The sequence below is a fragment of the Magnolia sinica genome, chromosome 14 (genome assembly GCF_029962835.1).
Source record: "Magnolia sinica isolate HGM2019 chromosome 14, MsV1, whole genome shotgun sequence".
Lineage (NCBI taxonomy): Eukaryota > Viridiplantae > Streptophyta > Magnoliopsida > Magnoliales > Magnoliaceae > Magnolia > Magnolia sinica.
The window spans coordinates 72,654,905-72,726,993 of record NC_080586.1 but is presented as its reverse complement, the minus strand read 5'-3'; the positions used below and the strand labels follow the sequence as shown (position 1 = coordinate 72,726,993).

Sequence of the window (72,089 nt, the reverse complement as noted above, 5' to 3'; positions counted from 1 at the left end):
TATACCGAACCCAAATAGTTTCTTGGGTTCAAATTTTAGACCTAATCAGCTCCATGGTTCTAAACTTTAAACTCAAAACCTATTTTTGGTAGAGGTGAGTTGAGAAATCGGTCATGTTGATCTGACTCGTTATCGACTCTTCATTTAACCTATCTTAGACCATTTAAATCATTTAATGAATATGATTGATTGATTTCTTTTCATGTGATGGTACCACGTCGATTTATCTATCACCCATGGTTATAATCCGATGATCAATGACTATCCATCTACCTAATATATCTAATCCAACAAGTCTATCAAATGGGCTCTCACACATGTTACACGTGTGAGCAGTAGTCATTTAGGCACGTGCAGGCAGATAGCATAGGGTGACGTAGAATGCCGAAGGCCACTATCTTTTATTCCATAGATGGGCCCCACATGTATCATTGCTCATGTGCCACAAGCTTGTTCATGTATTTTGAACCCATATAAGTTAGTGCCCTTATGCCTATCGACTCTAAGTGGGCCCCACACATTATTCATGCACACCTCCTGATGTTCCCCCCCGGCAAATCAATCCTGGTGTGGCCCACCAATGCTGGGGGGTTCTATCCATATCTCTCGATGCGCACGCAGGCATCATTCCACGTGTGCTCCCAACTCAGCATCTGGAATTTCTATCCCCCACACATCATTCCACCTATGCACATAACCCATCAAGATCTCCTCCATCATGTTCCTTTGTGGGGAGATGCACCCGAGCATCATTCCTCGTGCGTGTGATCATTGGGCCCACTTGACTCTTTCGTGTATCCACGATCAGCCACATGTGGGGCATCCAACTGCTTATGAACCTTCTATTCTGTGGGCCCAACAACCCCAGCACCTAAGTTCCTGCTCTGGGATGCTAGGTGGGGCCTGCCATGATGTTTGGGATAAATCCACCCCGACCATCTGTTTTTTAAGACTATTATAGTATATGATACAAAAAATCAGAAAAATATAACCCAAGTGGGCCATAAGAGAGGAAGCGGTGGGGATTCGATGACCACCGTTGAAACATTCACGCAGCCACAAAAGCTTCGTTTTAGGATACCTTTTTTGTGATTTCAATTCATCCCAGTGGTAATGTCCTTATCAACGGTTTAGATGGCATATAAACATCAATTTGGAGCCCAGGAAGGTTTCAATGGTAGGAAACTCTTTCTCCAGTTTTTCCTCTCGTATGGCCCCCTTGAGGTTTAGATTTTACTGATTTTATGTAGTATGTTCTATAATGATCTCAAAAAATAGATGGACGGGGTAGATTTATCCCAAACATCAAGATAGGCCCCACCTTCAAAGTCTTTCGCAGGAAACCCGCGTCCAACACCTCTTTTTTATTTTTCCATGGAGGCTCTTTAGTAGTCTGTAGGACCACCCTAAAGTGTAGTCCTCGGGTACCACAACAGCATATGATAATATGACCTTCGTAATCCGAACCGTTCAATTTAGAAACTGTTTCTCTATCAATCAATCTATCCATCGATTAAAGGACTTTTACAGGTAGATTTTGAACCGTCAATCTTTTTACTTTTATTTTTATTTTTTTATATTTAGTTTTAACAGTTCACCTGCCAGCCATATTCAGATTCGTCAAATAATTCAAAGCATGGACCATCTGGTGTGGGGTCCACAAGATGAACAGTTCTAATCATGGATGGTGGGCCCCACAAATGGCGGAGTGTCCAACCACTAATGATCACACCGACAGCTCTTCCCCTTTTCGCATGGTCTTAACTCAATGTAATGTCCGTGTAGATGAACCGTATGTACGATTCAGTGCACGTGCGCCTATACGTTTGCACTGGGTTCATGCACCAGAGTACACGTAGATCACCCTTCGTTTATGTAAATCTCTCGGGCCACTAGACGACCTCGTAAGCCGTGCATCCTTTCCTGAATTTGGACCGTACACGTGGCATACATGCACATCGAACAAAACCATGCAGATCAGATCATCCTAGCCATCCAATTGGTTCCCATAAAATGGACGGTCCAAAGGAAATCATGGGTCCTCCAAATTCAGCTAAAACCATCATACTGGGGCTAATTTCGCACCATGTTCCAACCACAATGGGGCCCACTGTCATAGGATAACGAAGTATGGACCCCACACACACACACACACTCAAAAACGCATGCTCACTTGCACACGTACGCACTTTTGCACACGTCTCATGGGTGTCTAATCCGAACGGTCGATGCATCATCCCATGAACCAATGTTCACCTGGATATAAAACTTCGGTGGGCCATAGCAAAGAGAGATGCAAATCAGGGGAAGAAACTATTTTCTTTTTTTCATGACCTACTAAAGTTTTGGATCAAAATAAAAGTTGAGCCCTGGGAATTTCATAGAGTGCTTCACCGCATGTATGTTCAGATTTTGAACTCACATAATGTAGGGTGAGTTTTCAAAAAGTGTATATATATATATATATATAGGAAAATGCTCACCTGCGAACTGGTTCGTACGTATTACATACGAATTTTTTTGAGAACCCATTATACGTGATGTGGATCCAAAATCTGAACTGTTCATGTGAAGAAGCACCTCGTGAAACCCCACGGGACCAAGTTTTACTTTGATCTAAAAGTTTGATGGGCCATGAAAAATGCAAACAGTTTCCTCCCTTGATTTGCTTTTCTCTTTGCTATAGCCCACCAGAATTTTAGATTAGGGTGAAAATTTATCACAGGAGGTTTCATGGGATTCCGCATCACATGGACCGTTCAGATTAGACAATAATTCTATTAACATATATATATATATATATATATATATATATATATATAGACACGTGATATACGCCTGATGCTAAATATATAAGATGGTTATTTGAAGATATACAAGGTATTGTAAAATTACATTATATGGGGCCCACCACAATTTCCTTTCTATCTTTACACACCCACCACTCGAGCAGTTCAGATTGGAATATACTTATCCAAGTGGAGCATTTAATTATATTGATATATCTTCCATTAACATATTAAAAAATAATGATGTAACTAATATGTAACGGTAACGGTGATAACTATTATATATACATCAATTAAAAAACCACTTGTAACAATACTGTAACAATATGTTACAATTCTTAATGCGGATAAGAGAGAGAGAGAGAGAGAGAGAGAGAGAGACAACATTATCACTCTTATTGTAAGGGTTACGGCAATCGCCGTTACGGTGTTGTGACCACCATTACTGTTACAAAATACCATGCTCCCTATACATGTGATAAGGTGGGCCCACCAAACACACTGAGAGTTTCAAGAGATTCATCCACTCTTCTTTTTTTCAAAGCCTTGATATTGTCAGGCATGGATATGCAAACATGGAGGCCATCATGTCCCCTCTATACCAAACTATGTGTCCAACCTAGAGTGGAATTAGTTTTATAAGCAACTTTCCACACCTCCTGACTCTACTCATTAACCAGCCTTTTGGATTGCAGAGTGAGAGAGAGAGTAATTGATAGAGAGAGAAAAAAAGAGTCCTAATGTAAGTTGGAAGCTCTTGGGTACTCACCCAATAATAAAAAGGTGAGAAATGTATGCTTTTTTTTTCCCAATAAAGGGATGTGAGATAAAAGAGAGTGATTAGGCTTTTGTGTTGTAAGGAGAGTCGACCAAACGAATGTTGCTTCCAACGTGGATTATTACTCTTATGTTAGTTCTCCACCGTTTAAAATATGGTGTGGACTTGTCAAAGTCATGCCTGGCATTGTTGTATGGAAATCCAGACCGTATGAATGGATTAACTTAGTGTGGATTAGAGGGTAGATGAAAATTTGTGTTGAGAAGATAATGTCAACTATCTTTTGTTTTATATTTTGATTTGGACCATTTGTTATTTTACTTGTAACCATTCCTTTAAATACGTATGATTGGATGGTTACGATTGCTTGATCGGTGTGATTTTAGAGATATGATTCATCCACAATGGGACCTATAATTTGGACGGTATGGATAGGTGTATGTTGGTGCCATGTGTGGGGAGGATGAATGGGGACCGTTGTTTAAATGGTGGGAAACTAAGAGAGGAGTGTAGCACATCCGACATCTTCGAACTTTCTTGATTAAGGGCTTCTTAATACATTGTATAATCTCAATCTTCTGTGTTACCAGACATCATTACCTCAAATGAGAGAGAGAGAGAGAGAGAGAGAGAGAGAGAGAGAGAGAGAGAGAGAGAGAGAGAGGCTTTCCATGGAAGCCCACGGGCTATTGGGCCCGGACTGCTTAGGTCCGGGCTTGGGTCTTTCCTGGGCCTATATTTAAAGTCCATTTATTAATTGGGCTGGGCTTGGGCTACATCAAAGAGCCAGTTGGCCCAGCCAGAGACTGGACTGTCCTGGTACTTCTAGGTTTTCAAGGACTATTTGTTATATACCATGTATGGTGAGGCGCACTTAATGAACGGTCCCGATCTTGGATCAAAGTGGGTGGCTCACCTCAGTCTGTGTTTAAGAGGGCCTAGCCCAATCCGAACTTGGCTAGCCCATTTAGGGTTTCAAGCGCATTTTGTCATGTACGATGCATGGTGGGGCACACTTAATGAACACCCCAGATCTTGCATAACAATCAGGTGGACGGGCTCAGTCTCGGCCTTGGCCAGGTCTCAAATCTGTTTCTTTTGGCCCTTATGGGCCTGGATTGGGCTCAGGCCTAGGTTTTACTTTTTACGCCGGCTTTTATAGGCTGGGCCACCCCAACGACGGCCCTAAGAGGGAGTCTTTCAAATGTAACTGGCCCATTACTGGGCTGAAACATATCGAAGTCCAATCGATGAGCGAAGGGCCACATCTGGCATGGCCGAGCCTATCGTGCTGAGCGCACCAAACCGAATAATCGGTCAAATCGGGCCTTTAGGCAGGATTAAGCCTATATCGACCATAATTCATTACTGGGCCTAAAACACAGGCCTAGACCCAACCCGTGGGCCGCTTAGGTCAGCCGAACACGGCTCCAGTCAGCTGGACTTGGGCTAGGCCCAGGTCAGATTCAGCCCTATGTAAGGGGGGAGGAATGATCCTTGAGGTGACGCAAGTATAGTATTCCCGCCTCCGATACACAGCTTCCTGGCAAATGTATTCATGATCCAAGACGCTCGATTAGGCGGATTCCACTGGACAGATGCTTTAGCTCAAAATCAGATTGATCTGATCATCAGATGGGCCACACTTATCCAATGAATTTGGACCATTAGTCAATTTCGCACAACAGCTCATTTGTTTTGTACACTTGTGGCCCACATGAAGGTCAGATCCACCTACATTTTTGAGAGAAACCATCTACTCAGTGGGCCTGTCTGATGAGGGGTTTGGATCTCACACACGTGAGAAGCGAGTACTGGAAGGGTGCACATGTGCAAGTTCACTCAGCATTCCTCATGTATGTTTACAATTTAGATTCCTAAAGTGCCCTTCCCTCATTAGGAGTGATTGAACCCACAACCTCATGCTTGTAAAAATAATGGCATTGCATCATCACTTGGAAAGAAGAATATTTACAGAAGAAAGCGAAATGGCTGGTCTCTTTCTTAAATGGTAGAAATGTCTTTTCTTCTAATGGCTATGGTGGAAAATGCCACATGAGAAGAAAAGAAGATAATTGTAATTACCTCCCCTCTGGTTTTCAAGAATTGTAAACACCTCCCCCTTAGTTTCTAAAATTTAAATAAGCTCTCGTCCCTTTGTTACTTTGAGAGGTGTTAGTAGTTTTTATTTAAATGATAAGAATACCCTTTAACTTAAAAAATTGCAAAATCCTAAAACTCGAGATGGGCCGTTTGGCAACACTGATTTGGGTGTATTTGAATGCATTTGGTTTCCAAAAGTTTGGCAGCATAGATTGAGTGTAAATAGAATCTATGGTGAATGAAATACATAGTTTTGATGTTTTTTAAATTTCACATATCTATTATGATTTCATTAAAAAGGGAAGGGTAACAAAGGTGTTGCTGGGTTATTAATCCATTGTATGTATGGCAGGTTCACGGTACCCAAAACAATTTAATTATCAGCTGCATCACTAAAATTACATCAATGGAATGATCCAAATTGTCAAAACAATGCCCATGTAAATTGACAGTTACAAAATATTAACAAGTCGCATGTTGGTTATCGTTATGCTTGTGGCCCACTTAAGATATGGAATTTCATCATTTTTTGTCAAAGTATATATGTCAATCAGCTTATTACAATTATTTTGTCCAATATCCCATGTAAATTAATTTGGGATATTAAAGCTAATTTAGTAATCAAATTTAGATGCCTAATATTTTAATTTATAGGCATCTAAATATAAGTTTTGAATGAAATTGTGCAAGGTGGTGGGTCTGCAATCTATATGTATTGACTATAGCGAAGCTATAAAATGACGGATATATCCTAAATGAGGGTGATTAGGAACAAATAAAATTTTAGCCAATTAACACATAATTGCTTACTTAAATTAAATTTCAAATTAAACTAAGTAAAACAATTTAACACTAAGGCTTCCAAGCCAATGGTGAGTCCATTCACATAGAATACAAATCATATTTCAATGAACCAGATAGTCTATAAACATAATAATGTACATGTGCATGTGGGATGTGCTAATTATCAAATCCTAACATTCATCTAATCATGCATACATATAATTTATCAATTAATCACATAAGCATAATTAGAAAAGTGCTCAAAAGACAATCACAAACACAAACATGCATACTGATTCAGTTTTCCTACTCCACTCCTAACAGATGCACTCAACCCATTAGTGTACCAGATTTCACCATTGGAAGTTTTAAATCAGGTTCACCTCTAACCTTTACAATCCTATATAAGAACTGGCTCCCTCGGAGACTTACGTGGCATTTTATAAGCTTGCCATGAACTTTAGTCATAAACATACACTTCTGTGTTAGTGGCCTATACAAGAGCTTGATTTATATTCTATACAAGAACCTAATCGAGTTTGACAATCAAACTCTTACACTCAATCTTATACAAGGAATGAGTGTACATGGACTCTACAGATGACAAATTTACTTGTTGAATTGAGCTCCGTTGACATGCCGTGCTTGAGTCACTTTTTCAAAGCTCTCCCGTACTTGAATTAGCTCTTCAATTGCTCCCTCGATAGTTGATGTCGATGCATTGACAATGTTTTAAATCTCATGGTCAAACTCCTTGCATATAATGCTCCTTTAAGGTGACCAAGGTGATGGGAGTTGGGTAGAATCTCTTACAACTAATGGAAAGTTGAATTCTTAGGAGATTCTCATTGATGGACACTCTAGAGATTAATAGATATTAGTATTTTTCAATAGAAATTGTGTCTAAACTCTATAGAAGGCTTGAGATCATGATCTTCTTGTAGAGGATTATGGAATTCTCATTAGAGTGAATAATCACTAAGAAGAAGGCATGAATCTCAATGAGATAGAGCCTAAGAAGTTTGTTAGAGTTTGGAATGCACTAGGGTCTTTAAAATGCCAAAATCAATGAATTGCCCAAAGATCCGAACGTGATATTTATATATATAAAAAAAGGATATAACGGATCTTCAATGGCTAGGCTCGATCGATCTAGCTTGTGCTTCGATTGATCGAGTTAGGCCCAAAATGGTCTAGTAAACTCGTAGGACTATTTTAGCCATGTTCGATTAATTAAGCTAGATCGCTCAAGAGGAATTGAAGGTCAACCTACCTTGCCAATTTACTTGTACTCATAGCATCTGAGTGCAAAAGATGGGCGCTTGCTTATATACATGGCATGTCATGTGAGTACAAATGGTGAGCCAGCCATACCTGTATACATGGCATTATGTAAAATTGGTTGCATTGCCTGTGCATGCAGCATGTAAGTACAAATATTGGTGATTCCTAGCTTATTTGTACACATGGAATGAAAGTGCAAATGATGGACCAGCTTTGTTAATACATGTAAGACGTAGGGTTGATAGCGGGACCGCCTTACTTGTACATGTGGCGTTTATGTGCATATGGTGGACCATCCTTGCTTATGCACATGGCATTTACATATTGTTGTCTCTTGATGTACAATTCTTGCCATGTGTGAAATGTGCGGGCGCGCTAGAATTGAATGTGTTGCTCGATTCTTATTGAAGAACTTCGACCCCAAGCACCAAGATAGGTAGATACATTAGAACTAAGGGTATATGACTGAGATTTGATAAGAATGGTCATCTACTTAGCCACTCGCAAGATATTGTTTGAGATAACAAGGAGATTATCGAAGGGTAGGGTTCATCCTCCAAAAATGGGTTTTACCTTACCATCTGTATTAAAGGACTTTTGTAACACAAGGATAAACATAAATACTTATAGTTGCTGGATGAAAGCAACTACAGAGCACCTTTCCGAAAGAAGAACTGCTTATACTAAGATAAAACTAGTCCAACGTATGGGCATAGACTTAGATTACAACTAATCCTAACATAAGATTAGGCTAGTGGTTATGCCAAGGAATGTAAAAGGAGTGATTATGCTAAGGAAGATAAAGGATAATTGATTGATAAGATAATTAATTTGATTGGTTTGGTTGGTGTGAGACCCTTGGTTGAAATCATTTGCTATCTATAAATCCTCATGTGATAGTCATCTAGATGTTTCTTCCCCATGTGCAATCGATAACACTCGCTTCGGCACCACTCTAGCCTTCTAGACTTTTCTTGGACACCTGTCCCAGTAACTGTTATAGCAACATCTTTCTCTCGACTATGTTTCCTTTCAAGCTTCTCAATCATGCTACATTTACGAATGACGTGTATTATCTAATCAGTGCCAGCTGTCGTTTCCGCAAAATATGCTCCACGTATCCTAGTGGATCTCGTGAGTGTTAGATAATCTTTGTGCAATAACACGTCCCATTCTGATTGGTTCTTACAAGAACAGTAAAAAATAGAGTGCAACATTGCCCCCCATGTTGCCTTGCCTTTAGTTAAAAAGGTGAGAGTGACGTTTAGTTCGTTGTCCAATGCATTAAATCCAACTACCCTTATTTCCATGTGTTAGCTCCCCATTGCTTAAATGCATTAAATCCAACCACCCTTGTAACATCCTAGATTTTCACTGTTTTGGATTTCAAAAAAAATCCTTGAATATTTTTTTTATTAATTAACTTATAATATCACTTAAGGACCATTAGCACTCAATGATATTTTAAACATGGGTGGAACAAGTAGACAAGTCCGTTTAATCAACCGTATGAAGCTAACGAATCCGCCCGATCACCTGAACATCAAGTTTAACCCCATGATTCACTCACAGGGGGCCCAAATCTAACCGATCCATCGCTAATAAATCGAGACAATCATAACTAAATTAAAGATCTAACCGAAGCCGAGTCAGACCAGGTCCGGATCTTGGCTAATAGACCAAAGGATCCCCATTACTCTTTTAGCCTAAAACCGACGGTTTAGAGTGATCATGACCAAATATCCACTTCCACTAGTTATAAATAGGTCACCCCATAAAAATAGTTAATCCAAACCCTGATCATTGCCCACGAGAAATCTCAATACCTAATTCATTCCAAAAATGCCCTGATTTTCCGAACAAGCTTTGGACCGCTCGTTGGTGGGCCATTAGTTCCAAAATTATAGAGTAATGTTCGTCTTACTGGGCTCGACATCCATCGCGGGAGTCGGACCTGGGTAGTGTCCAGGACCGCTCAACTTGAGCGAAAGGATGAGTGCATGAGAAGCGCAAATACCCTAAAGAAAGGATCTGGAACTTAAGTGAATTGAGTCATCCACTCTTATGCAAAGTTGAGGATTTCGGACCGTCGGTTTGTGATCAAACTTTACACCTGGAGTAATGATATTTTTCTGCTCATATCCATATAGTCGTGGCCCCGATCGACCATCGGTGACCATTGAACAGACTTCTAATTATATCTGTCGATCGGTGCATCCAAATGGCGGGCCGATCATGTTCATACGTAGATCATCATTAGGGCTAACTATCCTATGATGTATATCAATAAGTACACCCCATAGTGGGCCCTAGAGCTTAGAAAGACCCTCTCATAGGTCTAGTATAGTAAGAACCCAACACTTGGGGCCATTTCCACCAAATCTGGCATTATAAAAAGGCCTCATTTGGGCACCCCTTCTCCCCATACGATTTTATCCTAGAAGAGAGAGAATAGAGAAAGGGGAGAAGAGAAGGAGGAGAAAGAGAGAGGAAGAAAAGAGTGAAGGAGGGTTTGTTGATGGTGGCGCCCAAGGAAGCTCAACCTTATAACTCTTTACCCCTTCTCCAAGGAAATCCCTACACCACAACCACAAGAATCGTCCATTGGTCGTCTAGGTAAAACCCCTCACCCCTTTTTCTTGAAATCCATGTATTGAGAAGAGATTGTCATGGATTCTAACATACAAATGTTTGCTTTAGGGATTTCAGCCGTTCAACCCCAAAAATCCATCTTCCTAGGTCGTCTTCCAAGCCTTCAACAATCCAGAGGTGCGGACTATTATTCTTAGGTGGTCTAACACCAATTATAGTACAAGATTAATGATTTTGATTGCTTGGATGCCATTTTAGGAGAAACTAGAGGAACCCTAGGAATTGTATGTTTGTTGAAATAGTATAGAATTGTAGGTTTGACTCTTATGATGATTGTTCTTGCCTCTCACATGATTTTGTATATGCATGATTACATGATTATGCCTTGATGATTTCTTCATGTATTGTGCCTCATAGTATATATGGTGTCACTTCACTTGTGTACGTGATTTTGTAATATGGGGGAAGTGCTTAACTTCCTCGTAGGCCCACACAACTCACATGCACTTGTTCATGATAGCGATAGCTTGCTCGTTGAGAATATATGATTTGTATGACTAAGGTACATGAAAACATGATGTGATATGCTAGTTGATAACTTGGATTGTCGGTATGTCATGGATCCCCTCACCCTCTTGGGTTGGTCAGGAACTTGAGGAGAGACAGTAGTCCCATCGGTAGGACTATGCTATGGTTAGACCCGTGGGTTTGGGCGAGTGTGTTCGGGTGGCTGTAGTTCAACTACATAGGTCTTTCGTACCCGATGTCACTTGTCTCACGCTCGCCCGACCCATGCGGTCTAGCCTACTATCTGACCAACCTTGTTTGTTAACCCTGTTTGCTCACACATGTATGGAACCTGGAACACCCTACAACCGTTGTAGCCCATCAATAACCCACTTGAAATTGGTTCACAGCCTCGTGAGCCGGGCATGGTGGAATGGGACACTGTGTCCGAGCTGTCGGCCTACACTGGGGTACCGCGCCTCCCCGTAGTGACCGCAATCGATCCTTTTCTCTCGGCACTCCTCATGTGCTTGAAGTCGGAGATGAGGAACCCGACGGAATCACGGACCGCGGGGTCTCGGCCTCACGCATTGGGGGGTCTTGGCCTCACAACCAGTTTAGGGCATTGATATGTGGGATATACCAAATTTCCCAACCTGTTGGATGAATGGATCTAATTAATAACTTGGCTAACACGATCGCATTGCATCGCACTAGTTAGGGTGGCGACTCGGCAGTCGAGGTCGCACTGAGGGAGTGTTGTCGTATGCGATCATTAGATGGAGTCGCTCGAGGGAGAGTTGTGGCGAGGGCATGAATCATATCATCCTGCATGCATGCACGTTAATAAGATTAGTTAAATGTTTGTGATTGACTACTTTTCATTAAGATCATATTATAATTGATGTCTGTGATAACTTAAGAGTAATAGCACCCACTGAGTTGATCACTCACTCCCACTCTGGGACTGTGTTTTAAAACACCAACCAGACCCTTTTCTAGATGCAGGTGAGGCGGAGCTCGATGAGCCGAGCGAGGTGAGCAAGGATATGGAAGCGGAGCTTCTTTGCTTCCAGACTTTCGACGGGTCCATTTAGTTGAGTTCGGGCTACCGCAGGGTATAGACCAGGGCTCTAGTCGTTTTGGGTCGTGTATGGGTGGGACTAGTTCCCTATTTAGATGACTTTGGATTCATTGCCTGTATATTTTTATAATTAGTAGCAATTGACACTGCTTATGACGTACTTCTGCTTCATGCCTTGCTAAATCCATTCATTGCCTATGAAATCATCCAAATGTAATTAAAATATGAAGCCCATTAGGGCACCCATGATACCCAGGAATTCGGGAGCCGAGTTCTTACACGGCCCGTGAAAACCCGGGGTGTTACAACCCTGCTTTCCACTTGTCAGCTCCCCATTGCTTCAACTTGATCGAGACAAAAACCGAATGACAGTTTTTGCCTTCTCTTAATGGTTACCATTGTAACAAGTAGTGATTTACTTAAATGACCGAAGCAATTTCCTTAAATGACTGACTCGCACAAAGAGTCATGATTATACTGTCATTAATGCGTACGCTCCTTACAAATAGATTGTAACACCCGTACTTTTTAGTACTCAGGTGTTACCATGAGGACCTAACTTAGTATAAATGCAAACCTAATGCCTTTGAACATTCACTTTCATTTTAGCTTAAATCTAACCATTAGAATGATCTTCACCCATATATCGAGCCATCCATCCATTGATTTCCAAAATGGATCGCACACCATCTAAGAAACTTATTTTTAAGATTTTAATCTCCTTAATAAACAAATCAAACCATCCATTGTCAATGTTAAACTTCGGATCATAGGATTCACCGTTCATCGTATTCTTAATAGCTTGATAATCAAACCATACCTAAACCATACAAGCTAACTGATCAATGCTTAACCAACCATTAAATTCCCTCTAAAATTGACTAGGAATCCATAGGAAATATGAATATCAGATCTAGAGATGATCTGACCGTCTGATTGACAGAAGTCCACAAGAAAACCAAAAAATCACTTGGCACGGCCCACTTAAGCTTTAGATCAGCCCCATTCTTAGACTCATGGCCTTATTCATACCAATGAATCGAGTGGATGGAGTAGATTCTTGCAATACATCACGGTGGACCCCACATTAGTGATGTGCGTGCGCAAGGTATGTGCACCTGTGGTGCATCAGACCGTCAGCGCGATCAAACGTGCGCTACTCGCGTTAACTCGAAAGTAGAGCTAGGCAAAATCCATCCCGATCCAATCTGAACCGAAGGCCAGGATCAGTTCGGATCGAGTGGGCACTCAGATCCGATCGTACATCGAGTCGAGTTCGGATCAGTGGCCAATCTAGAATCCGATCCGATCTGATCCGCACAATATTCATTCAACGTTGTTTCCTGTAATGTTGTCCACTTGAGATTGGGATATACCTCATTTTTAGTTTAATACCATAAAATGATCTAGAAAAATAAATGGATGGCATGGATGAAATAAATACATCATGGTGGGGTCCACAGAGCACTTACCACCAGCCATTGGCTGGTGGCAAGGGGAGTAACCAATCAATCCTCTCAGGCAGCTCATGGCTCGAGGTGCATTGAGCACCAAGCTTGCCAGACTGCCACAATTTACAAACAGGGAAATGGTCTATGCAGTCAAGCTCATGGGAACTTCTGATGAGGTCAAGCTGTGTGGGCCCCACCGTGATTCGTGTCTAACATCAACATTGTGCATTTGATGGGTCCCCTTTAAATTATGGGATATCCCAAAAATGAGCCGTATACGGAACTTAGGTGGGCCATCATGTCAAGACATTCCTAAAACATATAAAAGCACTTGGTGGGGCCCACATAAAAATTGGATGCATCTGAAACTCTGTATGAGCCCTCATTCAAGTGGGACACACGTAATGGATGGTCTGGATTTGTGAAACACACCTCGGTGGGCCCAAAAAATGATTATGAATGTTTTAATGGGAGGGTAACTCGTAACCCCTCTCAACTTTTGAACGAGAAGTGGACTGGCGGGTGTACCACGCTTGTGTATTGACGTCAGCAAGTTATGTGGGTCCCATCATGAGGTATGTGTTATATCCAAACTGTCCATCCATTTGGTGGGCTCGTCTTAAGGCCTTAGTCAAAAAATAAGACAGATCTAAAGATCAAGCGGACCACACTATAAAAAAAATTAAAATTAAAACAGAAGATTCGATCCGAACTGTACCCAACATGATCCGACTCGGTTTCCTTGACCAAGTCAGACTCGGTTCGAGTCAGGCCAGTAGTGCAACGGATCAGATCGAGTCCGAGGACCCGAACTCGATCCCGAATTGGATCGAGTTTGGGTCATGCATTGAAAGTTTCAAATCGAGTCGAGTTGGACCCAATCCGGTCCGACTTAACTCGATGCCCACCTCTACCCGAAAGGAGACATTTCTCCTGCTTTCCCGCTCGGTGGAAGTTTAAATGGACCATGCCCATTTTCGTCGAACCATGGCCCACCATCAACACTCAACCTGGTGATCTTAACCGTCCATCATGATCGGACAGAAATTACTACCCAACCCTGATTGTTCCCACACATTGAAACACGTGTGAGAAATCACAAACCCTGGCACAAGAAGAGAGTGCGTGCAACTAATTGCCGAAAACAAAAATCCGTTTCACGGTTAAGCTGGAAATCAGGACAGCCATTTTCGGATCAATCTTAACCCTTTATTCTCGTAGGATCTCAGTCATGCGTCTCGCCTTAGTTTTAGGGTTTTCTCCCCTAGCAAATCAAAAACCACGGCCGGTTTTAGCTTTACCAATCGTATTTGGAGGCTATTGCAAACCAGCACCATCTTGGCCATCCATTCTTCATCCGATGGTTTTAGGAGGTCTTAGTTTTTTAAAAAGAGCATATATAGCAAGAGGCTTCTTGCTCCATTCCTTGCAGCCACACTTAAGAAAATCGGTCGTTTCTTCCAAAACTTGAACCCACCACTCAAACAAGCTCAGAGCTTTGAAACCAATGGTCTGAAAGCATTTTGGGAGCAACTAGAGAAGTCCACATAAAGCAGAACGAAGAAAGCTTCATTGGGTTGTGATTCGCCATTAACGGTCGAGTCTCCTCCGCCACACTACATTGACTCGGTCTGAGTCTGGGGTGATTCCAGACCCTGTCTGGCCATGAGATAAGGCTCAGAGAGAGAGGGAAAGAACCAGAAGAGAGAAAGGAGAAGGAGGATATATATATAGAGAGAGAGAGAGAAGAAGAAGAAGAAGAAGAAGGGTTGTTGCATGAGTCGACTCAGTTTAGCTGTGCGCAAGTTGGGTTTGGATCCTCTATAGTCCAGAGAGTGAAAGCAGAGGAAGAGAAGTTCGGAGCGAGAAAGTCAGGTGGTGCGGCACCGAGTCTGCCTCAAGCCGATCAAGTCATTGTTTATTGGTGACTCGTTGTCGAGTTGTTGTTGTTCTAGATCTGGGCAAGTTGTTGGTCGAGTTTTGGCCCGTAAATCTTGATGGACATGCTGGAGGGAAGAGAGAGAGCAAAGGAAGGAGAGGAAAAGAGGAGAAGATAGAGAGAGGGCAAGTTGTTGCTCCATTAGACCGCACCAACGAGTTCGATCTGAGTTTGGCAAGGTCCAGGTGCTGCGGAAATCTCGATAGAGAGAGAGAGAGAGAGAGGAGAAGAAAAACTGAAGAAGAGGAGTAGGGAAAGAAGAGAGAAAGGAAAAGAGGAAGAAGGTTAGAGAGAATGGAGTTGGAGTGTTACTTGCGGCTGAGTCAACTCGTCTGAAATTTGCCCTGTCCAGCTGGATTGAGTTGGTCTTAGGTCTGGTCGTGGGTGATTGTGGGGAGAAAAGAGAAGAAGGAAAGGTGTAATGCCTTGAAAATTGGCACACAAGTACATAGACTCTAATCCCGAGTTCCTAAGTGTTAATCAAATGGAAACACACGTGTGACCTTATTCAGATTCACATTTATTTCACACACCAATCAAAGTAATGTAATTCAATTTAACAGATCCAAAGCGAGGTAGAGATAACTAAAATCAGTAAATATAGCGCTAACAGTCAAAGTACAATTAAAAAGTTGTGTCTACCCAAATGCAGATTATATAAGCCATAATATACATACCTAAGACAATTAAAATGCAAAGTTTTTAGTTTTTGCCCAATTCTCCAAAACATAACAGCGATAGCACAAGCCGATTTAAGTCTACCATCTAAGGTCTCGCAAGTATCTACATCAATAATATTTCTTGGTTGGTATTTTAAAACACTATCCCAGGTGGGAGTGAGTAAATAATTCAGTGGTTCTACGTTACACATGTTATCAACTTAATCAGCGCAGTTAATGATAAACAAGATATCAAACATTTCTTAAATACTCTTGTTAAATGTACGAATGAGATTATAAAATGACGTATGCACCTTACAATCCAACACTCTTTCACAAGCAACTTCAATGCCTATTTCGTAAATGTCAACACTCCCTCACAAGCGACTCCAACGCCAAATCGTAACCTATCCTAGGGTATGCATGATTAGCCAAGTGATTATTAATTCCAATTTATACTGCAGATTGGCAAAGCTAGGATACTGGCATTATATCACGAGTCCTTATTTGGATTATGTGGCTCGTTGCGGCATGTAGTGACTCATCACCAGTATCCCTTGATCCAAATTTCAGTATCACCCGTTTATCTCATAAATCAGTGATTCCGAAAATACGACATGATACCTAAATGTATGAGGATCAATTTGGTATGGGTCTTCACCCAAACATCGCGTATGCTCACTCAGTTTCGAGGTGCAGGCTTGTCACATAAAACCAAATTACACAAGGAAAGGACTCGTCACCCAATTTCATTCACACTTGGGTCATTCGAACGGTACTCTAGCATGAAACCATCGGCCGGATAATTCAATGGGTGTCATTTGAATAATGATCTATCACCTCCATTAGTGCTCACTGGTCACTACGGGGAGGCTCATCACCCCAGCATAAGCCAACAGTTCAAACACGATGCCCCATATAACCATGCACAGCTCATGAGTCTTAGTGGGATCATATCACAATAACAATTATGAATGGACTCATCTATTGGGAACGGGGTATCCTGAATTCTATTTGGAGTGTCACACATTATGAACATACATGATCAGTCGGCTAGTGAACTAATTTGATTAACCTAGAAGAACTCCGGTGCAATCGGCATTGCGTGCAAGTATCACGTATAGTCCAACTATTGTCAGTCGTCCGTGTTCAACCCGGGTCGATTGAATAAGGCTAGGGTGGCCACCCTAACTTCGGCCACTTTTTTAGTTCAGGCGGTTAGCCAACTGACCTAACATCGTAACAATCCTAAGTATTATTATGGACTAACACTATATCACACACTAATAGCATAAGTTTCACTACACAATCACTTAGGCATTCCATCGAACATGTGAGTATCCATAGGATATTACATTCACTAAAGTATTAAATCAAGCATGTGAACACGCATAAAGTAATATAACCACCTAAGCATTAAAACAAACGTGTGAGTATCGACAAAGTAAGATATTCCACCACTCAGACATTTCATCAAACATGTGAGCATTCATATCCAAACAATAGCATATATTATAGTAAAAATCAAGATGTTAATATATTAGTATGCACAAATTCATATACAAGTAAGTAATCATTAACTGAAACCCTCAAAGATCGATAAATGGAAACCTAGGCATAATGGTCCGTACCTTTGCAATGATTCGTCTGACTTAGAGCCTCTAAGGTTAGGATTTTAGGAACAAACACCAATTCCTAATCAAATCAAAGAAAACTTAAGTAAAATTCATAAAATCTAAGATGAGATAGTTTAAACAGAAGGTAGGAAGCATTTCGTACCGCCAATCGCATGTAAGTGTGGATTCGACATAGGAAAATGGTAACATCTTGGGTTTTATCAAATGAATTCCAGTGCAAGCAAACACCGAGGACCTTCATCTCTTTCTCTCTCCCTTTCTCTCTTTCTCCCCAATTTTTAGGAAAAATTCGTATAGGGAGAAGGTGTGTGAAATGAAATGGCATTTATAGTGTCAGATGGTGTAAAAATGGCCTCAATAGCCCTTTATTTATTATATATACCCTGTAGGGGGTTGTTTCCAATTAATGGGACCCATCATGAGGCGTACGAGTCAATTTGAGTCATGGAATAAGTGTCCCAATAGGCGATCTATGTTTGGACACAACAATCCGATGATCGAACATACCAACCAACCGAAAAGGCCCTAATTTAAGTGGGTCTATAACTATACGGATATGTGTGGGGAAATATCTTTAGTCGGTACTCCGACTTTGGCCATGAATCGACGGTCCAGAAGTTACAATTTCGCGAAAGAGGAAAGGGTCTAATTTCACTTAAGTTCTAAATTTTCATCTAAGGTATTCGCACAACTCAAGCACTCTCCTTGTGAGTCTAAGTTGAACGATTCGAAATGCGATCTCGGTTCAATGTCCCGCGATGGACGTCAAGCCTACTAAGACGAACATATTTCTATAGCGTCAGGCTTAATAGCCTACTAACGAGCGATCTAGAACTTATTCAAATAATTAGGGCATTCTGGAATGAATTGGGTAGCGAGATTTCTTGTGCGCAATTATAAGGGTTTGGATTAGCTAAGTTCATAATGTGACCTATTTGCAACTAGCGAAAATGACAATTCGATTATAATCACCATAAACCATCAGTTCTTAGGCTAAAAGGATAATGCATTAGTTTGGTTTATTAATTAAGATTTGACCCCTGGTTATCTCGGTTTTAAGTAGATTTTTATTTAGTTATGGTTGTCTTGATTAGTCAGTGATAAGTCAGCTAAATTTAGGCCATCTATGAACAAATCACGAGGCTAAACTCGATGTTTAAGTGGTTAGGCGGATTCGTTGGCTTCATATGTTTTATTAATTAGATTTGGACGGTTCTTTACTGGTACTACCCACGTATAGGGCCACCTCGAGCGTTAAGGGTCAGTCAGTAACAACGTAAGCTAAGTATATTGAAAATTTTCAAGAATTTTTAAAAATTCAAAATAACGAAAATCCGAGATGTTACAAAATGAGAGGTATAGAAGAGGAGAAAGAAGAAGAAGGAAGAAAAAGAGAGTAAGGAGTGTTGTCGGGTCCTCACTGAGTTGACTCATTTGAGTCTATTGAATCCAAGGTCGTGGATGATCTGACATCACTCGATTCAGCCCATCTTTATCGATGTTGGCTCGTGGCATTCGGGTTCTCACCAATTCACAGTTGTGCCCAAGATCGAGTGGAGCCGCGTTAAGTCAAATCGAGTCCTATTGAGTTAACTTAGGTTCAAGGTGAGCTGGCCCCTACTCCTCAATTTGGAAGGTAATTTGAGCATAAACAATAACTAATATAAAGTTTTCAAACTATATATATTTGTTTGGCTAGCATAGGATTTTACCTTTCCTTAAAAAGATGTAATCAAAGTTAGCTTACGGTGTCCAATTAAATCTAGATCGGGTGCTTTGAACTCTTTCTTAACCTCTAAATTCATACCTCAAGGTGATGACTCCACTTTTAAGCTTTCCACTTAAATTCATTAATTTTGATATATATGATGCTTTAATCTCTCACATTTAGTATCTCCTAAGTTACTTGATTACGTTACTTATCTTACCATGCGAATATGCAAATCTGTTGTGCCATCGACTCTTGTATTGTATAACCGATATGTCTCTTTAATTTTAGCAAGTATGAATGATATAATTATCACATGTTATTTCTATACATATTTTAGGTTTGAACAAGGCCAATAATTAGGGGTGTCAATGGTCTAGATTATAGTTAACTCAAGCTCAACCTGACCATATAAGGTGAAGGCCCTATCAAAATAAGTTATTCAATAAAAATTTTATCAAGCCCAAGCTAACCTATACACAATTATTATGTAATTTTAATAAACACACGGTTAGTGGTGGACTCACAAGAGTTTCAACACAAGGAGTTCGCGTACCCATTGCGGTGAAAATCCACTTTGGTGTGAGTGCGTTAGTGTGTGTGGGGTGTAAGTGTGAATAAAGCAAGTAGCGCTTGCCTAGTTCTTCCTATGTTGTTAGTTACGAGAGAGTCGTAAACTTTTGATTTTAAAAGGAAAATAAGATGTGCTCATCCCTTCATATGAGGGTTTTGTTCATTTCAATTCCTCCATGCGATTAGGCTGCCCTTGAGCCCTTGAACAACATATGTGGATTTCCTACGAAAGCCTTTCCCAGGAAGATTTTATGTTGGGATGCTAGGCAAGGCATGTTGTGATGTTTTGAGAAATCCACCCCGTCCATCCATTTTGTGAGCTCATTTTAGGAAACGCGACCTAAATTGAGGGGGATCCAAAACTCAAGTAGGCCACATGAGAGGAAACACCGGGGATTCAATGACCATCATTGAAACATTTTCATGTTCATAAAAGTTTTGTATCAGGATAAGCTTTTTATATTTTCACTTCATCCGAAAGATAATGACCTTATAAACAGTTTAGATGACATAAAAACATCAAGGTGGAGTCCAAAAAGTTTCAACGATAGGCATTTCTTTCTTCAATTTTCTCTCTCATGAGGCCCACTTAAATTTTGGATCCACTTCAATTTTAGTCATTTTTAGTCTCATGTCCTAAAACGAGCTTGCAAAATGGATGGATGGGTGGATTTCTCACAAACATCATAATGGGCTTCATCTAGCATTCCATCACACATGAACCTCTTGCGAAGGGCTTTCGTAGGAAATCTGCATTCATCAGCAACATAGTTCCGGAACACACTCAGATCCATAGCTCAACTTGCAGACTGAGTGGAGATACCTCGTTTCAACACTTGAAGTCTTGGTATCAATCCCTAGCGGGGGTGGCTAACATGGAGTGTGTGTACTGACATGGGTGTGTACTAATAAGCTTACCTTACAATAAAAAAAAATAGTTTGGGAGAAACTCATATTAAGGGATTCATAAGGCCTACCATGATAACTCTGTGACAATCATACTTTATCCTGCATATCTAAATATGAAGTGGGCCACAACATTAGAAAAACTAATGATAAGTCGCCCACTGTTGCAACTGTTCCGAGCTCGCATATGTTGCCTCTATCCTGTCCGACCATCTGTCTCGACCCTGAACCGTGGGCCCCACTTATCCAAAATGAAAACCTGAGAACGTGGTGCATGTCCTTATGATCATATGGTTCGTCTTCTTGGGCAATCAGTACCGTTTATCTGGTGGACCACTGAATGAAAGTAGACAAGAGTGCAAAATAAAGTAACCAGACTACTGTGATGATCGTATTAGAAGCCTGCCAATGGACTTTTAAGTTATAAGTCAAAGATGGAGAAATTTTCACCATCAGACGGCTAGGATTCACCTACAAGAATCCAACCATTTAGGAAACTTTAAAAAATAAAAATAAAATTTAGTGATGAGAGAAATTTCACCGTTTGTCGGCTAGGATAAACTCACAAGAAACAAAAAGGAATTGAGAGAATATTTTACCATTGGACGGCTTGGATATGGCTACAAGAATCTGACGACTTATTATCTTGTGACCCCCACTGATTCAATGATCCTAACCGTTGGAACGGTGAGTTTCAAACGGATGGGTAAAAAATGGCCCAACATTCCACATTTAACATGAAGCTAAGGCCAACTCCATATTTGTCCCCTATGTGAAGGGTCCAGATCTTTTATACACGTAGCATGATGTATGTGTTGTATCCACACCATCCATCTACTTGAAGAAATCATTTTAGGTCATGAACCGAAGAATGAGCCCAATCCAAAGCCCAAGTGGACCCTACCACAGAAAACAATGGTGATAGTGACGCCCACACCGTTGAAACCTTCTTCGGGCCCACCGTGATGTTTATTTGAGATCCAACTTGTTTATAGGTTAAGACAGAAATGGAATAAGGGAAAACACAAATACCAGCTTGATCGAAAACTTAAGTGGCCCAAAGTAGTTTTTCATGATAGGCGTTCAATCCCCATTGTTTTCTGTGGTGGTGTTCACTTCAGCTTTAAATCTGCTTCATTCTGTGGCTCATACCTTAAAATGATCTCTCCAAATGGATGGACGGTATAGATACAACACATACATCATGGCGGGGCCCACATAGCATAGTGACGTCACTTCACTAGCCAGACCCGCTACCGTCGAGTTCGGTAGCTAATCCGTGTCCTCCCAGTAGAACAGGGCAAAATAGACCCGATCTGGTGGATCCGACCCGATCAGACCCGGTCCGACCCGATCAGAACCGATCTGACGGTCTGGATTGGTGCTGATCGGGTAGCCCTATCCAGATCCGAAATCTTTTCGGGTCGAATTCGGATTGGCCTTGATCCGACCCGACCCGACCCGAAAACCAATCCGAATGGATCCGGAAAGATCCAATCCTACCCGATCCGGAGTAGTTCTTTTGATACTTCTACCTTTTCCTGTGGTATGGTCCGCTTGAGCTTTGGATATACATCAATTTTGGGTTCAACCACTAAAATGATATGCAAAAATGAATGGACGGCGTGGATACATCACATGCATTCAAGGTGGGCCCCATCTGAGATTGTTATATACAATAGCAAAATGATTTGCTGTGTACCGCACACTGCACACAGCTACTACATAGCTGGCTTTCAACCTAGGTGTAGGTACGTGTCGTGCCAAGACGATGCTACTCTATTCAAAGGAGATCAACGTTATATGGCCACATAGTGATGTTTTTATTATATCTACACCGTTTACATATATTTATAGATTAATTTAGAGCATTTTACAAAAAAAGGCGACCCAAAAAGGGTTTCAATGATAGACACTTAATATTCACTGCTTCTTTCAATGTAGCCCACTTAATAGTTAGATCTATCTTATTTTTCGTCTCAAGCCATAAAATAAGCTCGAAAAATGGATGGACGATTTTGATATAACACATGTACCATGATCAGACCCACTTAACTTGCTAACGTGACGTCAATATCGTGTACTACCAATGCACGAGACAGTCTCACTGACGCCATTCACAACTGTAAACAGCTCTAACTTTTAAACGTCGAGCGTTGTACGAACGGTTCAAACGAATTCAAGATGGGCCCCACAATGATGTATTTATTATATCCATACCGTTTAACCGTTTTTCATGATCATTTTAGAGCATTTAGTAAAAAAATGAATCATATCTAAAGCTCAAATGGACCACACCAAAAATAACAACGAGGATAATGATTTTCACCGTTAAAAAATCTGATTAGTATCGTACCTAATCCGATCCGACTCGGTTTCCCTAGCCGAGTCGGACTCGATTTGGATCAGGCCAACAAGGTGTCGGATCTGATTGGATGGCATGTCCTAGATCCGGCCCCGGATCGGAACGAGTTCGGGTCAGCGTATTTAGATCTCGGACAGAATCAGGTTGGGCACAATTCGATCCGACTCGGTCCGATGCCCACCTCTACCTCCCAGTGCATAGGACCCACCATACTTCCCAGTGGGTGGAAACGGGAAGCGGATTGGCTGGTGTACCACACACCGGCTATATAGCTGTTGTAGGTACGTGGCTTCTCGAGCTTCTGAGTCTATTCAAAGGAGATCAAAGTTACGTGGCCCCATAGTGATGTATTTATTATATCTACACCATTCATGTATTTTTAGAGATTATTTTAGAGCATTGTTCAAAAAACGAATCATATCTAAGGATCATCTAGACCACACCACAAATAGCAGCGGAAATAATGATTTTCACCGTTAAACAATTCATAGGGCCCACAATAACGTTTATTTTCCATCTAATCTGTTCATAAGGTCACAAAGACTTGAATGAAGAGGAAAAACAAATTTCATATTGATCCAAAAAGAGTTTCAATGGTAGACGTTCAATCTCCCACTGCTTTTTTCACTGTGGGCCACTTGATAGTTAGATCTGTCTTATTTTTTGCCTCAAGACTTAAGACGATCTCGTCAAATGGATGAACGGTTTGGATATAACACATCCCTCGTGACCATACCCACGTAACTTACTGATGTCAATACAACAGCTATATAGCTGGTATGTGGTACACTAGCCAATCCGCTTCAGTGGAAGCGGACCCGGATTAGCTACTGACATATTGAGTAGGGAGACTCGCCACTGAAGTGACGTCACCAAGATCTGTGGCCCCACCATGATGTATATATTGTATTCACACTGTCCATCTATTTGGAGATATTACTTAGGGCATGAGCCAAAGAATGAGTATGTCCAAAGCGGCCCAGCACAGAAAACAATGGAGAGAGTGACGCTCACCGTTAAAAACTTCTAAGGGCTACAAATGTTTTAGATCAAGCTGATATTTATGTTTTCCATTCTTTCATGTCTGAGTTAACTTATGAACAGGTTGGATCTCAAATAAATATCATGATGGACCTTAGGAAGGTTTCAACGGTGGTCGTCACTCTCCCCACTGTTTTCTGTGGTGGGTCCCCTCTAGATTTGGATCTACCTCATTCTTTGGATCATGCCTTAAAATGATATCTCCGAATGCATGGACGGTTTGGATACAACACATACATCATGGTGGGGCCCACAGAACTTGGTGACGTCACTTCAGTAGCGGGTCTCGCTACTCAACCTATCAGTAGCTAATCCACGTCCAGCCGAAACATGAGAGCATTTATTTCCCTTTAATATCTCAAAGAATAAATGCAAATCCCCATATTGTCCTGTGGACCTCTAAAAGCCCATAAGATCATGGCATGGGTCCATGATCTGGACCATTCATTTGGTGGGTCCACATTGGATCAGCCAACTGATCCAGTAATCTTAACCACACGAACAATAATGTACAAATGGACGTTAGGAAAGAGAAGTGGCAATGGCAGTAATCGAATCCATCAAGAACTACCAAATGGTAATCAGATCCTATCCATACAATTACAGAGAGTGTCCATCCATGGTGGGACCCGATCATGAATGGTCCAGATAACTGAGATTTGGGCCCACTTCAGCAGTCAAATTTCCGAGGAGTTGATGAGCAATTGGCCGTTCGTTACGGACACTTGTAGTTGGCAGCTCGTGCAACGAAAAGAACTGTGGCGCTAATGTGATGTCTTATGAGAAATCGACTCCATCCATCAGTTGGGACACATCATTTCTAGATGTGAACCCAAAAATCACGCAGATTCAAACTTAAGTAGTTCACATCATAAGAAGCAGTGGGATTGCGAACATCAAACATTGAAACCTTGTTGTGGCCCACCGAAATACTGAATCAGGATGATATTTTTTTTTTTTACCTTCATCCAGATGGTACTCAACTCATGAATGGATTGGATGTCATATAAACGTGACTGTGGCCTCAAGAAGGTAGCAATGATTTCCATCCCCATCCCCACTAGAAACAGTGGTATGGCCCACCTGAGCATTCGATCTGTCTGATTTTTGGAATTAAATGCTAAAATGATCTGTCTCAACTGATTAACGGAGTGGATGTTACAAAAGAATAACGGTGGTCTCCACGGAGGTTTTTGCTGCACCGGCCTAAAAAAGTGCTGTAGGAAACTCGCGTTGGTTGGTTACCGTTGGAAGAGGCAACTTTTGCCCCCCGTCACCTGATGATCCAGACCGTTCATCTGGAAGCTTCTAGAGTATGGTCAACATGGAAAGAAAGTCACTGACTGGATATCATCACCGTTCGTGGAAAGATGATCTAGAAACTGCTTTTCTGGACCGTCGTTTTCAAGTTGTTTTATGTGAATGGAGCAGTCACTGGTGAGTGGAATTTATCCGTATGGGCCATCTTCCATGCAGGTTTCTAGATGAACCGTCTGGATCATCACATGGTTGGGCAGACGGGGCGAGCAAATCAAGAAAGAGTCTTGCTAGTAAACTTCCCGTTGGAATCCCAAGCTTTTCAGGCGCTAACCGTTTTTCAAAAATCCAGGCACTCCAAACGACCTTCCCATTCATGTAGGAAATTCCCCGCGACTCGGAATTGACGAAAATGTAGAAATTGAAATAAAATAAAAATAAAAATCTCACCCAAATGGCCTAGACTCTGCGCTTGCCACACGGTTATCATACTTCAATCCAGACCATTGGAATCATCGGCCCCACCTTGGACAGACCGTAGTCCAAAATTCACACTGATTAGATGATCCTAATAATCCAATTATCACCCCATGAAATGGACTATTCAAAAGAAAATAATCAATGGTTCTAATTCAACGAGCATCATAACCCATCGTAGAAATTTCAAATGAGGAAAAATAAAAATAATATATATATATATATATATATATAAAGGAAATTGAAAAAATGGAGGAAAATAGTGATTTTCCACATGGCATTTGCCACACACAAACACCTCCGACCTTTCTTCCCTTCCTCACAAACCCACCCACCTGTATCCCCTTTTATCAACCATTTCCAACCTCTCCAAAACCTTCTCTAAATCAGCCTCTAATGGCTGATTTTCCTTCCCTTGTCTGAGCTCTCAAATCTTCTACCAGCCCAACTTAGGAAAAAGGCAGGATGGCCACTTGGAGCCCCTCCCCCCTTCAACTCCTTGGCCTCCTGTCCTTCCTCCTATTCCTCCAATGGGCCGCCGCTGCACCCACCGTCCATTTCAACCTCATCAAGAAGCCATCACCCAATGTGCCCACCTTCCGGGAGGCCCCGGCATACCGTAATGCCGATGAGTGTGGCCCACCAACCTCCAACCTCATCCACATCTCCATGACCCTCGATGCCAACTACCTCAGGGGGACCATGGCCGCCGTCCTGTCGATCCTCCAGCACACATCGTGCCCCGAGAATGTCGCATTCCACTTCCTCTCCGCACGGTTCGAGCCGGTCCTCTTGTCCAGCATCATTTCCACCTTCCCGTACCTCAACTTCAAGGTGTACCGCTTCGACTCGAGCCGCGTCAAGGGGAAGATATCCAAGTCAATTCGCCTCGCGCTGGACCAGCCGTTGAACTATGCACGCATCTACCTTGCGGACCTCATCCCTGCCGATGTGGGCCGCATCATCTACCTGGATTCAGACATCGTCGTGGTGGACGACATCAGGAAGCTATGGGAGGTAGACCTTGATGGGAAGGTTGTGGGTGCACCAGAGTATTGCCATGCAAACTTTACAAAGTACTTCACTGATGCATTCTGGCTTGATCCGGTTTTGGCAGGAACATTTGAAGGTAGGAAGCCATGTTATTTCAATACAGGGGTCATGATCATGGATGTTGATAAATGGAGAGAAGGAGGTTATACAAAGAAGGTTGAAGATTGGATGGGGGTGCAAAAGCATAAGAGGATATATCAGTTGGGGTCTTTGCCTCCTTTCTTGCTTGTGTTGGCTGGGAATATAAAAGCTGTAGATCATAGATGGAACCAACATGGCTTGGGTGGGGATAACATTGAAGGCAGGTGTAGGAGACTTCACCCAGGCACAATCAGTCTCCTACATTGGAGTGGAAAAGGGAAGCCATGGTTGAGGTTGGACTCTAGGAAACCATGCAATGTGGACCACCTATGGGCCCCATATGATCTCTACCGTCCTTTGTCGCCCCGCTTGGAAGGATGAGAAGAGAGAGAAAAGAGAGGAGTTTCCAAGAAAGGGGAAAGGGGGGGATTGATTTAAGAGGAGCAAGATTGAAATTGGGCGTTTGAGGCAATTCCATTGAATTGAAATTGCTTGAGAGACAGAGAGAGCCTTTCATGGGTTTGTTTCTCAGGTTATAAGAGCTACGAGGGAAGGAAAAGAGGACAATGGGTTTTGCTAGGCTCATGAAATTGTCACTGAACATGAATGGAGGCATATGTGTTTTTCTTTTCAATAGGTTTTTGGTGTTGGTCAGTTTGGTTTGGAAGCCACGATGAAAGGCCAAAAAAAGGGGAAAAAAGAAAAAAATATTTGCCAGCCATTCGAGCCTGCTGATTGCATCCATGTGTATAATAATCATAATAGTAGATTAAGTGCAGATAAAATTAATTTGATAGCAGGCCAATTTGATATTGTGATTGACCGATCCGATTATTATGTTCCCATGATTTTACTTTCAGATATTTGTGGGATTCATTGCTTTTTATTATTTTTAAATTTTTTTTTAATTTTTTTTTTTAAAAAAAAATGTGACTGAGCATTTTGTCATGTTTGTTTGCTATGTTATAGAAATTGGGATTTTTACTGCAGAACTTAGGAATTTGGATTTTACGATGCCTCAAGGAACCTAAATTCCCAAGTGGCGCTCTTCAAGGGGAGAAACTACATCAAGAATTGTGGGGCCCACGTCGTATGTCTAACATCCAACCCATCCAACAGACATAATGTACCATGATTACAATACAGACCAAAAATCAGATATACACACTAATGGCAGCTAGTAAATATCTTCGAGATTGGAAGAACCTAAAATTTAAATCAATGGCCCACAAAACAATGATTAAGGAGACAATCCATATTCAATGAAAAGGAATTAAATGATCAAAGGGTAGAAATGTTCCAATCGGGGAGTTTTTCCTTTATTTTTTTCTTGGGGTCCCCATCCACTGAAGCCCATCATATAAATGGTATGGATCAAAGAACCATGATCCCAAGTTCAAGGGCATGTGTCCTAAATTAAACCCTAGGACTCGTAGCAAACCTCTACTTGTGAACATGTATGCATTGCTGTTTTATCATCTTGGCTCTGGATACATATAAGATGAGAAGTTCCATAAATCCATTCTAGGAAAAATGCCTTTGACAAAAGAAGAATGAATGTGAAATGAAATTAGATGAAAGTACCCAAAGATCTTTATCAATGCTCTCACCTTCAATTTTCAATCCAGCTCATGGATTCTGCTACTGGCGTAAGATTGCTGAATCAGTTATTATTCTGTTGAGAAATGAAGATCTAGTGAGAAATAAATCAAGGGTTTTCAATGCGACACATACCACTGTGGCATTCTATGGCCACCCATCAGGTAGGCCACATTTGTATGAGAAAATGGATGGTTCAAAGAAAGAAACCATTCAAATTCAATTTGGGTCCCAGCTTGTGAAGAGATTTACCCGGGTGGGTGCGTTTGGGGAGAGACCCAACTAATAAGTGGCCCAGAAACCATACATGCAGGTGGCAGAGAAAACCCTCAATCATCTTTGAGCACACCATTCTTTTTTGAGCTACTAGATCCTTTTGCTTGATTTTCAGGTTACCACGCAAATGACCAGATGAATGGACAGATCTGGCACAGATATCCACGTCAGTATCACTAGAGAATCCTACTCTTGTGAGTAGCCTCAGCAGAACTTTCACAAAATGGGGTTTTTCCAACCCCTAAATGACCAAAAAATGCTCTTATTTTATTCCAAATATCCATCTTATTATATTTGAAAACAGTGGGGATTATCCGGTATTTTACCGCCAAATAAAAGCTGTCCGTTGAAACCTGCAGCACCCGATGTAGTAGCATCACAAGAATAAAGCTTGCTTTGTAGAAGACTGGTCCACATTCCACTGGTGTGAATCTCATTTCAACCCCTAGCCAAAAAATAAAAATAAAAAAGTCTGTATCATTTTCTGTATTATCGATAGAGGTTTGGTGTTCCACATGCACGTGGAGCCTGTGCAATCACACATGCAGTATGGTGCTTACAAGATGCAAGCTTTCCATCAGATGGGCCAAACTATTTAGATCTTCTAGCCTAAAAACCAGGCTGTTTTGCTTAGATGGGCTACACTGTATAAAGCAAATGGAAAGCTAAAGGACAGTCTTCTAGCCATCCATTTCTGTACACTGGAGTAAAAGAGCCTGATTTGTTCGTTAGACAAGCTGATGAGTGTGACGCAACTAATGGACAGCTCAGATTTCGTATAGGTGTGCCATATTGGCGCATGTGCTCGTGTGTAGGCGGGCAGGATCCACATGCATGTGGGCTTAACCAATGTCTTATCAACAGAATCTTCCACAAGCATAATCTCATCAAAATTTCATAACAAATACATTCAGGTCATTTCAGCTTCTGAAGCGAATAGCACTACCAAAGAAAGCAGGGGGTTTGTTAACCCACTTGTCTAGCCGATCTACATAGAAGCATGTGTGCCAATATGAATGGGGAGAGATCAGATCCGTCCATCAAGTGGACCCACTTTCGATTCCCTAGCCCAAAAGTCAGCCCAGTTTACTCATCAAGCCAGAGTACAAAACAAAAGAACAGCTATGGGGGGAAAAAGGTTTCTACACTGCACATTACTGATGAATTGACCTGCCTAAGTTTTGGGCTACAATTCCTACAGTGTCACCCCACCTGATGTGGATAGCTCAGGTCTTGCACACATGCCATATTTTCTCCTGTTGGCATGTAGATGGGCATGGGTATACATGCATATGGGCTTCACAAACCTCTAGAAACCAGTTAGCAATGAACTCCAAATTTCATAAACCAACTGTACCTTAACTTCACCAACTCAATTTGATCAAGTCAGATAAATACTATCCAATACTGCGAATCCGGCAGCAACCCCACCTTCATTCGATGAAGAAACCTTAGTCCGCATCAGGTAACCGCATTGATCATTCATAACCACCTTCCCTTTGTTCCTACAGGCACCAACCCATCACATCAAATTGCAGCAATGTACTATCAAATGGTATTTATTCAACAAGTGAGAGCTTGAAAAGTGGAATTTAATGAGATTTATAGAAATGCAATTGCCGCTGGGAAGAATAAGATTCTGAATACCACAGCACACTTGTTGCATTGGCACACTTGTTGCATTGGGGCACATGTGCAAGATTCAGACAACCCGTTCATCAGGCATGTGCAATGGTCTGAAAAGTGGGTCAAAGCAGTCGTCATGTGGGACACGTGTGCCAAAAAAGAAGGTTAAAAGGGATTTGACTAAAAATCCACATTTGACTAATATGTATGTGACACCTGATGACCCAAGCAACCTGACTTTTGGACCACGCAAAGTAGGCAGTGAGGTCGACCTGATGAACAGTGTCAATCTCGCACATGCACACAACACTAGCACATGAGGGCAGAATAGGATTTCAAAATCCTACACTTTCAAGTAACCATGCTAGGGTTCCAAGTATTAAAACCTTAGATAAGCACCATATATCCCAAGTTCTGATATCGCTTGGTCTTGATGACAAATGCCATCTCGGACCAGATACGCATGAGAAGCTGTGGGGAATATCCTTTGCATCAGAATGTAAGCAGCAAGTCCGTCGCTCCCTTCCTTCTGCAACCGGACTAAGGTTTCCCTTACACTGTCTCCATATATGTTATTCCCTGAAGATGGATGACGGGCCACTTTTAGAGATTTGTGAAACAAAAAGGAGGGATAAGGAGTGGAAGAGTTTGAGAGACATCTGAACCTCCTCCTTCTCTTTGGGGTTTGAGAACAAATAGTTCAGGTCTTTCCATAGCATCCTGCACAATATTCGAATTGTCCACCAAACTCCATAGACCCGCAAAACATTTCCGCAGTTTTTCAATGTCATCCTTATTTTCAAGGAACCTGGTCACATGTCAAGCACAGAATTCAGTGGTGAACACGAAAACAAACACACACACAAGCACAGAATTCAGTGGTGAACATGAAAACAAACACACACACACGCTAGCTAGCTACAGGAAGCACATAAAAGATATGGTATGGTCACTAAGAAAATGACCAAGGTGGCGCATAAAGATATGGTAGAGTCACTAAGAAAGGGACCAACATGATATGGATAACTGAAATAAATACATTTATAAAATAAAAAATAAAAAAACCAAGAATAAAATGAAAGCAGATGCCTAAGAGAAAGAACATGCTACGATAACTGTTTAAAGGATGAAATTGAATTTGTTCAAAATGATCCAGGGAGTAATATTAGCCTTTCATTGTCATTTTTAAGAGGAATCATATCATCCCCAGGCCCTCAGTTTGTACAAGTGGGATGCGCAATACATGATCCAGACCACTGATCTGATGGCACCACTGTGGAAGGATCATGCACCAAAATATCCCCATTGATCAGCTGTCTACACAAACAGTTGAGAGAAAATGTGCAGCATTCTATATTCAACTGAGAAAGAGAAAAAAAAAAGGATTATTGGGATCTTCCAAACTGGGAGATAGTTTCTCACACATGGTCTGTCAATGGTGGGGTCCATCAGACAGTGGTCTAGATTATTGAACCATCCGCCCCACTCACACCAAGGGCCTGAGGACAGTGTACATATCCACAGTCAGGGACAATATAATTCCTCCTCTTATTTCTAAGTTGCCTTTGGAATTGAATTATGGAATAAAGACTACCAAGCTGACAGTGTCATACTGACACAATCATAGATGGGACCGTTGTGGTGCTTAGTTCTCATCACAGGGTCGCATCACAAATGGCTAGTGCGAGACTTCTCGATTCAACAAATAATGACTAGTTTACTAGAAATCCAAAACTCAACTGATTCATCTTCTATATGGATCCAGTATACAAGTTCAGAACCATCTCTCTCCAATGTAGGGCGGTCAATGGACTGAGACGTGGCCAAGCAAAATCAAAATCTTGTATAGGTTCAGCCCAACAGGACCAACCCAACTAGTTCAACATCTGGTCGCAAGTCAACCCAAAGCCAAGCCAGTTGTGAGTTGTAACAGCCTTATCTCTATGATTTCAACCTTCCCAGTTTGAAGAAAAGGCTTCTAAGATACTTGCATATAACTACAAATTTCAAGAAATGAACTGAACAAAAGGATATATGGAATAATCCTGAAAAAAGCAAACTTGTTACCTTTCAAGTACATTGGGCTTTGCCAGCTCTTGCTGGATCTTCTTCGTGCCCACCAAATGGTAGGAAATAGACGGACATTTTATAGCAGAGGACTGCTCGATTAGTAGCCTTGCTGTCCATTCCTAGTTAATAAAAGCATATGAGCGTGATGAAAACCAAAATGATGAATAATGATAATGAGAAATGCTATGATGATGTGTGTATGTCATATTAAGTCCCATCCACAATGTATAGACCGAAAACATGTATGGTGATCAAGACTGTTGGCCTGGTGGACCACCATGTCGTTGGCCTTCAGGAAAAATATCATAATGATTGGACATGTCTCACTACTCAATTGTTCTGATTTCTCCTGTTGATTATGACGGCTGCTCAGCTTTGAGTTACTGTCAAGGACTGATCCTCCAAATGCTACAGCTTTCCTTGTTTCTTCTAATATGGCCCATCCACAAGGTGGTGCACCAAATTAACATACCTGATCATTGCACACAAGTGCAACATGTACAATAATTAGTTTTTAGAGTCTACTTCATGGAACTCCATAATGCATGTGCACCATAGTAGCATTCCTCTAATGATATCATGCTGAACTAAAACAAGACTGTCACTATATTTTATCAGGCCTCAAAGACAGCGATAGATGTGTAGAGGAAAAAAAAAAAAGGACTAGAGAAGGGGAATCACACACAGATTCTGAGGGATAATCAGTTGGGGAATACCCAGCTCTGAAATAGACGACTGAAACCACATGTTTGCCTCTGCATGGATACAACTTTCAATTGTCAAAATTAGGAATATCAGAAAGCATAGACATGAATATTGAGTAGAAACCAATCATTGAACTAGACACTGATGAAAATATAGGCCAACTCAATTCTTAAAAAGCAAAATTAAGAAGTTCCTTACACTTGGAGTGCTCCATCGGGGAGAACCTTCCCCTCTATGTCTATTTCCGCCAAAGTTCTCCGAATGCTTTTCACACCATGCGTATTATAAAGTTAAGGAGATTATCTTTGGGAATTTTTTGTACACAGTGGTGGAAACAACAAAGTAACACTGATTATTAAACAACACACCTAAACATTCTTGCTCTGACTAATGCATGACATGAAGGATTAATAGGGACAACCATCAAAAGAACACCCAAGAGACAAAAAGAACATAAATTTGATTAAGGATGCCAACAAGATGGTAAATACTGCAGTATGCTGAAATAAAAGAATTCAGAATGCTTTAAAGCAGCAGAGGACCAAAGCCGGCACAACAATAGTGCAGCATTTTACAGTGCTTTCGGTGCTATATCGGGATATTTTGAAGATAAATAATACTTGGAAAGCGAGATAAATAAATTTGGACTAAGACCACAAGAAATTTACTGACACATGAAAGCAGGCTTGATGGCTGTGTAAAAATGAACGGTCTGTGATAAGCTTTTAGAATTGTCAATGAAACAGGTTATCTCTTTTATTTTCAAAGCTGAAGGGGAGGCATTGTTGAAAGATTTTTGTCTCCCAAAACTAGCAGCCAAAATACTGTAGTGCATGCATCTGGCTTCATTTTAATTGACGACAAAATAAAAACATACGAGAAGCAAAGCGGCACTTCCGGGAAGTCCTGCAATTTGGTAAATGACCTCAGTGGCATTTTGATGGTTCGATGAAAACAAACAGACATGCATGCTGATGCGCCAAATCCATACAGATGTGGCCCATGGTTCAGTGATCCGGACACTAAACTGATGGGACAAGCTAAGGATGGTGGATTCTCCTGAAAAATCCTCTAGATGAGGGGATCCAGGCCATCCAATCTTTGGCCTTTCTTCAAGACCACTGCTGTTTTGTTTTCTGAACCAGTATTAGCAGGCCACATTTTGAAGGCTAGAATCTTTCTCAAAGATTTTGGGAGAATATTGAATCCTAACCCGTATGGATCCATCAGATTAAAGATCCTGGTCACCAAGCCATGGCCCAACCTATCTGTGCTGAGCATCAGGACACCGTACAAGTCCTAGTGCATCACGGTCAACAATTCTTCTTAATAGATCTGCAAGGAAAAGACTCATACCAGAGTTTCTCTTTTAGAAACGTATCAGGCGTCAAATACAAGGATATCTCTCCTTCAATTCCGCACAAAGCCAGTGTTGGTCATACATGTTTCGCTCCTCAGGTTGAACAACAACCATAACTACAGCACTGCACAAACAACTAAGTTAGCGTGAATCACAGAGGCAGATATAACATGAGAAGAAACAAGTCATTCTTTGTACTCTCCAACCTGCCGTTATTGTACTCATTCCAAGCTTTAGCCAATGCCTCTGCATATCGACTAACAGCAGTGTTTCCAGGAACCCTTTTTGAATCTAAACCAATGTTCTTTCCGTAGTGATTAAGTAGATTCCTGCAAATTCATCAGCCACAGTGCCATTACTTATTTATATTGCTTGCATCTGTAGACCACCGCAGTTTTAAATGCTGTGAAAAGGGACAAATGTGGCATTAATGTACAGGGTTCCAAAAATATCCACATGCCAAAACCTAACAAGTACCCAAAGACAATCCTCATGGGAGTGATTACCATGAAGAAACATGCCAACATATACCAGAAATATTTTTCTGGTATTTTTTAAAAATGGAATATCAGCAAAATATCATCAGCATATCCCAGCAAGTTGGAGTAGGCTTTTAACTGGTAGATTGGGAAAAGATTTACAATCGGCTGCCCACCAAACATCAACTTTCCTCTTTTACCTGGGCTCTTTCATCATGAAAAATCAGGATAATATGGCCATAGAGACCCCACCTATCACAAGGGTCCAAGCCATTTGAACAGACCAGATCCGGAGGGCCCCGCTTCTCTGCTCTCCTCTCAAGAAGCAAAACCTTAGGAATAGCCCAACTCCCAAATACTTCCACAAGAAAAGGGTGTGGACATGGAAATCCAATCCCCGGGTCCACGCATGTCTGCCGACACATGTCAACTCGCACATACCAACCCACGTGTGTCACAATGGATTGTGCTAAAAGTGTAGGCATCCATTTCTCACGATATGCATGACGTCATTATGGCATTTCCCTTCCCAAAATAGCTCCCATTTGCATTTAGATTTCCTTTTAATTCATATTTTAATCCCACGCTGAATATTGTAATATTTTGATGGCTCATGTTCTTGCCTTCTCCCTCCATTCCAAAGGGCCTCAAGTTGAAAACCCCCTTCCCCCTATAACTTCTCTACACCTTTAGTTGTCTCCCTTACGTTCTCCAAACCCTCAAGCCTCCACACCTTAGCCTCCATAGTTCAGCATCTACACCATTAACCTCTACACCTTGGCTACTACACCATTAGTCATCCATAAGAGACACCCTCACATCCTAGGCGAACCCTCCTGGAAAAAAACAAAAGCCCCCACTTAAGGAGTAGAGTGAGGATTTAAGAGCGTCAGGGTCTCCTCTTGGGGCCTGCTTGGTTTACCATTTATGACACTAAATGGTGGTAAACATGCAATGATTACCTTTCATTTGCATTTGGATTGGGGAGAAAATATAGAGGTAATTATACCTCGAGAAGTGTAACGTCTCGGAAAAAAATCCGTACAAAGACCCGAGTTCCACCTCAGGCAGAAATCGCTCAGCACCAAATCCTTTAGAAATTAGACAAAAATTAATCAAGTGTTAAACTATATTATCTGTGAAATTAGCTTGAACCACTCTAAATACGAACTGCAAGACCCAAAACGTGTAGAATCGTTGACACTACATTACCCTGAAACTTAGAATCAATCTCAAAACTCGGTTGCTCTCCGGAGCACACCGAAACTCGGTATCGGACCTGTACCGCACGTCGAAAGTCCAATTACCGCGAGACTATACGAATATGACCGCCTTACTGGGCTTAACAACCATCTCGGAAATCAAGTCCAGATAGTATCGAGAAACGCACAACTTTAGCTCGGAGCGAAGTGTGTGAGAAACGCGAATATCTTTAGAAAATGTATTCAGATTTAATTAAATTGGGTCGTTCGCTTGTTGGCCAATTCTAAGGTTTCAGACCATCAGAATCTGACCCAAATACACCCTCGGATCAAGGAAAATTTCATACGCAAGTCAATGTACTTGTGGCCCTGATCGAGTGGCGGTGACCGTTGAACTGAAAGTGGTCCTCTGCGGTCGTTCCGTAAATCCGATCAGACCGAAAACTTAACCTGACCTAGATCCAATGTCAGGGAAACGGCCACTCTTTGGCTATAACCTAAGTATACCATGGCCTTGGGGCCATTCCCTTCAATTCTGGGCCTATATAAGGGCCTTTACCCACCCCTCTCTCATTCCATACGAATTCTAAACCCTAAGAGAGAAAAGAGAGAGAAAGTGAAGGAGAAAGTGGAGAAGTGAGAGAGCGAGTGTGAGATAGTTCCTGGGATTCGATCCCACTACTCCACGTATGTAACTACCACTTCCGTGTCGCTATACCGGAGATTCTGATTCCGTTCTTGGGTAAGAAACCTTAACCCTAACCTGTTTTAGGAATCCAAATCCGTAGTTCAGTGAAATAGCTAACCCATTTTATTGATTAGGTATTCAAAGTCTAGTTTACAAGGCGAGAGTGTTCAAACTGAATCCGTTACGAGTTTACCGACGAAAGGTGCGGACTATAAACGTTTAGGTTATGGTTTTCAAGGCTGTCAATGTCGGTTAATGATTTATAACTGACTTGGTTGCCATTTCTCATGCTAGATACGATGTTTCCCTCGCTTTACAGATATATATGAACTATGTTGAATATAGTGTAATTCATGTGTTTGTAAAAATGTTTGAATGGGTATGGAATTTGGATTCGTGCTTGCCATAATTATCCGTCGTGGATATATGATTGTTGTATATGTGACAACTCCTTGGTGAAAGGATTTGCCCTAATACATGTTATGACCAATATACACCATGTATGTTGAAGTGTGTAGTCTAAGTATTTGTAAAAATGTTTGGTTGGGTATGGAATTTGGATTCGTGTTTACCATGATTATCCGTTATGGATATATGATTGTTGTATATGTGACAATTCCTTGGTGAAAGGATTTGCCCTAATACATGTTATGACAAACATACACCATGTATGTTGAAGTGTGTTTGTAAAAATGTTTGAATGAGTATGGAATTATGATTTGTGCTTATTATGATTATTGATCGCTAATACATGATCGTTGTATACGTGGCTACTCCTTGTGAAAGGACTAGCTATAGTATGTGTTTTTAACGAATTTATTACCTGTATGCAATATGTGTGGTCTAAGTGTTTGATAAAATGCCTGAATGAGAAAATGCTTGATGTAATGTACTTACTGAGGGTGTTGAGATAGGATTCTCAATTCCCTTATATATAGTTACAGTTTCCTTTATGCCACCTATCTTACTACTATGTGATTTACAGATGAATGCCTATGTATGATGACATGTGTGGTATGTGTTTGTTGAAATGCTCGAATGGGATTTATGTTTAGATTTGGTTGTCACATGCTGTCTTGGAATATCACATGTGGATGCTATTGGTTGGAGTGTGATTGGGGCTACGATGTAGTCCAGGCAATCGGTAATGGTTTACGATCGGTGGCCGTACTGCTTAGCCACAACGGATACGCCTGATGAATCCGAGTCGTATGCTGTTTGTCGACAGTGGTTAGGCCACGCGGAATGCTTACGCACTCCATGTCGATCAAGTCAACGTACGCTCGTACCAGTCGAGCTTGTCAAGTAACCCGATTGGCCCAATGTATGTTCACCATGTATGGACGCTATTACTTGAATCTAAGGTACCAAACTTACCAGTGAAAGGTCCGTTTAACCTTGGTACCTCGATCCGCTAAGACTCATAAGCCGGGCATGGTGGTATGGGACACCGTGGTCGAGCTGTCGGCGTACGCTGGGACGACAAGCCTCCCCGTAGTGTCCCATGAGCAACACAAACTCGTGAGCCAACTACGGTGGTATGGGACACTGTATTCGAGCTGTCGGCCTACGATCAGGTGACGAGCCCGTAGTGACCTCGAGTATACTCTAAGACTACGTTAAGGTGACGAGCTTTTTCATAGTGACCTCGAGTATAAACCAGGCCTGCGCTGAGGTGACGAGCCGCTCCATAGCTACCTGGAACTGTTCTTCGTATATGATTAACTAGGATTGACGACCTTAAATGGATCAATGTTTGGGTAAATGATATGAAGGGAGGTACCTTAACTTCCCAATCCTGCTGTATGAATATGCCTAATTAAGAACTTGACTAATCATGATCATGCACAGCACTGCATGTGCTTTGGCGAGGAAGCGCAAATTTCGGGAAGATGCCATGAGCGAACGTGAGATGAAGTCACTGAGGAAGTGTAGGCGAGGGCATGCATCATTACCACATACCATTCTTGCATTAACAAAAGTAATCTAGGACATGATTGCTTTACTGCTTTATCATTACTGCTTGACTGAATTGATAACATATTAACATTTGCCTTATAGTTCCACTGAGTTGATAACTCACTCCCACTCTGGTACGGTGTTTTAAAACACCAACCAGACTCTGTCTTAGTTGCAGATGATGGCGCAGCTCATGAAGCGGAGCCTTATTTTTATGACGACGAGGAGTTCTCGTATATGCAGTATTCTGGCGGATTCATGTAGGTCGCATTCTGATCGTCGGGGCTATAGGGATTTCATGATGTAGACGGACCTACACATTTTGATATTTTGTATTTTGAAACGATACATTTAATTGTTTAACCTGGAACATAATTATACTCTAGAGACGCACCACCACTAATATGTTTTATACATACCTATCATGGTCTTCCGGTTGCGTAATTTAACTGTCTCTGGGGTATGATATGCTGATTTGGTATAACCCCACTCATGTTTAGTGCACTAACACGGACAACATTTAATCATCATTATCCATGTTGCATAGGTGATGTGTTGGAACTCGGGAGTTGAACTTCTGCTCGACCCCCGATTTTCAGGGCGTTACAATAAGAGAGATTGCATTGGATGTTAGTGCCTAGTAAAATCTGTGGATCCCATCATGATATGTGTCTAATCCACACCGTCAATCCATTTTAACAGATCATTTTTGGGCTCAATGATTGTAAGCTCAAGTGGACCACACCATAGGAAACAGAGGGGAAAATGATGTCCACTGTTAACAGTAGAAATTCATATAGGGCCCACTGTGATGTGTATTTGTCATCCAACCTGTTCATATGGCAAGAAAGACATGGATGAACTAAAAAACATAAATATCATCTTGATCCAAACTTTTTTGGCCCCCAAAAAGTTTTCAATGATAGGCATTCGATTTCCACTGTACCCTATGGTGTGGCCCACATGCACCTTGGATTTGCCTCATTTTTTGGTCCATGCCCTAAAATGAGCTGATAAAACAGATGGACAGTGTCAATGAGACATACATAACAGTGGTCCCCATAAATTTTATGTAACTCATTCTTCTACACCTTGATTTTGGAGAAGCTGTAAGCGTCAAAACAGCTGCTTAACATGAATTTGCCATTGTAAAATAATTATTGCTCATTTACCAGAAATTACTTTGGTAAATGGTAAACCACGCAGGCCCTTAGGTGTTGGCAAAAGGAGCACACTGCAAGGACGTGTCTACCAGCCAAACGGATCAATGAAGACTGTGTTGTTCTCACTTCCTCCCTCAAATCTATAGCTGAAAATCACCCTTAACCACACATTTGTGAGAGAAAGAGGCAGAATAATGAAGAAAGAAAAGAGTAATAAGGTTTAAGAGCTTCAAGAGTCTTCTCTTATGCATTGGCGAAAGGGAGCACACCACAAAGATGTGTCAACTGGCTAAGCAGTTGGGGAAGACTGTTGTTCTTCTTCCCTCCCTTAGATCTCTAATCAAGACCCACTACGGGAACTATTGCATACTACAAGTTCTATATTCTTATTTCATTCTGCAACATTTCCCTTCTACACCCTGGCTTGCTGCATTGTTATTTTGTGAGTGGTTTTGCCTGAAGCACAAAGTTTCAGGCAAAGGCAGTGCCCCACACCTTCTCTCTCCGTAACGAGGCCCTTAGTCAAATCTTCGGAAGCTAGACCTTATGTGGAGTCATTCAAGTCAAACTTGTCAAACTTTGACCTTCGGGTTATGTGGCTCTGCAGACTCTAGCTATTTGTACATTCGAATTTGTTGGCCAGTGGAAACTCGTAACTACCATTTTTGCTAAAATTCTGCCTTTTGTACATTCTAAATTTGTTGGCCAATGGAAGCTCATTTTTACCATTATGCCATAATTTTAATTTATCGCAATACTACCATGGTAGTTTACTGTTTTTAGCAAGCAATGCTCTTTCGTTTTCTCAATTCTTCTTCTTCCTCCGCCTTTCATACATTCGAAATATGTTGACTAGTGGAAACTCATTTTTACCATTTTAATTTATCGTGACACCATTGCAATACTACCACAATAGTTTACTGTTTTTAGCCTTTTGTACCTTCGAAATATGTTGGCTAGTGGAAACTCATTTTTACCATTTTAATTTATCGTGATACAATTGCAATACTACCACAATATTTTACTGTTTTTAGCAGATGATGAACTTTTGGAAGATTTATGACTATTTTTGGTAGAATTTTGTGCTTTGCATATTTTTGGTGAATTTTTCACATAATCTGACTGTATGGCCTGTTGGGGTTGTTGAAAAGCATAAACGATGCTTTATGGTCCCTGGTTATGTTATGCATAGATCTGTTCTTCACTGGTGCTGTGTTATAGTTGAGGCAGAACAGCGTATAGAAAATTCGTGTTTGTGACAATAGGAGTCTATTTCTAGAGTGGAACGAGATTTCTAGAACAGATCTTTTTCTTTTCTTTTCTTTTTTATTTCTTTTTTTCTTTTTTTCTTTTTTTTTGTGGTGATTGGTTGCAATGGACATCTGGTAAGTCTAATGAAGAAGTTTCTCTTACTGCAAGTAGCTCATCAAGTATAATGTCAAATTCAAAGGGTGTCTCTGGATCTGGTGTTTTGGAACACGCTGGGTTTCAAATTACTACTATGAAATTTGATGGAGAAAACTATCTTGAATGGTCCAAGTCAGCCAGAATGTTTGTTCATTGGAGCGAAATGGAAGTTGGGGTATCTTGATGCTAATATTTTGGATACTTCATCTCCGGATCCATCTCACACAAATTGGGAGGCTGAGAATATGATGATCATACCATGGTTGCTTCATTCAATGAAGGCAGAAATCAGGTAAGCGTAAGCATTGGACCTCCCAACAACAACCCCAATTTTTCTTTCCCATAGCATAGGTCCCTGACGGCTATTCAAAAAGCAACAGGGGGCCTTTTGCCTTTTGTTAAGAAGGCAGTCTCATGGACCGGTCGCATTTGGTACTTCTGTAGTCAATTTATTTTAGTAGTGCCTAAATAAGAAAAATAGGGCTATAAGTAGGCTGTTTGATATTGCTATAAGGGCTGCTCACCTTTTAATGGCTTGGCTTCGCTATCCTATGTAGTGGTCGGCCTTCAAATTATTATTCTTACCATACCAGAATGCCTACAGACTAGAAGCTTCGCCAGAAGCAAGCAAGATGAGGAAGCGAAGCTTCGTGGACAAGGCTCATTCCGTGCTTGACTTACAAGCTCGTGTGGTAAGGCCTCACCCCTGTAACTGTTGGGCTTATGCACTCCACTTGTTGTCTACTAAACGAGCGTTAGGACATTTATGTACTGTGAAACTACTAAAGAAATCTAGGAGTATTGCTTCCTCATACTCACAGAAAAGGAAGATAGCTAAGTTGTTTCAGTTGACTAGAGAAATTGCTCACTTTCGACAAGGTGATCGGTCTGTGGGAGATTATTATATGACCCTCCAGGGGGTATGGCTTGAGCTGAGCCATCATCGGCCTATAAGATCATGTTGTGACAAGGAACGTTGGGCAGAGATTGAGGAACAACGTATCTTTGTTGAGATGAAAATGATGAAATGGTTGTCTAGGAAGACTATGCAAGAATAAAGTTGTCCAAAGCAGATCTTCCATAGTGGCTGATCTTCCATAAAGTGGCCTAAGCATAGCCCTAAGAAAAGAAAAAATAATGGAGAGTAGATTGAGATGGTTTGACCATGTGCTACGAAAACTAGAGAGCCCTATTAAGGAGGGGAACCTTTGCCCAAAGGATGATGAGGGCAAGACCCAACAGGACTTTGATCGAGGAGGTGAGGAGGAATATTGACACAAATTGACAATCAAGTAGGTGAGTTCTGATGCACAGTTCCTCGAAAGTCAAGTATCCGAGCACATAAAAGTGCAGGTGAAGGAAAAAACTCTATAAAAAAAATAAAAAATAAAAAATAAAAACCTTCTATTTCACTAGGATGTTGATATCGGCACATTGTCATTTGCCAAGAAGATGGCATCATGATGACCTCATCAACCAAGTTGGCCGACATGCTCCAAATTATGAGGATCAACTCCCCATGTCTCTTTCTGCAATACAGCTCCTGAGGGTTATCTTTTGGTGTTCCTTCAAGGGCTTATGTGAAGTAACAGTAGGCCCTCGACATGTATCATTTCCCCTGAGTTGGAAACTTGACTACAACAAGTGGTTGTAATCCTTATATACCTTATACAAGTCAATGATGATCATTTTCAAGTCTTCATCAGTTATCCATGTGCTTTCTGAATGGGGTTTGCCACTACACTTCCTATGGAACCAATCTTTTGATGTTCCTTCAAGGGCTTATGGGGTATTCGTAGGCCCTCAGCATGTATCATTTCCCTTGAGTTGGAGAGAACTTGACTACAGCGAGTGATTCTTCTCATGTAGCTGATAGAGGAAGATCTTTTACTCTTCCTTGGTTACCCATGTGCTAAATTGGAGGAAAATTGTTATTCCTCTTACGCAACACTTGTTCAACCTCCTCAATTTTCTTCTTGGGAAATTGCCTTCCCCAGTTCGTCACCTCCTCTCATAGCTGCAAAACAGGTCTCCATGGTAGTTGGAAAGATCAGAAAAGTTTAATATCAGCAAAATGTCCAAATCACCACACCATTCTATCCACCAGATCCAATCTTCTTAGACTAGAACTTGCTGTAGGCCCCTATTACCAATCACTCTCTATGCATGTACACCATTATGAGATCGGGGCTTGAAGATTGATTGACGCAGATCCCAGATTGAATGAGTTTGTTTTTCTTCCACAAATGATATCTTATGAGGGGAACACAGCTATGCAAAGCCAATGGGTCATCATGGGAACAAGTCTTACTGTGTTGATTTGGATTGAAGTACTACTAATTGGAATAATGGGATCCAATCCCTATCATTCTAAGATTTTATGGGGAATCAATCCCTATCTTTTTGAGATTTTGTGGGACCCATATTGGAGTTCAAAGACTCTACATGTGTGTGTGTGTGTGTTTGAGAATGAAAAATCACAGAAGAGGCCACAACCTCTGCCACAAAGACAGGGCAACCTTCATCATGATTACGGATGGTGCCACAATGCACTCCTGACAAAGTTAAGACTCACATGCCTAAAAAGGCTTGCACCTTTTGCTTCACTACAACCTAGTGCCTAAATAATATGGCTTCTACCACATGGTAGAACCCGCGAGGCTCCTCACAAAGCGGTGCTCAAAGACTCCCAAAGGAGTATTCTTGGCAGGTCTGAAACCCAACTAAGCTCCAGACAGCCGCAGCTTCTGCCACATGGTAGAAGTGGAGTAGTCTACCTAGAGTTGGGCATCGGACCGAGTCGGAGCGGATTGGGTCCAAGTCGACTCGGTCCGAAATCTATATGGCCTGACCCAAACTCGATCTGATCCGAGACCGAGTCCGGGTCATCTGACTCGAACCGATCCGAACCACCACTGGCTTGATCCGATCTGAGTCCGACTCGGTTAGGAAGACCGAGTCGGATCGAATTCAGCAAGGTTTGGATTCATTTTCGGTGAAAATCATTATCCTCGCTGCTATTTCCGGTATGGTCCATTTGAGCTTTAGATATGATTCATTTTTTTTCAAATGCTCTAAAATGATCATGAAAAATGGATAAACGGTATGGATATAATAAATACATCATTGTGGGGCCCATGTAATCTTGATCTCATTTAAGCCGTTCGTACAACTCGGAGCTCGAGGCACGTCTCCGATCGTCTTTGCACGACACGTTACTGTGTTGACGTGCTATGCATGAAACTACATTGCAAGTGGGCGCGGATTAGATACTGACAAGGTTAGTACCAAATTGCTAACGTCACCAAGCCCTGTGGACCCGACCATGATGCGTGTGTTGTATCCATACTGTCCAACCATTTGTAGAGATGGTTTAATGGAACGAGAAAAAAAATGAGATAGATCTAAAGTTCAAGTGGACCCACCACAGAAAACCGTGGGATCAGTCACACCCACCGTTGAAACATTTATAGGGCCCACCATGATGTATTTTTTAGATCCAACCTATTCATAAGTTAACATAGAGATAGATGAAGTGAAAACAAAAATATAAGCTTGATCGGAAACTTCTGTGGCACCTAAGAAGTTTTGAACGGTGGATGTCACTGTCCCCACTGTTTTCTATGGTGGGGTCCACTTGAACTTTAGATTTATCTCATTATTTTTCTCATGGCATAAAACAATCTCTCCAAATGGATGGACGGTATGGATACAACACATGCATCATGGTGGGGTCCACAAAACTTGGTGACATCACTACTGACTTTGTCAGTATCTAATCCGCACAACACGTACCTACAGGCTAAGGCTACAGGCTACAGTGTCAGTGGAGGTGAGGCAAACCATAGAAAGCAGGAAAGAAACTAATGAGATGCTTGCTATTTATAGCTCAGATTAGACCCATGTTAGTTTTACACCATTAAAAAAACGATGGTGATTATCCAGAGCTTAGCCAAGTGAACATGCTTGTGCAACAAAGCTCACCCCATATGTGCTAGCATGGCATGACAACTCCAAGATCCAGTCCATTCATCAAAAAGGTACTGCTATTTTGATGCCCTGGCCTAAGAATCAGCTTGATCCAATCATCAGGTGGGCCACGGATTGCAAAACAAAGATTTGGCTATGAAAATTAACCCATTGGCCTGTTTCCAATATTGAGCCCTCAAGTTGAGCACTCCAGATTTATTTTTTTGTGAAAACATGTACAAGGTTGGACCTACCTGATGTACGGATTGGATCTTAGTACCATGCTGGCACACATGTGGCATCTAGCACATGCTTGTACACCTAGCAAAACTAGACTATCCAACTGTACACATGGCACCGTTGTGAGGTAATCCAGACCATCCAAATGAAACTGTTGTGGATGGAGCATAATTGAATATTCGAGACGAAGGTAATGTCAACCATCAATTTGATAGATGTTAATTGGATGGTTAGGATAGCTTGATCGGTGTGACTTCATAGATATGATGGGACCCACAATTTGGACGGTGGGGATAGTTGTGCATCAATGCCACATGATATGAGATGAATCACCATCACTTTTTAAATAATGCAAAACTAGCATCAGAGTACTTCAAAACTAGTAGAAGCATGCGAATTGTCTTTCACTGGTGTCCTAACGCTGATGGAATGGGATGGGACTGGGAGGACTCAATACCCGTCTTCGCACGACACGTACCTACAAGCTACAGCGGCTATATTATATAGCCGGTGTGTGGTACACCAGTCAATTCATACTGAGTAAACTCTGTTGGGGCCTACCATGAATGCATGTAGTTTATCTACGCCATCCATTCGTTTTTCTAGATCATTTTAGTGGTTGAACCCAAAATTGATGCATATCCAAAGCTCAAGTGGACCATACCATAGGAAATAGTAGAAGTACTGATAAGAATCACTCCAGATCGAGTCGGATCGGATCCATTCAAATCGGGTTTTCAAATCGGATCGGTCCGAATTGACCACGACCCGATCTCGATCCGAAAAATTGTCGGATCTGAATGGCCCTACTCGATCCGCACCGATCCAGGCCGTCAATTCAGTTCGGTTCAGAACGGATCAGATAGGGTCTGATCAGGTCGGATCCACCGAATCGGGTCAGACATGCCCAGCTCTAAGTCTACCTTAGCAAGAGCGTCATTGCTCCTTAAAAAGGTGTCCCTTGACTACATCCAAGCTACTACCACAACCTACATGGACCCTTTCTAAGGGCTTCCGCCATCTAATTTTTAAAGTCCTAGTAGTAGTTTTTGCCGTGTGTCCTTCAAGAGATTAATTAATCCTATGCGAGATTTTCCTACTCTTGTTTACTCATTCACCAAGGAATCCCTTTCATGACTAGGGTCAATCACCCCATGCCATGTCAACAACCAAAGATTCTCAACCTATTACTGCAAGTAAAATAAAACATTAATCTGCCACCCTTCTTCCATCAATTGATGGGCCCTGGATCTTATTTTTTCTTTTTCTTGCATTCTCAAACCCATGAAAAAACTTGGTGTTTTCATCTCTTTACTTCAGCTAGGTTGCTCTAGGTCTTTGACACCATTTGATTTCCTCCTCATGCACTTTTGTTTCAACATCTAGCTTAGTGCATGTTTGGGTAAGGTGAATCCCAAATGTGGACATAAAAGCCCCCTAGAAAATGGTCAACATGGAAAATAGTGGAAATGTTGAAAGGTCAATAGTCAGTATAACATTATTTGTTTTATAAATTCATTTCCATAGAAATGTTAAAGAATCAAGGATTAAAAAAGAGAGGTGTCTCACATTATCCTAGAAATGCCCATGGATTAGCTTTTTGAAAAGAAATCAGTTTAGGGCGCGTTTGGGAACGTGGAAATTGCTGGAAACCAAATTAGTTTCCACAGAGGTGATGTTTTTTTCATTATTTGCTTTGTAAAATGTAGTTGTAGAAACTGACCGTCACTATTACACTTTTCCTCGGTGTTAAAGTACACATACTTGTGAGTACGTGTGAGGGAACACATGTGAGAGTGAACAGTATCTTCATGCTCTGTAATGCAACATATATTGATGTGTACCTTTTAGAATTTGGTACTTGGTAAAATCTTTGATTGGTAGTATCTTTTAAGATTTGGTAGTACCTTTGATTGGGATTATCAATTGCAACAAATGATCTACAAATAAAAGCTAGTAGAGGGAGAGAGATTCAAAAAAATATTCTCCTCTTCTCTGTTTTCTTCTTCTCCATATCTTCCACAATCTAATTTACTAAGTTTAACTCTCAGAAAATCAATAAATTGATTTCTTCTCAAAAAGCTAATCCATGGGCATTTCCACGATAACGTGAGATGCCGCTAATTATTAACCATTGACCATTTGAACTTTCCATGGAAATCAACTTACAAAACAAATAATGTATATTAATTGTTGACCTTTCAACATTTCTATTGTTTCCCACATTAACTTATTTCCATGGGAGTTTTCATATCAACATTTAAGATCTTCTTAACCGAACACCCCTACTCATTTTCCGAGGAAATGTATAATATTGACGATCAATTTCCGCAGCTACTTTTTACAATACAGCTACCAAAATCACCATATTCATGGAAACTAATTTGATTTCCAATGATTTTCATGTTTCCAAAACTACCTTGTTAAGCTCCACCAGAACTATGCCCTTTGACCATGGTTATAAGGTCATGAAGACCTATTTAAAGTTACCGCAGAACTGAAAACAAAATCGACACAAAAAAGTATTGTCTGATCACCACCTGACAACTATGTTGTGAGAAGCTCCTACCAAACTTAGAATGGCACTCCAAAATAGATTTCACCCAGACAAATCTAAGAAGAGAAATTTCTGGATTCTGAAGCTTGGTTTCCTGTAAGCTACCACCTGAGCCTTCTGATAATCTCATGTCTTTAATTTGCATCCTATTATCTAGATGTCTTAACCATTGCACATTCCAAACCAACATCTTTCTTTGAGCCTGTTGTTATCCCTTCCCTTGATTTCCCCCTCTTGAGTGCCATTTTCTTATTCCCCCTCCATGCTTTTCATAATTAACCAAAGAATCGAGACCCATGAGTACACACATACCTTTATATGTATACTTTGAGGAGAGTGCCTAAAGTTTGATGTTTCTGCATCTCTTTCCTCTACAAATTCGAGCAACACATCAAAGTCCTCTTCATCTTCACATAAAGAAAAACCAACCATTTTCCCAACACTAGTTAAAGCTTGGCGAACCTATTTCACTTTTTTCCAGTTCCTCCAAAATTTCCAACGCTCGCCGAAATTCAAATAAGTGATGTTGCTTAGGATCTTCTTTGTCCATCTCCTTATATGCCTCCCAGGATTGCTTGTTTTTTTGATGGATAATGAGAATGTTTATTAAAAATTGAAAGAAAGGGCCGAAGGCTTCAACAACCTTCAGAACAAAGCTAGAAACAGTACAACATACAAAGACTAGGACTAGTCTTCCATCTTTGCTTAAAACCAAAGCCAAAAGTGACGACACAACTGAGAGAATAAGCATGAAACCCCAATTTCTTAATACAGGGACCACACCTAGATTGACTGTTGTTACAACTTAAACACACCTCTAGTACCCAATAGAAACGCAAACAGATTGGATTGGCAAATCTAAATCTACATACCACGGGCATTACCAAGAGTTCCCGAGTTCGATCGTGAAGAAACAAGCATACAGCTGATGAGTGGCTCGGCAATCCCCTCACCTACGATAATTTGTATGTCATCACTAATAATGACATAATTGCCTTTACCTTATTTGCTACTCATCCTGTTCAATGCCAATTACAGGGGATGGAGAAATTTATGAAAGAGCCCATTGGGGCATCTAATCTGCTATTGTCACCTTTTAAGGTGTCTTCTGGCTGGATGCAACACCTCTCTCACAACGTCAGCAACCTTGGGTAACAGAGTCACTCTGCACTATCACTACACGGCATAACCCTTCGCTAGTTTCCAACTCGCTTGGACAAGATATGGTGAAGTTTACCATAATGGCCAGCCTTATGGCTGTTATGTTAAGGGCCGTAATGACCGCTATGGCCTTGTAACGGTCTTTTTTTTTTTTTCAAGAAAGGAAGTGTATTGGCTCTGTAGCGGCCTGACACAGACATTTTTTTTCATAACAATTATCACTCGTCACATAACTGTTTTTTAATACCATGTTTAAAACCAATGCTTCCTGAATCCCATACCTGAATTTACTTTTTCTTCACTTTACGCATTGGATTTTAAGTAGTTTCAGAGTGTGATTCACGGGCCTAATTAGTATGACTCCCCCCAACTCAGTTCAACTCAGTCTTTATCAGTGTGGTGATTCGTTTCGTTTCAGTCTGTAACCAATACAACTGAAATGATGCCGAGTCATATCAGACACTATTTCAAACCATGCTTGATGCTTCATACAACTATAGATGAGACTTTAGGTGGGGCACTATTACTTCAAAATTTAGAATCAAAAGATAGCCACAGCCCCATCAAAGAATGATGGCTCACGCATCCCAGAAATCACCGAAATCACTAAGGGAAATATCAGGCCTTCTAAATTGACTATCCACCATCCTCAACACGCCTTGTGATTCCACCATTTGTCTCTTCCTCAACCACCAGAGTCTTAGGTGAGCCCTTGTGCAGTTCCACACAAGGATGGAAGGTTACAAGTTCCATCTACCCACTTCATACCCCAGCTCGAACGTCTATTGATTTTATCGCCTAAAATTTGATATCACCTTAGCCATCAGTGAGTTTTGAACCCTAGCTAGTCGCTACATCTTGCAGGGGAGATGCCTAATAAAACTCAGTAGTCATTGTCGATGCAAAGGTTAATACTTTTCAGTCCTTCCCAAGTTGAGTCATTTCGACATTAGACTTGAATGAAATCGACTACCACTCTAACCACAGTCTTTGCATCATACTCCACCTTTGAACCAACACAATTTCATAGAGCATAAAGCATTTTCCCTGCCCAAGCAACAATATGTTGCTTGCCGAGATCCAATTAAGTTGATCGTTTCCTTATTTCTTCGTTTCTAAACACTAGTGGATTTGGTACAGTTGTCCATGGAAACGACTCACTTGGAAAAGCCTCCCTCAAATAGTTGAGCTTCAATGTTGTATTTGTAAAAGATAGGTATTTAAGTAGAGATTCGCAAAAATGGAAGCTTGGAAAGAAGGAAACAATTCTAAGGTTCCGGTTTTTTTTTTTTGGAAAGCACTGGAAATGAAATGGTGTTTCTTAGTAAGAGGGTCGAAGAGAAATCCCAACTTTGCAACTCCATCGTTAAGTTTTACAAAAACTTGCTAACTGGGGAAGGTTGGAGGAGGCCCCGACTAGATATCTAGCCTTTAACCAGCTTTCTATAGTGGAAGCGGAATCTCTTGAGAACCGGGTTATCAAGGAAATTAAATAGCAATGGAGTCTTTGGGGGAGGGATAAAGCCCCGGTCCATATGGCTTCCCCATGGCTTTCTTTCAGGTCTTCTTGAACATGTTGAAGGGCAATTTGATTAGCCGAATTCTTTGAGAGGGGGCGGTTGTTGTCGGAGCTAGCCAGCTAGGGGCTTCATTTATTACTATCATCCCGAAAGTTGAAGGCACGAATAACTTGAAAGACTTAGGCCTATCAATCTAATTGGAGGCCATATAAGATCCTAGCTAAAATTCTAGCCTCTAAGTTTTGGGTGGTTCTAAGGAATGTCATTTATAAAGTCCAAGGTATGTTTGTAGTGGAGAGATAGATTCTAGATAGTGCTCTCAAAGTTCATGAGTGCATTGATTCTTAGCATAGGGAAGGGAAGATTGTCGTATGCAAGTTGGATATTGAGAAAGCTTACGACCATGTCAACTAGGAGTTCCTGATTATATGTTAGGAAGGTTGAGTTGTGGGCAGAAATGGAGAGTGTGGCACCTAGAGTGTCGGCTGTAATTCTCCATCATGGTCAATAGGTCACCTAAAGGCTTCTTTAAGGCTTTGAGGAGCCTTTGGCAAGTTGACACGTTGTCCCTTTTTTATTTGTGGTGATCACTAAAGCTCCTCGATGAAATGCGAGACAAATGCCAAGTGGTTGGCCTTAGGGGTCCTTTGGTTGCCTGTAATTTTTTTAGTTGTAAACACATTATGCCTAAAAAGAGTTTCAGGTGCAATCAGTTTACATACTATTCCGTTTGGCTTTTAAGTGGTAATTTGTTTACAAGTACACAGATTGTGTGTTTGGCTAGCCTGTAAAGTGTTTACAATGAATAAAGTAGGTATTCATACCATGGAGCTTGGGCAATGAACCTTCCAAAATCCGCAAATCACATAAGAAAGACTTGATTTTTTTAGGCCCCTAAGAAAGCATTAAAGCATGCACACACTAAACGGATTAGATGTCTTCCACCCATCACAGTGGGCCCCAAATGCAATCTAGAAGTTTTTAACTGTGGATGTCCCATCCTTCCCTCATGTGGTCCATTTGATAATGGATGAGCTGTTTTTTTAGGGCCACGGGAGAGCATCAAGGGAAGTACATGATGGATAGATTGGATGTACCATACACATTACAATGGGCCCCACATATCATGAGTGTATAGGAACCATTGTGTTCTAACATGTATAATGCCTTTTTAGTTGTAAAGACTTTACCTATAATCTGAAACATGGCTTTTTACAAGGTTTCAAATTACAGCTAAAATTTGTAATCTCTTTACAGCCTGTAAAGGCTTTACAGGCAAATACATGCATCCAAACAACCCATGTAATCAGATTATGTGTAATCCCTTTACAACTTAAGGACTTTACAGGCATGCAAACGACCCCTTATTTGCAAGTTTAGGGTGGCAAATATGGGAATTTAGGTCATGCATCTTTAGTAAGCTGATGACACCATCTTTGTTGTGACATAGACTAAGTCCTAGTGGATAACTTGTAGAAAATAATAAAGTGCTTCGAAGTGGTCTCGAGGTTAAACATAAATATCTTTAAGAGCAAGATTTTGAGTATTAGAATGTCCATGGACGAGGAAGTGTGTTTGGTAGATTTTTCCAGGTACAAAACGGGTTCTTTTCCCTCAACGTATCTTGGTCTTCTGTTATGCATTGGAAAGCCAGCAAAGCACCTTTGGGATAAGGTAATTAAAAGAGCTAAGAGGAAGTTGTCTATATGGAAGAGTTGGCATCTTTGTTTTAGTGGTCAATTAACGTTACTTAAAGCTACCCAATCAAATATGCCACTTTACTTCATGTCTCTCTTCAGGCGTCCAAAATCTATTCCAAATAGGTTGTAGAGGTTGAGGCGAGACTTTCTGTGGAGAGGAGTTGAGGACATAAAAATTCCATCTCTTGAGATAAGAAGAGGTGTGCAAGCCTATAGCTAAAGGGGGAGAAAGTATAATGGATCTGGATAGGATGAATCTTGCTTTACTAGAAAAATGATTGTGGATGTTCAGTTCAGAAGAAGGGAATATGTGTAGAGAGGTTACTGCTAGCAAGTATGGGGTTTAGGAAGGGGGATGGCGGATCAGGGACTCTTCTCTATATAGAGCATCAGGTTTGTGGAAAGTGGTGACCAAGGTGGCTCCTAAGTTCAAAGAGGGGGTTCTTTTCCCTAGGCGATGGGAAGTGAATTCAGTTTGGGAGGACTTGTGGTTAGGAGCAAACAACTTCATGTGTATTTTCCAAGATTAGTTCGGCAATCTCCAAAAAAAAATATTTTTGTGGCTCAATGCTTCTCTATTTGTGAAGATGTAGTTGTTTGGTCTCCCCCCATAAATATTTGTCGGATGAGGAAGCGGAAGAGTTTATTAGGCTCCTAAAGCATCCTCATTGTTGTCTCCCTCCTTAGGCGAGAGGGACACGATGGTGTGGCTTAAAGATACGTCGGATAGGTTCTCAATGTACCCTTTCTATAAGATGCTTCAAAAGTCATTGACGGAAGAGAAGCAAGTTCATACTTCCTACATTTGTGTGATGTGCATGAATAGTGAAGCGTCGATAAATCACCTCTTCATCCATTGCCCGTTTGCTCAAAGGGTGTGGATGAGCCTTCTCGCAATTTTCAATATGCCTTGGGTGATGCCAAGGTCTATTGAAGATCTTCTCTTGGCTTGGCACGGTGGAGGGGTTGGGAGAGAAAGAAGGGTGGTGTGGGGGCTAGTTTTATTAACAAGTTTATGAGCTATATGGGGGAAAAGGAACAACCATTGTTTTAAAAAAATGAGTGGGTCAATGGTAGAGGTGGTAAGAACGATTAAAATCGATGTCATGGATGGGCATCCAATTCAAAGATCATTGATGTTTGTAATCTTCTCTTTGTTTGGGTTGTATTTTTGTTCTTCGCCTTAGCTTCTGCTTTGGTGGGCCTACTTAATAAAGTATTCTTATCCTTCAAACCAAAAAATAAAGGAAATTGTGGGAAAGGAAACATTTATTTCCTGTTTCTCAAAAAGATTTTCCAAGAAAAATTGGAGCCTGTTTCCAAATTTTCCAAGGAAACGTTTATTTCCAGGTTAACACATGTCGCACATGTGGGGTGCTTGAAGATGGCTGGAAGATGTGGGCTGCTTGAAGCTATACGGTGACACATAGCACATTTAACACATGAGCACTTGAAGCAAGGAATGCCAAATCGGTTACGTATCGGCCGTTACGGCCGATACGTAACGGTAACGGTACGCACCGTTACCCGATTCGGGGCCGAAACGGCTGATTCCAATTTTTGTACCCGTATCGGCCGATACGGGCGTAACGGTCACCCGTAACGGTCAGCGCCGTAACGGTCGAAAAACGGCCTTTTTTTTTTGCATTTTAAGGTCCGTTTTTGATGTTTTTTCGAAACTTCTTGCTTCCAAACTCCTTCTCACTCCTTCTACTGCTAATTTCGACCAACCTTGGCTGGATATTTGAGGAAAAAACACATTATATTGGCGGATTTTGTTGAATCAAAGCTTGGTGGGCCATTTTTCATAAATTTGTCAAAAATAGGTATTTATACTTTTTTTAATATGTTTTGCTGTTTTAATTATCTCATATGATGTGTTAATCATAGTAGAACATGTTAATATGCATTTTACAGATTTGGGGTGCCATTTAATATTTTTTTCTATTTACGCATGAATTTTGCCCCTTTTTTTAAAATTCAAAAAATCAATTTTTAATGATTGTTTTGCTGTTTTAATCACTCCATATGATGTGTTAATCATAGTAGATCATGTTAATGTGCATTTTACAGATTTGGGGACCCATTTTATATTTTTTAAATATTTTTTTCTATTTACGCATGAATTTTGCCCCTTTTTTTTAAAATTCAAAAAATCAATTTTTAATGATTGTTTTGCTGTTTTAATCACTCCATATGATGTGTTAATCATAGTAGAACATGTTAATGTGCATTTTACAGATTTGGGGTCCCATTTTATATTTTTTAAATATTTTTTCTATTTACGCATGAATTTTGCCCCTTTTTTTTTAAAATTCGAAAAATCAATTTTTAATGATTGTTTTGCTGTTTTAATCACTCCATATGATGTGTTAATCATAGTAGAACATGTTAATGTGCATTTTACAGATTTGGGGTCCCATTTTATATTTTTTAAATATTTTTTTCTATTTACGCATGAATTTTGCCCCTTTTTTTTAAAATTCGAAAAATCAATTTTTAATGATTGTTTTGCTGTTTTAATCACTCCATATGATGTGTTAATCATAGTAGAACATGTTAATGTGCATTTTACAGATTTGGGGTGCCATTTTATATTTTTTAAATATTTTTTTCTATTTACGCATGAATTTTGCCCCTTTTTTTAAAAATTCAAAAAATCAATTTTTAATGGTTGTATTACTGTTTTAATTATGCCATATGATGTGTTAATCATAGTAGAATATTTTAATGTACATTTTATAGATTTGGGGTACCATTTTATAATTTTTTAATATTTTTTCTATTTACGCATTAATTATGGCCCTTCTTTTTTAAATTTAAAAAATAATTTTTTAATGATTGTTTTACTGTTTTAATCATGCCATGTGATATGTTAATCATAGTAGAACATGTTAATGTGTATTTTACAGATTTGGGGTGTCATTTTATAATTTTTTTCTATTTTCGAATTAGTGACTTTATGTTTTTATTTGCTTATATTGGACAGGTTTTGCCTTGGAGCTTCTTAGGGTTTAGTTAGAATATAAAATCATCTTTATTAACATAGGTCATACACTCATACTCAAATCTAATTATCTAGTGTCTACCTAAGCCTAAAGAAATGTCTGGATCTGGCCAACAACAAGTAAGTGATGATATTGGATGGCAACATTGTGAGAGGGTTGGTGGTACTAGGCACCAAATGAAGTGCAAGTATTGTGATAGACTAGTGACTGGTGGAATTACCCGTCTCAAACAACATTTGGCACATCGAAAGGGTCAAGTTGCACCATCTAGTAGAGTACCGAAAGAGATAATGCTTTTAATGCAAGCTAGTCTGGATGAGTCGAAGGGTAAACGTGCTGTTGTACAAAAGAAGAAAGATGATATTTTGGATGCAGCTCGACAGGAAGTGTTTGGTCCTGAATATATGGGCATTCGTGATGAAGATATTATTGATTCTGACGAAGATTCAGATCGAGAACTTACTATAGCTAGGAGAGAGAGCTTGCGTCTAGCTCGTGAAGAGGAAGAACGTCGCCGCATGTTTGGCACGCATGGGTCAGTGCGTGATACGGGGGGGGGGGGAGTGGGAGTGCAACTGGAAGTGCAACTGCTTCTGCAGGGGGGGTAGGTTTGGTGGGTTACGACGTATGTTTGGGAGCCGACGACAGACATCTTCACATGATGCCCCTATACGTTTGGATGAAGAAGTAAATGAGCCTAGGAGACCCTCTATTGATCCAATCCTATTTAGGAAAGAATCAACTAAACAAAAGAAGATAAAACAAATGTGGAGTAGAACTTCCGTTGAGAAATTAGGTAGAGCAGCAGCAAAGTTATTTATACATGCCAACATACCTCCTAACGCAGCCAATTCTCCATATTGGCAGGTGGTAATTGATGCAGCAGCAGAAGCAGGTGAAGGAATAAAAGCTCCTACGGCTAAGGAGATTAGGGGGAAATGGACAGATGCAGAGTATGCGGATGTGAAAGCATACGTGGCTACCTTTAAACCTGTATGGCAAGCCAGAGGATGCACAATCATGTGTGATGGTTGGATTGGCCCAACCAGACGCAGCATGATCAACTTCATGGTATACTGCCACTTAGGAACTATATACCACAAGTCAATTGATGCCTCAGAGGCAACAAAAAATTCTACTTATATTAATGGACTAATGGATAAAGTTGTGGACGAGATTGGAGAGGAGAATATAGTGCAGATTGTGACAGATAATGAAGCAACATATAAGCTTGCAGGACATATGTTGATGGATAAGAGAAAACATCTTTTTTGGTCACCATGTACTGCCCATTGTATTGATCTTATATTGGAAGATATTGGGAAGAAGAAGAATGTTAAGGAAATGGTCGAAAGGGCAAGGGAAGTGACGACGTTTATTTACAACTATAATCAAGTAGTTGCAATAATGAGAAAGTTTACGAAAGGACGAGAGTTGTTGAGGCCTGCGGTGACTAGATTCGCAACAAACTTTATAGCATTAGAGAGTTTATTCCAGCATAGAGAAGAGTTGAGTGAGATGTTCGCTTCCCGAGAATGGCTCAACACAAAACATGGGAAGAAGACATCAGGAATACCGGTCGAAGTTGTGAACACCATACGGGACAACAAATATTGGAAGAAGGTCAAGGCGATCCTAAAGGTGATGGAGCCACTAATGAGGGTACTCCGTCTTGTTGAATCCGATGAAGCACCTACCATGGGCTTCATATATGATGCCATGGATAAGGTAAAGCTTGCAATTCAACGTGATTGTAGAAGTTGGCAGACTTATTGGAAGATGATCGACAAGAGATGGACAAACCAACTCCATCACGATCTTCATGCAGCAGGTTACTACCTAAATCCTAGGTATAGATATGCCCAATCATTTGTTGCAGATGATGAAGTTCGTGTCGGGCTAAAAAATGTGATAAAGAGATTAGAGCCTGACTTAGATCTGCAAATAAAGGCATTAAATGAATTAGATACATTTGGAAATCGCCTTGGTAGCTTTGGAGATGCTCTTGCACAGCATGCAGTATCTAGATTGCAACCGGCCGAATGGTGGATTAATTTCGGAGAGAGTACGAAGGCTCTCCAAAAAATTGCAGTAAAAGTTTTGAGCCAGACAACATCTTCCTCTAGCTGCGAAAGGAATTGGAGTTGTTTTGCGCTCATTCATTCAAAGAATAGGAATAGATTGCAGACTAGAACATTAGATAGACTTGTCTTCATGCACTACAATATAAAACTAAGAATGCGACGACATCATAGGAGCATTACAGCTACTGATGACGGAGACTACTGTCCAATAAACTTGGATAATATTTATGATGAGGATGACCCACTTCTACCTTGGTTGGAAACAAGGGAAAAACAAATTGAAGAGGATAGTGAAGAATTGGAAATTGATGACCCAAAAATACGCAGAGCACAACAAGAGAGTCGTGCAGATGTGTTGGACCCAGTAAGAGGGGCGGTTATGCCACGTACAGATACGGCTCAAGATCAACAAAAGAGTACGAGCGTGGTAGCGTGGCCGTGCCGGATGAAGACGATGACCCCGCCCGGTGCCGGCACTTCCGGTGTTGCTCGTGCCCTATACATCTACGATCACGATGTCGATGAACAGCGACGAGGTGGTACACGAGGTCGGACTTATGAGTGTACCGAGTCACGATACAGCCAGCAGGAGGTGGGTACATCTAGTGGTGCACCGGGTCCGAGAGGTTCGGAACATCAGCAGGCTCATGGTCTTGGTTATTATGATGGATATTCTTATGGTGAATTGAATTATGATGGTTATACTGAGCCTGTTCCATCAAATTCATGTTGGAGTAGCCCTCCTGATCAATATCCATATGATTATAGATATCCAGATCTAAATCCAAGTTACTCATCACAGCAGACGCACTCTCAATCTCAAGATTCTCAACAGCCTGAGTATGGGCACCAGTATGGCTATTCAACGGGCACTGGTGGATATCTTTACTTGGGGTCGGAGTCGTTGCCTAGTCAGGATCAGTCATCCTCTAGTTTCGTTGATCTAGTATTTCCTTATGGCACTGGATATTATGGATATGTAGCACCTACACCTATCGGACAGCCTCAGCCTGATGGTGACGATGACGATGATGTGGAGGTCGAGCAACCACAAAAAAGCAGATTTTCATTTTGGTGGTGACTTGTGATTGTGACTTGTGAGTATATCTTTGTGTTAAGGTAAGTATTTGTTACAGCAGACAGCTCACAATAGGCGAGTACACACTTGACACTGCCGAACTTGTATTTAAAATAGCTCCCCCGACAACCAATCAAGTAATCCTTAATCAAGTTGCAGGGAGTATATCAGACACTACTAATTTTTTATTTTTTATTTTTTAATATTCTTGACTTGAGGATGACAAGTCATAGACAAGAATCACAGTCACGTGCATGGTGCACCACACTGCACAGGACCACAGGTATGTTCGAGAAATTCCTCAAAAATAATTGCAAACACCTGATGTAAGATATTTTCATTTTACATTCATTCTAATATATCTATCATTGATAGTAGATAGTTAGAAAATTAAATATATGAATTTTGTAGTCAAATTCAGGTTATCTGGTTCATAAATTCATCAGACAGTCCGATACAACTTCTCACCAAAGAGTGGACCGTTACACCACCATAAACATGTTCCAATTTATAAATGAATGCATATTTGGAATGCTTAGAATATTCTGGATTTAATCCATATTTTTTCATATTTTTTTGGCAAAAAAAAAAATTTGTGCCGTTACGGGCCGTTACGCCCCCGTATCCGTATCAGTTTTGGAGGACACCGTTACGCCAACCGATACCGATACGGGATACCTTGACTTGAAGTTAGAAGGCAGCACATGTGCACATAGGCAAATTGACTCATGTGGCATGTTGTCACATGTCGCATATATGGAGCGACTGAAGATGGACAATGGCACATGTAGGGTGCAATTGAAGATGGATGATGGCACACGTAGGTGCTTTGCACATGTGGGTGTAAGCGAAGAAGGATGGTAGCACATTGGCACATGTGGGGCACGACCAAAGATGGACAGTGGGAACTTTGGCACACATGGCATGTGTGAGCCGATTGAAGATGGATGGCAACACATATGGGCTTAACTCAATGGAACTCATTTTCCTTCCGTCGTGGGAAAATGCCTTTCTTAGGGTGAAGGTAGGAGAATATATTTGTTGATCTTCCAACAAAAACAGGAAGTGGAAATGGTGTTTCCCACAAATTCCCACAAAGAAAAGCTTCCCAAACAGTGGAAAGTTGGTTTCATGAGAAATGATGTTTCCTTTTCCTTCCATGAATCCAAACAAGTCCTAAAGAAATTTTATTTCACAAGAGAACTAGGGAAGACTCTCTGCAGAAATTTCTTTTTCACTGGAGAAGTAGAGAAAACTCTCTGCAGAAAGTTCTTTTTTCACTAGAGAACAAGAGAAAACTCTCTGCAGAAATTTCTTTTTTCACTAGAGAACTAGAGAAGACTCTGCAAAAAATTCTTTTTTCACTAGAGAATGAGAGAAAACTTTCTGCAGAAAATTCAAAGGACCAAGGGAAACCACCCCTCATAAGACAAAAAGAGGCTGGCCGGCCTGTTGTTGACAGCAAGACTCATCCACCTCGACAACACACATACTTCAAAGAAGTCCTCATGAGATCCAATCTGGATACTTTATTTCTTTCTGCAATATACATAGTCATTTTCCTCTACTTAACCAGAGCATGTATGAAAAAAAAAAACTCATTAAATACGTACAAGGAACTCCAAGAATATGGATCAAAGTGCTAGCTTTAGTGCCACAAGAAATAAATAAAACCTAATTCATTACATGTTGACTTGAAATTTTAGATTCTAAAATGTCGAAAAAAAAAAGGGCAGCCAAAAGAAGACATGCATGAAATGCAATAATTAATAAAAGATTGAATGTAATTTTGAAATAGAACTACCTAACCTGTGAAGCTCGCTAACAAGACAACTAAGACCAGGGAATGAAGATGAGATCGTGTTGAGCTCTATTTGAAGAAGATCTTTAGTTTGAGCATCAAGCATGTAATCCGAACGATGTAAACCCAAACGTATTTCCTATCATAGTATTGAAATGGGATTAGTGCCACCCCTCATCTAACAACAATTTGCACATTACAGTTTCTACTTGGCTGCCTTTTAATAGTGAGTTATCTGAATGATGAATGATTAGCATGACAAAGAATAAGCCATGTCCAAAAAACACCTCTTTTTTATTGATTTCCAGCATCTTGGAATGAATATCTAAGAGTCTACTGGTGAAAGCATCCACCTTCTTAGTTCTGCAAAATAAGGCGAAGTATTAGAGAAAATGAAGTGCTTGAACAAATTTAGTAAATCCATAAGATACTCAAAAGCCAGAAGAGTAAGTCTACTAGGCATATCTAAAGAAAGAATACAAGCTCAAAGAAGAAATACATAGGTTCACTAGTTTCTCCAGTCTCATGAAGTCATGAAACAAACAAGCCGAAAGAGAAGGTAAACCAAAGGTTAAAAGGAATATTAGTGCAGAACCAGCATTAAGTAGAGAATGAATGTATTAACGTGAATAAACAGTGAAGACATGATAGCATTTCATTTGTTTCCTGCAGAGAGTTTGGATGCACAAGTGAATTGAATTGCAAACCTTCAATTTAATCGCGAGGAAACGACAAAAAATTAACGATCTTTTCTAGTATTTATAATAAGTAACTCCCAAATTGTAATTGGGCTTCTTTCAAGTGCTTGAAGGAAACATAACTGCAATTTGGACCACATGAATACTAAGGATGCTAATTATAGTTTGGATATTTCTATTTCATCATAATCATCTAAGCCTTATCCCAACTAATTGGGGTCAGCTACACGAATCCTGTCCCACCATTCCACTTTATCAAGGTCCATATCCTCAGTTAAACCATCAGTCATCAAGTCTTTTCTTACTAACTCCAGGGCTCCACCCTTATCCTTTGGGGCCTTCCCCTTGCCCTTTTAGAGCCTTCAACTTGAACCAACTCACTAACTCCTAACCAGTACAGTTCTCGGTCTCTGTTGCACATGGCCAAACCACCTGAGTCTACTTTCCCTCATCTTACTACCTATTGGAGCTGCTCCAAAGTTCCATCAAATCCATGCATTTCTAATTCTATCCATCCTTGTCTTGCTACTCATCCATCTCAACATCCTCATTTCAGCTATGCTCATCCTATGAACATGTTCCTCATTCGCTGCCCAAAACTGTCCCATAAAGCATGCTGGTCTTATAGCTATCCTATAACATTTCCCCGTTGATTTCATTGGCATGCACCGATGACATAAAACTCCAAAAGCACATCTCCACTTCATCCAGACAGCTCTAATTCTATAGAAACAATTGAAATTCCACGTGACACTTCATCGAAATGCACTCTTAATGAACCAACCACCTCATTTACAAATCACCCAATATACACATGGGACCGGAGCATGGACTTAGTTTTGAGTGACAAGTGATAACCAATTCAAAACCCCTGATCAAGATTCAAAACAAACTTTTTTACTTATAATTAAACTCTTGAAGTATTTGATATAATATCAGATAAATAGCATACCAGACTCAACATCTGATGGCCATCCATTACAAAACTACAATAAATGAGAAACTATTGATGCCTACAAGGCTATAATGACACGAGTTCGAGTCCCCTCCCTGTGGATTACCCAATGCACGTGGTTGGCGGGGTGATTGCGTGCATCCGCAGGGAATAGTCTCGCCTTAAAAGGGGCGGGGACACCCTCTCGTCATCCAAAAAAATAAAAAAGGCTATAATGAAAATTGAAAACATTCAAACCAATTTAGCTATTAGAGACAGAACCTGGACAGTGAATCCTGCAGAAATTCGCCATCCAAGCTCACACGATCGACAAGCTCATTGAAAATGGGGGCTAACTCACATGCTTGTCTCCAGTGACTCTGCGGAAATGGTGTGGGCAAAAGGGAAATTGGAGCATGAACCAGACCCACTCCAGGAATTGTTCCAGATCTCTGCAAGCCAACAATTAACAACTTGAAATATAAGACTGGTAATTGAAACACATTACACTGATTAATCTAGCAACGGCAAGTCAATTACATGTTACAATGTAGTACATATCTGGAGGTTTCAGGTGAATATCTATTGGCTTAAGACTCCAACTTCCACATCAATTATCAGGTATTGCCTGAAGTTTGGAACCCCAAAGAGCCTCACCAGACGAAACTTTAGACACAACACATGAAGATGACCTAACACAAAATCAGGCGGCTCTGTTAATCAGGTAGGCTGCCTTCCAGTATGAAAACAAAGGATGGTTTATAAAGTGCCATTTGTTCAGATTCAATGTCCATATGAAGCCTGCCTGGGAGTGGCCCGATTTTTGCATCAGGCCATCTTGACAGTGGCCCAACTACCACCATGGCACGATGTGTTTAAATGTGTGGGGGGCTAGCAAACCCCAAGTTGCCACCTTGGCATGATGCATTTAAAGGTGTGTGTGGGACTAGCAAACCCCAAATTGCAAAGGGGTTCTAAAGCATGTGATCACGACTGCAAGCTTGCATCTAATACTTCACTTGAAAAAATGTTCATATTCACAAGGAACCATGGTGTATGCTGCTTGTAGATGACATAGTTTTGATTGATGAGACAAGGGTGTAACAAAGTCAAAACTGTGGAGGATGCTTTAGAACTAAAGCCTAAAGGTTTTTAAATTGACCAGACAAAAACAGACTATTTGAAATGCAGTTTTTGCAACTATAGGAGTGGAAACGGGGAATAAGTTAATATTGAAGTACCCCAAAATAACCACTTCCTATCTCTTGGGTCAATAATTCATGAGAATGGATAAATTGAAAAGGATGTTCCTCATAAATTTTGAGCCAAGTGCATGAAGTGGATATGTGCCTTTGTAGTTTTATGTGATCTCCACATAAAAATCAAACTAAAGGACAGCTATAAGACCAAGCCAAAATGTTAGGCAGCCAAGGAACAACATGTTCATAGAATTAGCGTAGATGAAATGAGGATGTTGACATGGATGAGTGGCATAACAAGAATTAGTAGGCCACATAACTGGAGATGGACAAATCATGAATGCTAGAGGATGGGGGGAATAAGACCAGCAGCCGACATGAATGAAAAGTGAGTTAGATCAGAGGACCTGCTATGATCCATGAAAAGAATCTTGTAAGTATAGGAATTGTTCTCTCTACTGAAATGAATAGAATGAGTACAAAGGTATAGAATTTATATGTTTCCCAAGTCTAACTAGGAAGATTCAAGAAATCATAGCCAGTGTTAGAAATATTGGTATCGTGTTACGTTTTGCATTCTTGGGATACAGATATGTATCGGTTATCGCATGGGATATATCGGTTGTATCGTGTAATGTATCGTTGTTGTTAGAAACAGGGGGAAACATTGGGAAATTGGTTGAATTTTTCAATGAAACTTCAGTGATTGTAAAAAAAGACATCAATACACTGATAAATCAAAACATTACAAAAAACAAGTACACATAACAGGTTTTCTTTGTATGGGGTCCTAATCCATGCGTTGTCTAACTAAATTGATGCAAGTATATTCAATGTTTATTCATATAATTTATAAATGTAAGAAGACGTAGAAACACAAGCAATACATTCAAAAGCAAAAGAAGAATCACTAGATTAGGTTACATACATGATTAATTTGATGTTTGGACATAAAGATTGCAAACGATTTGCAAGAAATTGGGAATTTTTTATTTTTTTTCAATTTTCCGCAGCTCATGCAAAACATGAAAAATCATGAATTTTTAACAATTTGACACTAATTTAACATGATTTATAGAAAATAAAAGGATCGAAATTTGAAAATGCTCACCAAATCGAACATGTGGGATATATCGCACTACTTGTGCATTTCATATCACGTCACGCGAGTGGAATACAAGATATATCATGGGATATATCGGCCGATATCATTGATATTTAAAACATTGACATAGCAAGCTTATCTACAGAGATCCTAAAAATCTTCTTAAACCTATCTAAAAGATTTATATATATTACATGAATACCCTCATAGAAATTACACCACTATCTCCTAACATTTTAGCATTCATCAATATCCAATGCATGCCAACCCCAATTAGTTCAATAAGGCTTAGAAGATGATGGTGATCAATCCAACACACCCACCTTCAAATTGATAACCATTATCCATTAATGCTACCAAAATAGAACCATGTGACACTGAGACAACAAAACTAGTTGAGAAAATGGGTAGTAACACACAGAAGAATTCTTATTTGTCCAAGCAAAACCAATTTGGTTTTCTAGAACCACAGTGCAAACTGTGAAATGATAAAATTCACATCAAATGAATTTAAACTAAAAAAATATCCAATATAAAAAAAGAGGTAGTATATTTGTTGCACACTTGCACGTGCACTATGCTAATCATCGTTTTCTCTGACAAAAATTGGACATGCAATGCATCAGTCGAGTAATATGGGCCATTCATCTGGTTGGGTCCATGGAGGATGGGCCATGGCCCAAAAAGTTTGCCAAACCGATGATGACCTGAAAAAGGACGTTAAAAAGGAACATTTTCAATAGTGCATATTCAACAGGAAAATTTCCAATGATCATAGGGTGAGGATTCTCAAAAGCCTATGCTTTCTGACACATAGCCCATCCACCATAGGTCCCGGGAATAGTCCTGTTAATGAAATAATGCATCACTACAACTTGTCTGGTTTCTGTGGGAACTTGATGCAGCCTTTATAAGAGACTACTTCAGAATTTGTACAAAGGAGTTCCAACTTCCAACAGTCTTTTTCAAACAAGCAACATGTCTTTCACATCAATCTACACAAAATGGCAAGAGAGTATACTAGGGTTATTATTCTATACATCTCATTTAGGCACATGGATAGTCTAATCATCGATCTAGAGACTCATGGTTCTAGATATCAATGCAAAGAGGCATGTCGGCCGAACCGAAAAACAATATGACACCGCTATCATGTATCTACAGGAATCGGTTGGTTTTTTTTAATGAAGATATTCAATAATTTTATTTTTTATTTTCTATTTTGGATATGTATCAAACCATTCTTTTATAAGAATGTTGCCTATCGGCTTGACCCATGGAAAATCAAGCAAATGGGCCTTAATCAGTGTTCGAAATATCGGTATCATGTTATGTACCATATCCTTGGTATACAAATACATATCAGTTATCGCACGGGATAAATCGTTTGTATCGGGTAATTTATCGCACTTTTTGGGAAACACGGGGAAACATTGGGGAAACGGTTGGATTTTTCAATGAAACTTCAGGGATTTTTAAAAAGACCTTAATACACTCTTTTAAATCATAACATCTCAAAAAAGAAGTGTGCATAATAGGTTTCCTTTGTATAGGGTCTTAAGCTATGCGTTGTCTAACTGAACTAAAGCAACTGTATTCAAATTGAATGCATAACATTTAGAGTGTATGTGATGATCATTTCATCAAACACTCCTAAAAACTTCGAAATTAGTCTCAATTGACAGCTGGTTGAAGGGAAATTTTGGAAAATAATAATATTTTAATATTTTTTAATTAATTTTTAATTAGAAAATGATTTTTATTTTTTGAAAATTGACAAGAACTTAACAAATCAGTAGACCAGCCCTCATACATGCTTGATTTCATGTTTGGAGTGCAAAATTTCAAGTAATTTGGGAGAAATTGGCAAAATTTTGAAAATTCCCCAATTTTCCCCAAATCGGACTGCCTATACTCAAATTTTGAAATTAGAGTGTATGTGATGATCATTTCATCAAATACTTCAAAATTAGTCTCAATTGACAGCTGGTTAAAGGAAAATTTTGAAAAAAACATAGAGAACATGAAGAACCAATGGATATCGAAATCAACACGCCAACTCCATGATTTTTCATGAAAAACATGAATAACCAATGTGGATTTGTAACCCTTCGACGCCGATTTAGCATAATTTGAACAAAAAAAAAAAAAAGGATCGAAAATTGAAAATGCTCACCGGATCGAACATGTGCGATATATCGGCACTACCTGTGCGTTTCATATCGCACAGGTGGGATACAAGATATATCATGGGATATATCGGCCAATATAGTCGATATTTAAAACACTGGCCCTAATCCAACACAAATGAAGCATGATTTGGTAAATTACTACCCATTACATCTATGGAAACACCTCAACTAAAAAAAAGAAAAAGAAAACATGAAAAAAATAATTTGTGGATGACTCGCCCTTCTTTCTGATTTTTCTCATAATGGTTCATTCTGCTTCAATTTGTTGAATCTCACTCAATTATTTCGTTTTGATCTCAAAATAGGCCTAGATCTAGTCTAAAGTGACTTTCTAAGCTTCCTCCATATTTCAAATGAAAATAGAACGAAGAGGAAAATGAGAGATAATTTGGAGGGGAAAAAATCAAATTTTGTCCTTTATGGGCAAATCGGCCTTTATAGTCCCCGTAAAGGCCGTATTAGCAGATATGATACCAATATTCAAAACCACCAGACTGCACATCCAGGAGACCACTGAAAACTGGCCACTATACAAACATCAAACCAATCAAAAGACCCAGTGTCTGTAAAGTGACCTGCAAAGTGGACAACTAATGATAAAAAAAGAAAGCCCCTTTGTTGTAATCCTCCCTTTATAGACCAGTGGCTAAAACTGTCAGTGTAAAGTGACCTGCAATGTGGACAACTAAAGATAAAAAAGAAAGCCCCTTTGTTGTAATCCTCCCTTTATAGACTAGTGGCTAAAACTGTCTGTGTAAAGTGACCTGCAAAGTGGACAACTAAAGATAAAAAGAAAGCCCCTTTGTTGTAATCCTCCCTTTATAGACCAGTGGCTAAAACTGCCTGATAGGACTAATTTTTTTACCAAGCAATTACGGGGCCCTTCAGATGGACGTCCATATCAATAGTTGGATCTCCACATGTGCTAAAACAATAAGGAAATATTATCCAAAAGGATTAAGCAAAATACACACGAGGGAGGAGGCAACATTACAAGAGAGGGGAGCAACACTCTTCTCACTAGACCATTTGCAACTGATTCCCATGTAGTGCACCCCATTTGGACCGTAATAGACAACCATGCAAATGAGTTGTCTACGATAATCATGAAACTTCTTGGTTGCATTTGCATCAAGGTTACATGGATCATGGGACGTTTTGGTACATGGTAACAAAATGGGAGAGCGGTGCTCTACTTCCTCCAATTACCTCCAATAATTGGTTCACTAAGGGTGGGATCATGTTCGTAACTCCAATACATACACTGCACATTCAATATAGTTTTATATATGAACTCATATTGCAATTTATATGAAATGATGAATGTTATTATTATAGACCCCACATGCTTAGTGTTATATTACAACTAAATAAATAAAAGTATAGATCTCTACATTGTAAATATAAATTTCGTGAAGAATACAAAGACATAATTTCAGGTCACTAAAAATAGCAATAGAGAAAGCAAATTTCCCATAATCCTGATCGCTCAATCCAGAACAACAAATGCAGGGGATTTCATGTTTTAGGTAACATTTGCTTTGCATGCACAATTGAATTTACAATTACCCTAGCATGCATAATTGGGAAATGGCCCTCAAATTGCAGATACATCTTTCAAGTCAAATCCTACTTGAAATTAAAAATTCAGAGCTTATTCCCTCAATTCTTAGCAAGGAAAGAAATTGCAATTCAGTCATTTCCACTTTGTTAGACAAATTATCACAAGTCAATCCAAGAGTAAGTACATCCAAACACAAGCATAATCATAAAAACAATATAATACGCATCACGATCTTCAAAACTCACATCAGTCCACATGAAAGTGAGCAAAAGTTCTCCATGAATACAACAAGGCAAAAATTATGTTTCTTCAAATAGTAGCCAGTAGAGCTGAAAAGGGAGCCAATATTTACGCCCATCCATGTCAAAAGGTGTATTGATCAACCAAGGTGAAATATCAATTCCCACCGAGTAGGAGCCACTATTTACCCCCACCCGTAAGAAACAACCTTTTCTTTCTACTATTGGTGTAAAATAGTTTGTCACCAAAAAAATTCAAAGTGAACCCGTATTGATAAACAGTAAACACACTCTTCTCTCTCTACTCTTACTATACAACAACACAAAATTATGTAATGTATCACTAAAGGTTCAAAGTAAGGGTGTGTTTATCAACCAAGGTGAGCAAAAATATCAATTCCAACCTTTAAAAACAAAAAAAAAGAGGAATCCACTATTTACCCCACCATCATTGAGAGAAACACCCTTTATTTTCTACTCTTGGTATAAAACGGTACAAAATTATACAATTGTATCACCAAAGCTGAAAGTGAAGGGTGTATTGATCAGCCAAGGTAAATGTAAATGTCAATTCCCACTAGAAAAGGGAGACACTATTTACACCAACCTGTATCGCTAGACACACCTTTTCTATCTACTCTTATACAACACAAATTTGTATAATTGTATCACCAATAGTTCAAAGTTAACGGTGTTGATCAGCCAAGATGGGAAATTCCACCGCCCCCCCCCCGGGTATAAAACAGTACAAAGTACATATAATCATATCGCCAAAAATTGGCACTGATGGTTGTATTGATGAACTAAGGTGGGTGTAAATGTCAATTCCCACCCAAAAAAAGGAGCCACTAACACCCACCCATATCGATAGACACACCCTTTTATCTCCACTCTTAGTATACAACAACACAAAATTGTATGATTGTATCGCCAATAGTTCAAAGTAAAGGGTACATTGATCAATCAATGTGCGCCAAAATATCAATTCCCACTTTTTTTTTCTTTTCTTTTTTTTAAAAAAAAAAGGTGGGAGTCACTATTTAACCCCACCCATATTTACTCTTGGTATAAAACAGTACAAAGATTGTACAATTGTATCACCAGAAAATTGAAAGTGAAGGGTACAAACAAAATGCTTGTACAATTGTGTCCAAACAAAACACAAAATGATTTCCAAACAAATAAAAATAAAAAGAGCCTTTCCCAACAAAACAATGCCTTCCCAAAAAAAATTGCTTTCCAAGCCAAAAAAAAAAAAAATTTCGAAAGTGAAGGGTGCATTGATCAACCACTATGGGTGCAAATGTCAATTCCCACTTTAAAAAAGGGAGGGGGGGTGTGCCGCCCACTATTTTCACACCACCCACATCAATATACACACCTTTTTCTCTCCACTCTTAGTTTACGACAGCACAAATTCATATGACCGTCTCAACAATAGTTCAAAGTAAAGGCATGTGGTTCAACCAAGGTGAGTAAAAATATCAATTCCTACTAAAAATTAAAAGTAGAAGCCACTATTTACCCCCACCCATATCCACTCTTGGTATTAAACAGTACAAAAATTGTAAAATTGTATCACCGAAAATTGAAACTGAGGGTTGTATTAATCAACAATGGCTATATGTCAATCACCACTAATAAAGGGAGCCAATATTTACACCCACCCATATCAATGGACACACCCTTTCTCTCTACTTAGCATAAAATAGCACAAAATTGTACAACTGCATTGCCAATAGTTCATAGTAAAGGGTGTGTGGTTCAACAAAGGTGGGCAAAAATATCAATTCCTACTAAAAATTAAAAGTAGGAGCCACTATTAACCCCCACCCATATCCACTCTTGGTATTAAACAGTACAAAAATTGTACAATTGTATCACCAAAAATTGAAACTGAGGGTTGTATTAATCAACAATGACTATATGTCAATCACCACTAAAAAAGGGTGCCAATATTTACACCCACCCATATCAATAGACACACCCTTTCTCTCTACTTAGCATAAAATAGCACAAAATTGTATAACTGCATCGCCAATAGTTCATGGTAAAGGGTGTGTGGTTCACCAAAGGTGGGCAAAAATATCAATTCCTACTAAAAATTAAAAAGTGGGAACCACTATTCGCCCCCACCCATATCTACTCTTTAGTATAAAACAGTACAAAAGTGTACAATTGTATCACCAAAAATTGAAACTGAGGGTTGTATTAACCAACAATGACTATATGTCAATCACCACTAAAAAAGGGAGCCAATATTTACACCCACCCATATCAATAGACACACCCTTTCTCTCTAGTTAGCATAAAATAGCACAAAATTGTATAACTGCATCGCCAATAGTTCATGGTAAAGGGTGTGTGGTTCACCAAAGGTGGGCAAAAATATCAATTCCTACTAAAAATTAAAAAGTGGGAACCACTATACGCCCCCACCCATATCTACTCTTTAGTATAAAACAGTACAAAAGTGTACAATTGTATCACCAAAACATTGAAAACAAAGGGTGCAAAGATCAACCAAGTTGGGTGTAAATGTCAATTCCTACTAAAAAAAGGGAGCCATATTCACACCCTCCGGCATCGATAAACACACCCTTTTCGCTCCGCTATTATCATACAACAGCACAAATTTGTATAATTATATCACCAATAGTTCAAATTAAAGGGGTGCTGATCAAACAGGGTGGGTGTAAATATCAACTCCCACTTCTTGGGGGGGAGGGGAATTACCTGATTGGTTTTGTCTCCAACAACAAGCCCATTGAGAGAGCTCCAGACAAGAGCTTCTGACACCAGCTCTTGGAGCAGCTCTGGAGCCATGAGGTGGGACCCAGATAATGATTTGGCAGGATTTTCAACATGGGTCTCTGGGATTACAGTTTCTCCACCACATTTCAGTGGTTGGATGGAATGAGAGGATCTGTCCATGGATTTGATTATGGGATTTGGGAGATGGGTTTGATGGGGATGATAGGTGGGGATTGGTCTGTTGTGAGGAGAGAGGGTGGGAGTTGAAATGTAGATGTTATTTGAGATTGAGAGGGAAGAAGGCCCAGCACCCATTTTATCTCCACCGCGTTTTAACTATCTCCACTTCCTTAAACCTCTCCCAATCACATCATCCTCCACCCGAGTACGTGTGAAATGTACTCTGGTTTTTACGTATGGGTCCCACATGGCGATATATCCAAACCATTGGTCTGGTGGAATAGAACTCGATGTTGATTGACCGTGACCCAAAATTTCTTTCAATAAGACGATCCTAACCGTGAATCTAGCGGCAGTCCACCCTCAACTAAAAGAAGGCCAGGGATTTGACGGATAGGATCTTCGAATATAGGAGTTTTTGGGGCATGGTCCATTTGCTAGCGGCGATAACCATATCAACGGTCCGGATCACTTTAAAGTGGTACCTGCTTGGTAGAATGGAAGC

At 40.3% G+C, this 72,089-nt stretch overlaps 2 protein-coding genes and 1 long non-coding RNA gene across 5 annotated transcripts; 1 reads left to right on the top strand and 2 right to left on the bottom strand.

Moving 5' to 3' along the window:
• Positions 1-26,387: 26,387 nt before the first annotated feature.
• Positions 26,388-27,489, top strand: LOC131226161 (probable galacturonosyltransferase-like 4). Its single transcript, XM_058221883.1, has one exon. The coding sequence runs from the start codon at positions 26,399-26,401 to the stop codon at positions 27,446-27,448; it is 1,050 nt and encodes a 349-aa protein (XP_058077866.1). The 5' UTR covers positions 26,388-26,398; the 3' UTR covers positions 27,449-27,489.
• Positions 27,490-28,362: 873 nt separating this feature from the next.
• LOC131226159 (glutathione synthetase, chloroplastic) lies at positions 28,363-71,735 on the bottom strand. Of its 3 annotated transcripts, XR_009161662.1 has the most exons (14): positions 71,387-71,735; positions 62,634-62,803; positions 61,007-61,082; positions 60,728-60,858; positions 34,910-35,032; positions 34,747-34,827; positions 33,542-33,622; positions 33,324-33,393; positions 32,636-32,757; positions 31,234-31,376; positions 30,955-31,147; positions 30,300-30,447; positions 29,269-29,387; positions 28,363-28,742 (listed from the first exon to the last, which is right to left on the bottom strand). XR_009161662.1 is itself a non-coding variant. In XM_058221881.1 (13 exons), exons 1-12 carry the CDS (start codon positions 71,717-71,719, stop codon positions 30,324-30,326), a joined length of 1,647 nt encoding a protein of 548 aa, XP_058077864.1. In that variant the 5' UTR covers positions 71,720-71,735; the 3' UTR covers positions 29,189-29,387; positions 30,300-30,323. The 3 variants fall into 3 exon arrangements, 2 of the variants coding, with proteins under 2 accessions (XP_058077864.1, XP_058077865.1); XM_058221881.1 differs by lacking the exon at positions 28,363-28,742 and having other exon boundaries at positions 29,189-29,387; XM_058221882.1 differs by lacking the exons at positions 28,363-28,742; positions 60,728-60,858; positions 61,007-61,082 and having other exon boundaries at positions 29,189-29,387.
• LOC131226162 (uncharacterized) lies at positions 41,501-49,569 on the bottom strand. The gene is made up of 2 exons (XR_009161663.1): positions 46,734-49,569; positions 41,501-44,378 (listed from the first exon to the last, which is right to left on the bottom strand). It is a non-coding gene; the product is annotated as an uncharacterized LOC131226162 (long non-coding RNA).
• Positions 71,736-72,089: the final 354 nt, after the last annotated feature.

Coding starts and splice junctions, on each gene's coding strand:
- LOC131226161 (XM_058221883.1), top strand. CDS start 26,399: ATGGCCACTTGGAGCCCCTCCCCCCTTCAACTCCTTGGCCTCCTGTCC.
- LOC131226159 (XM_058221881.1), bottom strand. CDS start 71,719: ATGGGTGCTGGGCCTTCTTCCCTCTCAATCTCAAATAACATCTACATT. Junction 62,804..71,386: donor TTGGAGACAAAACCAATCAG/GTAATTCCCCTC, acceptor GTTGGCTTGCAG/AGATCTGGAACAATTCCTGG. Junction 33,394..33,541: donor CCCGATGGAGCACTCCAAGT/GTAAGGAACTTC, acceptor GTATCCATGCAG/AGGCAAACATGTGGTTTCAG.